The sequence below is a fragment of the Capsicum annuum genome, chromosome 8 (genome assembly GCF_002878395.1).
Source record: "Capsicum annuum cultivar UCD-10X-F1 chromosome 8, UCD10Xv1.1, whole genome shotgun sequence".
Classification (NCBI taxonomy): domain Eukaryota; kingdom Viridiplantae; phylum Streptophyta; class Magnoliopsida; order Solanales; family Solanaceae; genus Capsicum; species Capsicum annuum.
This window is the reverse complement of record NC_061118.1, coordinates 51,899,311-51,971,399: the sequence shown is the minus strand read 5'-3', so window position 1 is coordinate 51,971,399 and position 72,089 is coordinate 51,899,311. Positions and strand designations below refer to the sequence as shown.

At 35.5% G+C, this 72,089-nt stretch overlaps 1 protein-coding gene and 1 long non-coding RNA gene across 3 annotated transcripts; both read left to right on the top strand.

Moving 5' to 3' along the window:
- The first annotated feature begins 39,913 nt into the window (after positions 1–39,913).
- On the top strand, positions 39,914–55,178 carry LOC107839029. 2 transcript variants are annotated; one of them, XM_016682361.2, is made up of 12 exons: positions 39,934–40,325; positions 43,086–43,240; positions 43,352–43,916; positions 43,989–44,144; positions 45,566–46,230; positions 46,314–46,388; positions 46,462–46,648; positions 46,730–46,828; positions 46,917–46,983; positions 53,740–53,902; positions 54,033–54,759; positions 54,855–55,178. In XM_016682361.2, the coding sequence occupies exons 1-11, from the start codon at positions 40,254–40,256 to the stop codon at positions 54,742–54,744; spliced, it is 2,916 nt and encodes a 971-aa protein (XP_016537847.2). In that variant the 5' UTR covers positions 39,934–40,253; the 3' UTR covers positions 54,745–54,759; positions 54,855–55,178. The 2 variants fall into 2 exon arrangements, with proteins under 2 accessions (XP_047251593.1, XP_016537847.2); XM_047395637.1 differs by having other exon boundaries at positions 39,914–40,325; positions 54,033–55,178.
- LOC124886708 lies at positions 46,990–53,329 on the top strand. The gene is made up of 2 exons (XR_007043993.1): positions 46,990–47,201; positions 47,299–53,329. It is a non-coding gene; the product is annotated as an uncharacterized LOC124886708 (long non-coding RNA).
- Positions 55,179–72,089: the final 16,911 nt, after the last annotated feature.

Here is a 72,089-nt window from a genome sequence, read left to right as displayed (position 1 = left end):
ATTGAAAATCCTAGAATAGGAGGAATAATCATGAATTTTGACTTGAAGTTTTGGGATTAGGTTATAATCCTTGATATTGTTAGGTTATATAATTGATTATATGTTATGTTGATGTTTTTAGACCATAATCGAGCCGAAAATGCAAGAAATGGCAAAGCTCAAGTTTGTTGGAGCATTTTAGACCTAGATTGAGGTAGGTGGTGATTTTATATAGTTGAAATCAAACTTGTTTTATGTGTGCAAGATAATTGTTTCTTCGTATTGCTGGTTACAATGCATGTTCAAGGAAAGTAAATGGCTATTTGTTATCCTAAGTGTTAATTACATTCAATGAACTTATATCAAAAGCTTGTTGGTTTTACAAATGTTATTATTATTATTATCATTGTGGTTTTGATTTTTGTGATATCTATTGATTACTATGTGATGTACTGGTATTTGGACACCTTTACAGGATTAGTTGATATAAGGTTAGCATACACTTGATGTTTGGGAATTAGTACATGGACAAGAGCTCGTAACCTATAGGTCATGGATAGCGGGTGATCATAAGGAACTTAGCATCTATATACAAGGTATAGGTGAATGTATGATGGTTTCTTGAATGAAGCAGTGTTATGTGTTTACTTGTTATATTGGTTTCTTGAGTAAATGGGCTTGACTTATTATGTTAGTTTCTTGAGTGATCTAGGATTTTGTGTTGACTTGCTGACAGTGCCCAAGCGCACACGCAAGTGTACGTGGTCTATCAAGTAGTAAAGTGACTTCAAGGAAGTCCAAGTATTGATCTCACAGGGACTTGCGTTCGCCGCCTATCCAATTCTAGTTTAACCAATTGAGGAGAGTAGCAAATATAGTTTTAGAATTAAAATAAACTAAAAAAAACTAAACTAATGTGGAAAAGTAAATGACTTTGGACAATCAAAGGATAAATATCCAGGGTTAAGGCATACGAATAATCATACTACATTATTGAACTTCATTCATTAAACTGCTTATTGTGGTTATTGATTCGTAGGGTTAATTGCATGATCATGGTTTCCCAACCTCTAATCTTTTACCTAAGTTGAACCTTACAACTACATCATTGATCAGGGATGTAATAGTCCACTTGAGTTCTTTAAAGCTATCATCCTACGTGTGAATCAAGTAAGGAATCTAAGTACATCCCTGTCCTAGATACTAATTCAAATTCCTTATTTGACAATTGATGTATTCTAAGGGTAGCTAGTCCTTAAAATAGTTAAAACAAGAATAAACAAACAACCAATAATTATAATCAAATCAACAAACTTAATTCAAAACAAAATTAGTCATGAACATGGCCTTAACCCTGGAAAAGGAGTTTTAGCCTATCATGGAAATATTCATCATCCAATACAAACTATGAAAGACACTAAAATAAAAGAATGATAAGAAACTTAAAAAGAAGTTGTGTAGACTCCAAGATCTTCCAAGGATATCCAAAAGTAAGTGTAAAAACTGTGAATAATGTCCTATTTATAGTGGAATAAATATCCTATGCCTTGTTGAACAAGGAAACAGTTTTCTGGTCGTCTGCGAACCCAGTGACGCGCCGCGTCAATTATAGAGTTAAAAACATCTATTTGACGCGTATACTTCACATTGTTTCACTGTTTTGGGTTCCTTACGAATCCATTGATATATCTCACGCGCCAATTATGTTTCTCACGGGCTTACACTCTCCCAATACTTTTCAGGTATCAAAAGTGGTGTCAAGCTGTGTTTTGTGCTTCCGTGATCCATTCCAAGCCTTTTTGAGTTGTTTCCACTTGATTTGAAGCTTGAATATCCTTAATATATCATAATTATCCATTCACCAAGAATCCTATATCATTAAACACAATAATTTAGAGCTCAAAACAACACAACCCCCTCAACGATAAACTAGAAACACGAGCTAAGCATAGGCTAAATTCACATTGAGCTTTAACTTATTATTTTGACTCTTTTCTTGATCCAATTGACCCTTGAACATTATAACTAAGTTGTTTCACATATAAATACATAATAAAAATCTTAGTAACTCATTAAAACACATTAGAATCCAACACAATAAACTAGAAAAACACCTAGCTCAAGCTAGTTATACTAGCTCCGTGATCCATTCCAAGCTAGTTATAACTAAGTTGAACTCTAAATGCTCAATATGAATCCAAAACTCATGTGAAACCACCATTAAACATTGTAAACTCATATTTGGACACATAAATATTCATTTATATCATTATCACCCATTAATCACATGAATCATCCTCAAAACAAGGCTAAATAGGCTAGAATAGTAGCACTAGAATGCATAAATACACCCAACATCACCACCCCACACTTAAAGCCTTGTTCGTCCTCGAACAAATATTAACTAAAAGCATCATGAGCTGGAAAGATTCCACACTTCTTATACATGTAAGAAATTCAAGCTAGCACTACAATGACTACATGGCATGCAAGTTTACAACACTAAGCATGTTATACACAATTGAAAGATCAAGATTCCTACTCCAAAATATCCTATCCTCAAGAATTTACTCAATACATGGCAAACTCATGCGTATTGCTCAATCAAGGACATCATACAAATCACCCACATTCATCAAACATGTGCCCTCACAACAAGAGTTACCCATAATCACTCACAATAATGCAATTTATAACATAATGCGTACAAGAATCAAATTACGCTCACTCTCACGAAGAATTCACAAGTTACGCACAATGAACCATAGGCTTTCCCATAGTTTAATGCTCCACTAATAGTCAAATGTAAAACTTAGGATCAATTAGGACTTTTTCCGGGATGTAATGTAGGCTAAGGGACGGGTAGGAACTATTTTGGCCAAGAATAGTGACTAACCTCTCTAAGCGCTTTAATACACTACATCATACATTTAAAAAAAATCACTAACAACCAAATTACACCATTTTTGTCTACCTTCTCTTTTTTTTCTATCTCTTTTAAGAATTTTCACAAACACTTGGTGGGCATATAGTTTATTACCACAAGAATCAAATTTTTTTCTTTTTTTCTCACAATCATGGCAATATTTCTAGCATTAATTATATCACATCAATTCACCATACATCAATTATCAACACCAATAACAATTACCTTGGGGCATCAATTTCACCTTATTTTTTCTTTAATTTTCTCAAACTCCTTACTAATTCAAAAAAAAATATTCAATCAAGCACTTTGGGGCTTTTTGGATCAAATTATGGTCTATCAAAGAAGGGATTAGGCTACATATGAGGTTACCAAAGAAAATAAGTTAAAGGCGCAATGGAGTTTAACTAGGATAATGCACAAAGGTAGGTAAAAATAAGGTATAAATTAAGGCTATCAAAGAAATGCCTAAATCATCTTCTAAACCCATATTCTTTATTTTGCTTCATACACACACCGGGTAAGTTCTAGACATCATATGCAACAAGGAATATAAAAAAAATCTCGCACGCACATGGCACATGCTCAACTAAATAGGATCATCACAGACTCCCAACCAAATAATAACATAAATTCAAAATTAAGCCAATATGAAAAAAAATTATAAACTTGAGCCTAGGAGTTTCAAAAATAGCAATTCACACAATTCAACATGTTTTTACAAACAAACCCACTTGCATCATGTAATAAAAATAGCATCAACAAGAATATCTCACTTATTCCTAACCTAAAAAATTTTAATTGAGCCAAAATTTGAGAATTTCCCCACCCCACAGTTAAAAATTAATTTTGTCCCCAAAGTGAATTTAAAGGTAAGAGATAGAAATACTTTCTGAGGCCTCTAGGCCTAGCTAGTAGCATCTTCACATAAAAAGGGGATCCATGGGACCCCACACTCAGTCTTTTCCATGCTTCAAGCTCAAGTTTATGGTACCCAGACTTCCCATTAACCTATGACTCAACCAAAAACAAAAACTACATGAAATAAAAACTACGAAAAATTAAAAAGAAAACATGTCTAATTAAGTTGGGTTGTCTCCCAAGAAGCACCTAATTTAGTGCCGCGACACGACCCAATCAAGTTTTTCCTCCACCTTGAGGATATAAATTTCACCTCTAATATCGCATCCATCTTATTTCCTCGATCATAGAGAGGTGGTACAAAAATTAATGAACCGAGTAATAGAATGTGCATGATAAACCACTCAACCTTCAAGTGAGGTGTACTTTTTTGTTGCTTGTCCGGTGTAAAATCAAGAATATAGGATTATTGTTCCTTATATTCACACTCTTCCACTATTTTAAATGATTCCAGAGATAAGACATCATCTAAACATAATGTAGAAAAGTGCTTTGAGTGAGGCCCAATCAATCCAACTTCATAATTTACACAATCTACTACACACTCACTTTTATTCACCTTCTCAATTTTAGTCTCAAGATCAGGATGACAATCGAGTGGATGTGATTCTTGTGTTTGCTCTACACGTTGGCTAATATCCTTCCAATATATTTCTTTGCTTAGCCATTGTAGACATGGTGGCAGTGGCTCCATCATAATTTCCATAATAATAGTTTTTGAGTACTCAAACTTTCTTGAATTTCCACATCATATTGTAAAGGTCCCGTCCACGTACTTCCATCAAAATCTGGACAATAAGCTGCTTGATGTGGTCCCCCACAGAAACCAGAAGAATCATCATCGCTTAAAAACAATTATCCCAGGCTGACATATCAAGAAGTGTAGTAAAAAGAGAAATAAAAGAAAATAAAAATAAACTAAACAAAATCTATTTACAACTCAATATAGAAAAACTAAAAATAAGATAGCTGCCTAATAACAAGTCCCTGGCAAAGGCGCCAAAAACTTGATAGTGCCCAAGCGCACACGCAAGTGTACGTGGTCTATAAAGTAGTAAAGTGGCTTCAAGGAAGCCCAAGTATCGATCTCACAGGGACTTGCATTCGCCACCTATCCAATTCTAGTTTAACCAATTGAGGAGAGTAGCAAATAGTGTTTTAGAATCGAAAATAAACTAAAAAGAAACTAAAATAATGTGTAAAAGTAAATGACTTTGGACAATCAAAGGATAGAGATCCAGTGTTAAGGCATACGAACAATCATACTCATTATTGAACTTCATTCATTAAATTGCTTATCGTGGTTGTTGATTTGTAGGGTTAATTGCATGATCATGGTTTCCCCACCTCTAATCCTTTACCTAAGTTGAACCTTACAACTACATCGTTGAGCGGGAATGTAATAGTTCACTAAAGTTCTTTAAAGCTATCATCCTATGTGTGAATCAAGTAAGGCATCTAAGTACATCACTGTCATAGATACTAATTCAAATTCCTTATTTTATAAAGAAACAAGAACCATACTTTGCTTATTCCCATGTTATATCTCCCTATTCCCTCTCCTGAGATCACAAGGTTGACAATTGATGTATTCTAAGGGTAGCTAATCCTTAGAATAGTTAAAACAAGAATAAACAAACAACCAATAATAATAAGCAAATAAACAAACATAATTCAAAACAAAAGTAGTCATGAACGTGGACTTAACCCTTGAAAAGGAGTTTTAGCCTTTAATGGAAATATTCATCATCCAATTCCTTGGATTGATGATACAAACCATGAAAAAACTAAAATAAAAGAATGATAAAACCCCTAAAAAGAAGTTGTGTAGCCTCCAAGATCTTCCAAGGATTTACAAAAGTAATTAAAAAACGTGAATAATGTCCTATTTATAGTCGAATAAATATCCTATGCCTTGTTGAGCAAGGAAACAGTTTTCTATTCGTCTGTGAACCCAGTGACGCGCCGCGTCGATTATAGCATTGAACACATCGACGCGATGCATCGAATCTATGTTGGTTTAATGTTTTGGGTGCCTTCTAAATCCATTGATGTGTCACACGCACCAATGCTCCTTCTGATATGCTAACACTTTCCCAATACTTTTCAGGTATCCAAATTGGCATCAAGATGTGTTTTGTGTTTTTGTGATCCATTCCAAGCCTTTTTGAGTTGTTTCCACTTGATTTAAAGCTTGAATATCCTTAATATATCATAATTATCCATTCACCAAGAATCATATAGCATTAAACACAATAATTTAGAGCTCAAAACAACACAACCCCCTCAACGATAAACTAGAAACACGAGCTAAGTATAGGCTAAATTCACATTGAGTTTTAACTTATTATTTTGACTCTTTTCTTGATCCAATTGACCCTTGAACATTATAACTAAGTTGTTTCACATATAAATACATAATTACAACTTTAGTAACTCATTAAAACACATTAGAACCTAACACAATAGACTAGAAAAACACCTAGCTCAAGCTAGTTATACTAGTTTTCTTAGTTGAACTCTAAATGCTCAATATGAATCAAAACTCATATGAAACCACCATTAAATATTGTAAACACATACTTGGACACATGAATGCTCATTCATATCATTCTCACCCCATTAATCACATGAATCATCCTCAAAACAAGGCAAAATAGGCTAGAATAGTATAATTAGAATACATAAATACACCCAACATCACCACCCCACACTTAAAGCCTTATTTGTCCTCAAACAAATCTTAAATAAAAGCATCATGATGTAAGAAATTCAAGCTAGAACTACAATGACTTCATGGCATGCAAGTTTACAATACTAAGCATGTTATACACAATTGAAAGCTCAAGAATCCTACTCCAAAACATCCTATCCTCAAGAATTTACTCAATACATAGCAAACTCATGCATATTGCCCAATCAAGGACATCATAAAAATCACCCACATTCATCAAACATGTGGCCTCACAACAAGAGTTACCCATAATTACTCACAATTATGCAATTTATAACATAATGGGTATAAAAATAAAATTGTGCTCACTCTCACGAAAAATTCACAAGTTACACACAATGAACCATAGGCTTGACCTTAGTGTAATTCTCTACTAATAGTCAAATGTAAATCTTAGTGTAACGCCCCAAATCTGGTACCTAGAATGCTACTCAGTACTCATGAACTGAAAGGCCATAAGGTTCAACACTGAGACAAAATATCTGATAAAATATAACATCTAGGTGGGGTATGAAATACCCAACACTAACTGAAATAAACTATCTACACATACTGTAGTCTGAAGAGCCTCTAAATTATGACTGAACTGTCTGAATAAGGAGTTGATGGAATATGTCCCCAACTAACTCCAACTAATAAATTAATTAATGAGATAATAAAGAAATGGTCATGTCCTTAAAAGATGAGGAATCACTGCTAACTCTGACTACTGAGACTGGAATGCTACTGATACTTTGGAGCTCGTGTCTCTGAACCTATGGTATAATACACCATAGCACAAATGTATCAGTACTTTGAATGTACTGGTATGCATGTGAAGTAGGATGAATACATGAGGTCCATATGCATGAACAATACTGATAAACTGACTAATATGAATAAGAGAATACATACATGCATATATAGTAACTATATCTGAAATCATAATAACATGAGTTTACTGATAACTAACATGACTAATGACTGAGTTCTAATAACTAATAACATGAGTGACTGTATTTGACAGTCCTAAATCTGATGGAACTAGCTGAGTTGCATACTACATCTGAGTTAACTATATCTGACAGTTCAGATTCTATAACATGAAACTATAAAAAGTAGTCATCTAACCGATATGCCTCAAATGATGCATTATAGCTGAATTAGGGCCCAATTTGTGCCCTAATTGGAAGGTTGTCAATACCATGCCACTATCAGGTTACTCTAATGAGAATGGTGGGAACCCTCAACTAGCAGGTTAAGCCACCTCATCTACCCTCAACTAGCAGGTATAATGTCTCATCCTACACTGGCTCCATAGTTCTGAAATACAAGGATTGCTTCTAAGAATCACACCCTCTACTAGCAGGTGAGTTCCCATCCTTGGGTTTACTCGATGCTAATTTCTACTCCCATCTGAATAGAAACTGAATATGACTAACTGATCTAAACATGGACAGAGTTTAATGAATTCCGTTAACTGATGGGATACTACTGATATCTGACAACTGACTGAGTTTGTGAGGTTATTGAGGTTACTAAATTACTGAGCTTTCCTGAGTCACATGATTAACTGAGTTCTATGGATCATGGCTTGACTGAGGATATCATGAAAACATGACACTGGATCTAGGATACAGCTAAATTATCAGGTATAAGTACCCCCAGAACTCGATGGAAAGAAACTGACAAAGCATGACTTTTCTTAAATACATGACTAACATCACAATCCATAATTCATTTATTAAGGTAATTCATCAAACATGTGATATGCATAAGCTTGTACATAAATGGGAATTTCATAATATCATACTAGTTGGTCATTTTTCCTTCACATAGGCATTTAATCAGTCACATGGTAGGCATAGTATGTGTAGACAACATTATACAACAAATAGACATCATGATTCAACTCTAAATTCATTATCCACGAGTTTAATCATAGGCTCACATGAATCTACATCTATACAAATCAATTCCATATAAAATTGATCACCCAACATGGATTAGAATTTAATTAGTCATTATCAACATGAACAAAAGCAACCCAACATGAAATTCATAAAGAAATCCATACAATTGAACTTTGAAAAGAGATTTTTGGGATTCATGAATAAAAGGAGTCCATGGATGAACACTATGCATACCTGGGTGGAGTTTCTTGAAGTTCTTGAACTTGAAGAAATTGAATCTCTTAGTTCTTGAAGAAGATTTTGATTTTATTCTTCGAGATTAATCTTAGAGAGAAAATCCTAATTCTGTTGTTGTAGATGGATAATGAATTTCTGAGATTTGGTCAGATATAACTAGGTATATAAACGGATGGTAAAAGACCAAAAAGCCCTTTTATAAATGGCTTTAAAATAATTGAATGAAATATATGATGATGGGTGCGACGGTCCATCATAGGGTCAACGGTCCATCGCACTGACCGTTGCACTGGGACCAGAAATGGAACTTACTGCCTTGGTGCGATGGTGGGGTACGACAGTATATTGCTAGTTCTAGGCACAATAGGGCCTCACTATTTTCCTTGTGACGGCCTGAGCGATGGTTCGTCGTCCTGGGCCATTGATCCAGGCAGAAGGTAGTCATACTGCCTCACTGCGATAGTCGTGGGTGACTGTAATACCCTGAATCTAGTACCCAAAAAGCTACATGGTGCCCATGACCTTGAAGGACCACAAGCTAACCTATGACTGATATCTGTAAACTGAGTATTGAATAATACTAATAATATCGTAAATGTAGAAATATGAACTGAAAGGCCATAAGCTTCAATAATAGTACATAACTAAAAAATATGGTATAACAATACCAAAACAACTGAGATAATTTTCTGAACATACTGTAGTCTGAAAGCCTATAAACTGTCTGAATAAGGAGTTGATGGGACATGTCCCCAACTAACTCCAACTACTGAAATAAGTTGAAAATTGAAATAGTAATGTGATCATCATATCCTCAAAGGATGAGGACTCACTGCTAACTCTGATCGCTGAACTAGTATACTACTAGTTCTCTGGAGCTCGTGCTTCTAAACCATTGGTATAAGACACTATAGTGCAAATGCATCCGTACTTTGAATATACTGGTATGCAAGTGAGGTAGGCTGAATGCAATTGGTTCATATGCATGAAAAATAATAACTGACTAACTAACATGAATGTGAGAATACATACATGCATACGTAACTATAACTGACATCGTGATAGGACTGAATGCTAAGTTTTGACTACTGAGTTTACTAATAACATGGAATTAATGATATCTAAGGGACTAATACTATGTTACTGATACATGAATAACTATTTCTGATAGTTTTGATTATGAAGAACTGGTCTGGTTGACTGTGTCTAATAGTTCTGAAGCTGAATACTGATAATATGAGATCTAATAATTGATATAACTGATAACATAAGTGACTGTATCTAAAAGTACTGAATCTAATGGAACTAGATGAGTTCCGTACTATATCTGAGTAACTAAATCTGAGATCAGTCCTATCTGGCGGGTGATCTCTAAATCTAATGATACCATTAATGATTGACTATAGTTGAGATTAGTCTTTCTAATGGGTGATCTCAGAGTCTATTTATAATGATAAGGAGTGACTGTATCTGACAGTCCTAAATCTATACTACTGAGCTAAATTAACTGTATCTTACAGTCCTAATTCTGTAACTAAGACTGTGGAATGTATTCATCTAACTGACATGCCCCATACTAAGCTAACTGGGGTCCAACCTATAACCCCAGCTAGAACGGTGTCAGTACCGCGCCACTCATAAAGACAACTGTTGTGGAGTCAGTCCTAATCTAGCAGGTGACCCCTGGGATCAGTCCTATATATTTAAATGCGCTAATGGTTGATCCCTGAGTATGTCAGTCCTATCTAATAGATGATATCTCATACCTATGCTGGCTACATAGTTCTAGAACTTAGGGATTATTTCTAGGAATCTCAGTCTTATCTAGTAGGTGAGTCCCCATCCCTAGGCTCGCTCGGTGCTGAATCCTAGTCCCATCTCAAAGACACTGAACTTATTAATTGAGCTGAATTGATTAACTGAACTGAACTAATTAGCTGAACTGAATTGATACTAGTGGTATTATTTAGCGGAGCTAAACTAAATTTACTAAGTTCTGTTGACTGATAGAATATACTGAGTTCTGAGGACTGACTGAGAATACTGAAGTTATTAAGATTGACTGGGAATACTGAGGTTACTGAGATTACTGAGTACTGAGATCACTGAGATTACTAAACTACTAAGATTACTGAGATTTCTAAGATTTCCTGAGTCACATGAATGACTGAATTCTATGGATCATAGCTTGACTGAGGAGATCATAAAAACATGACATGGCTCTAGGCATACAGCTAAATGTTCGGGTACAAGTACCCCCAGGACTCAATGAGAAAAAACTAACATAGCATGGCTTACTTGAACACATGACCAATAACACAATTCATAATTCATATATTGAAGCACTTTACCAAACATGTGATATGCATAAGCTTGTACATACATGGGGATTTCATGATATCATACTAGTTGGGCATTGTTCCTTCATCTAGGCATTTAATCAAACACATGGTAGGCATAGCATATGTAGACAACATTATACAACAATTAATTATAATGATTTATCTCTAATTTCATCATCCTAGGGTTTATTCATAGGTTCACATGAATATACATCTATACAATCAATTCCACATAAAATTGATCACCCAACATGGATTTGAATTCAATTGATCATTCTCAACATAAACAAAACAAACCAAACATGAAATTCATAAAGAAATCCATAAACTTAAACTTAAAAAAAGGGATTCTTGGGCTTCATGGACGAAAGAAGTCCATGAATGAACACTACGCCTACCTTAGCTTGTGATTCTATGAAGATTGACAGAGTGATTCTTGAAATTTGACGGTGAATTCCCCTGGAATTGAACCTTTTATGAAGTTCTTGATAGTTTTTTAGAGTAATTGAGTAAAAGTTGCTGAGTTATGGCCAGATCTCATGTTATAAGGCTTATATAGGGTGGGAAATTGACCCTTTTAACCCTATTACATTTATTTAATTTTTGAGAAAATTTCCTGATTTTTATCCTAGGCACGATACGCCATTATCACGCCAAGTCACTGGAAAGTGACAAATGGAAAATTGTACGGTGGCGTGACACAAAGCTATCTCGTTGCCACCTTTTTTGTGACCTAGAAGTTTGGTTCGATGCACCACTATCGTGGAGCAACACTAGAAATTGACAATTACCATTTGAGATATCTCCGCGATGCATTGAAGGCTCAGGTGATACACTATATCACTAAAAAGGCTCTAACTTTTCACCCGGGTGTTGGATTTGGGCGAATATGGTATCGATGAAAATCTTACTGAATTTCCCACATGAAAAAAAGTGAAAATCTTAAAAATACCATGTGTACAAAAGTGGATTCATCTTTTAAATAAAACTTCTAACATTCATGGAAAAAATTTTCAAGCTAGGAAAAGTATGGGTATTACAATATCTCCCCCTTGAGAACATTCATCCTCGAATGAGACTGAGAGTGAGGGGAAGTACATAAACTGACATACATACTAAACATGAATAACTGAAATATGATCTCATGACTGAAATGACTAAAGATCTGAATATAACATACTGAATATATATATCTGATGCAAGACTAATAAGTTGAATTCATGCATACCTGATGCATGACTGATAATTGACTTATGAATACATGACTAAATATTCTGATAAACTAAATTTTCTATAGTGAAAATACATGTCTGATGCATAATTATATGACTGAACTGATATATGAATGCATGACTGAATCTGCAAGGGTACTTAGTACGAAGTTTGTAATGGGGATCTGAGCATGAACTGAATATCAAGTTTTTTAATGGTAATTTGAACAAGAAACTGAGTAAGTTTAAGAAAACCATTACGTGACTAAAAAGTACTGATGACCCCATGATTATGCTAGAAGCATGCATGAACGGGAACCTGAGAACATGACTAAGGCTGAACCATGACATATAAACTAAATTTCGTGAACTGAACTGAGCCTATAAATACTTGGCCCATAACTGAGGTTGGGACTTTGAGAGTCAACTTATTATTACCCTCTATTCTAAACTAGATTCCTTATGAGAATAAAAACTTAATTGAAGATATAAGAGCATTGGTGAATAATGGTCTCTCAAAGAATGCCCACCTTACTAAGATACTGGGGTGATGCACAGGGCATCCACGAACTGATTCATGACTGAATAACTCATGATGAAAATCTTAAGCTAAAATAAGAGAAAAAGGTCTAACAATACATATCATGAATATGAAGAACCTATAATGCACCAGAATCTATGTCGAGGGAATTTTCTTGATCAGGGCGAGTCTGAAGAGCGTAAAACCTATTCTTACACTGACCACTAGTGGTACTTGAAGTGATGCCCCACTGTCATAAATTTTTTCCCTTCTAAGACCTTACTCTACATTCCCGCAACCTGTGGCCTGGCTTACCACATCCATAACATACCTCACTGCCTGCTCTACATACACCTAGGTGATTCTTACTACACTCTTCACAAAGAGGATAGGTACGACTCCTGTTCTTACTACCCAAGGCCTCGAAGCCTGGTGACCCATCACGACTATCATTCTCGAACATGGGTACTGGTGCACTAGATAAAGATGGAGCTGGGACTGAAAGCTTATGACTATGTTAAGTACGGCTACCACCTCCTGAATTAGGCTGAGCAAAGCTGAAATTACCTGTCCTTGCCCTCTTATTCTTCGTTTTCTTTATCTTAATTTTTTGCTCCTCTATCTGCTGATCATGGGTCATAAGTTTGGCTAAAGTTATGTCACTATTCAGTATAGCGGATCTAGACTCATTAACCACTCTATCATTTATCCCTGACACAAACTTACTCATCTTAGCCCTACTATCTGCAACTACATGAGGAGCATATATGGCTAATTGAGTAAACATAAGAGAATACTCTTTCACCGTCATGGTGCCCTGCCAGAGGTTGATGAATTCTAACACCTTGGCTTCTCTCAGCTCTAGGGGGAAAAAACTCTCTAAGAATGTAGTGACAAAATCATCCCATTTTATATGTCCTGCATCATCTGTATAATAGTCCTATCTAACGGGTAACATCTCGTACCTATGTTGGCTACGTAGTTCTAGAACTTAGGGATTGCTTCTAGGGATATCAGTCCTATCTAGTAGATGAGTCCCCATCCCTAGGCTCGCTCGGTGCTGAATCTTACTCCCATCTAAAAAACACTGAAATGATTAGTTGAGCTGAACTGATTAACTAAAATAAACTGATTAGCTTAACTGAACTGATACTAGTGGTATTGTTTAGCGGAGCTAAAATGAATTTACCAAGTTCCATTGACTGACGGAATGTATTGAGTTCTTAGGACTAACTAAGAATACTGAAGTTACTGAGATTAACTGGGAATACTGAGGTTACTGAGATTATTGAGTACTGAGATCACTGAGATTACTGAACTAATGAGATTACTGAAATTTCTGAGATTTCTTGAGTCATATGACTGAATGAGTTCTATGGATCATAGCTTGACTGAGGAGATCATGAAAATATGACATGGCTCTAGGAACACAGCTAAATGTTTGGGTATAAGTACCCCTAGGACTTGATAAGAAGAAACTGACAAAGCATGGCTTACTTGAACACATGACCAACAACACAATTCATAATTCATATATTGAAGCACTTCACCAAACATGTGATATGCATAAGTTTGTCCATACATGGGGATTTTATGATATCATACTAGTTAGGCATTGTTCCTTTATCTAGGCATTTAATCAAACACATGGTAGGCATAGCACATGTAGTCAACATTATATAACAATTAATCATCATGATTCACTTCTAATTTCATCATCCTAAGGTTTATTCATATGTTCACATGAATATACATCTATACAAATCAATTCCACAAAAAATTTATCACCCAACATGGATTTGAATTCAATAGATCATTCTCAACATAAACAAAACAAACCCAACATGAAATTCATAAAGAAATCCATAAACTTAAACATAGAAAAGAGATTCTTGGGCTTCATGGACAAAAGGAGTACATGAATGAACACTACGCCTACCTTAGCTTGTGATTCTATGAAGATTGATGGAGAGATTCTTGAAATTTGACGGTAAATCCCTTGGAATTGAACCTTCTATGAAAATCCTAGGTCTTGTTCTTGAGAGTTTTTGAGAGTAGTTGAGTATAAATTGCTGAATTATGGCCAAATCTTGTGTTATAAGGCTTATATAGGGTGGGAAATTGACCCTTTTAACCTTAGGATATGTATTTAATTTTTGAGAAAATTTCCAGATTTTCATCCTTGGCACGACGCTCCACTATCGCGCTGAGTCATTGGAAAGTGACAAATAAGAAATTGCATGATAGCGCGACACGGAGCTATCGCATTCCCACCTTGTCTGTGACCTAGAAGTTTGGTGCGACGTGTAACTATCATGAAGTAACACTAGAAATTGATAATTTCCATTTGATCTATCTTTGCGATGCTTTGATAGCTCAAGTGATACATTGTATCACTAAAAAGGATCTACCAAGTTTGTAATGGGGATCTGAGCATAAACTGAATACCAAGTTTTTAATCGTAATTTTAAGAGAGAACTGAGTAAGTTTAAAAAAATGGTTACGTGACTGAAAAGCACTGATGACCTCATGATTATGTTAGAAGTATGCATGAACGCGAACCTGATAACATGAGTACGGCTGAACAGCGATATATAAATTGAAATTTGCGAACTGAACTGAGCCTCTAAATAATTAGCCCATAGATAAGGTTGGGACTTTGAGGGTCAACTTATGATTACCTTTTATTCTAAACTGGATTTCTTATGCAAAGAGAAACTTAATTTAAATCATGAGAGCGTTGGGGAATAATGGGGTATCTTCCCCTTGGGACACTATATCCCTCTAAGAATTCTCACCATACTAAGATACTGGAGTGATGCACAGGGCATCCACGGAATGATTCCTACTGAATAACTCATGCTGAAAATCTTTAGCTAAAATGAGAGAAAGAGGTTTAACAATGCATATCATGAGTATGAAGAACCTATAACTGATGTATGAGCAGATGCTAACACATTTGAGGTTTTTAACAAGGAATAATTGCAAAGTCTTAAGCATCTTTTATTGTTTCTGATTGTTTTTAGTGTTTTAATACAGATACAAGTGATCGGGGAGGAAACCAAAGAAAAGGAATAAATTAGCTGAAATCTAGTGTAAATAAGCTGAAGTATGGCTAATGCTATTTCTGACACTCCATCAGAATTGGGACAAGCTGTCAAAGTTGCCATCAAGCTTAGATAGAACCTGAGGAGTTAAGATGAAATGTGGAGTTGTTTCGAAAGCAGCGTTAAATTTGTGATGAGGCATCAAAATTGTCGTCAACCTAAAGTAGATCATACTGAGTTCCAGTGAAGAAGTGATGAACTTTTTCATGCGCCGTCACATATTTGACACGCTATTAGAATTGCCTTCATAAGAACCAGAAGACAATAATTCACTGGAATCTTTGACGACATCTTGCACACGTCGTTAGACGTCTGACACGCCGTCAAGATCATCGTCGTCTAATCCAAAGAGAAAACTGAAATCTTAAGTTTTGTTTCCTTATTTAGAATTAACTATTTAAAGACTTGTTTTAGGGTTTTTATTAATTATCAATCAGGCATTAACCTAGGGAAGAGAGGCACATAACATTGCTCTCTTACATCAATTATTCTTCTTGTTTTTATCAACTATTTTTGGGTTTCTACCTTGTGATTCAATCGAAGAAACTACTTGTTGTTTTCCATCTAATCATAAGTTATACTTATCATTATGAATTCAACTTGTGATTTTGTTCATCAAATCATGAGCGGCTAATTCCATTAGTCGGGGTTATGGGATCCATAGATTAGGGTTTGATATGATACTAGGTGTTTAATGGATTCAAAGAGTAGTGGAACATGTTGAAATTCTGTTGTTTTAATTGAAATCTAGTGGTTACAAACATTGGGTTATGCCTTAGGTTTTATTTGCTTATAAGGGATAAATAGACTAGAGGATGTGAATTATCAATAGGGACTTGGAAGCTACCAACCTTCTGTTTAATGATTAATGTTGTAACTGGATTAATCTACCTGAGATAACATCCTATTGGAAATAGATAAGTTATCTAAGTTCGAGAGAATTAGATAATAAATTATTGGGTGGGGTCGAGAGATAAGTCAGATAGTATAATCGTCAGGGATATTCTGTTGTTCTAATCATTCCGAGAATCTCCAGCATTACCTAGTATCTGTCAGTTCCCGAAACCCTTGGTGAACATAACTCTGGTTTCCCATTTATATTGATTACAAACATTAATATTGAAGTGACAACATTACTTGATACTTCCAAAACCCTCATCTTAATTTTATATATTTGTACCATTTGTTTGAATTGAATGTAGCTATAGCTTCAAATTAGCTTAATCGCCACTCACATTATTCTCTGTGGATTCGACCCTGACTCCAAAGTTGGGTAAATATATTGACGACGACTTTCTTAAACTAATTTGAGGTATAAGTTGAGCGTTATCAATAACGTACCCGAATCTATGTCGAGGCAATTTCCTTGATCAGGGCGAGTCTGAATGGCGAAAAACCTGTTCTGACACTGACCACTAGAGGTACTGGAAGTGACGCCCTGCTGGCGTAAATCTTTTCCCTTCTGAGCCCTTACTCTACATTCTCGTAGCTTATGGTCTGGCTTACCACATCCATAACATGCCTCACTGTAGTTCTATATACACCTAGGTGATTCTTACCACACTCTTTGCAAAGTGGAGAGGTAAGACTCATGTTCTCACTATACTAGGCCTCGGAGCCTGGTGACCCATCACGACTATCATTCCCGAACTTGGGTACTGGTGCATAAGCTAAAGATGGATCTGGGACTAAAAGCTTATGACTATTCTGAGTACGGCTACCACCTCCTGACTTAGGTTGAGCAAAGCTGAAACTACCTATCCTTGCCCTCTTATTCTACTTTTCCTTCATCTTAATCTTTTGCTCCTCTATCTGTTGAGCATAGGTCATAAGTTTGGCTAAAGTCATGTCACTATTCAGCATAGTAGATCTACACTCATTAACCACTCTATTATTCACCCTTAACACAAATTTACTCATCTTGGCCCTACTGTCTGCAACCACATGAGGAGCATATCTGGCTAATTGAGTAAACTTAAGAGAATACTCTTTCACCGCCATGGTGCCCTACCCGAGGTTGATGAATTCTAACACCTTGGCTTCTCTCAGCTCTAGGGGAAAAAACCTTTCTAAGAATGTAGTGACAAAATCATCCCATTTTATAGGTCTTGCATCATCAGCCCTTTCTGACTTCCACTACTTGAACCAAGTATGAGCCACATCTTGAAATTGATATACAGCTATCTCAGTACTCTCAACAGGAGTGACCCCATGATTTCAGTCACCTTCTGAACCTGATCTAGGAATTTCTGAGGGTCCTCATTTGACTTAGACCCAAGAAAGGATGAAAGGTTCATTCAGGTAAAGTCCCAAATCCTGGCTACAGCTGAATTGGCCACTGGGTTAGCCGAAATGACAGTTGGTCATTTTTTAAGAGTAGCAACTGACAGAGCAAGAGTAGTGATTACGGCTCTAAACTTCACATGAGTCGGGCTGAGGGGCTGACTGATTCTTGTTTATTCTTTTAGGAGGCATGTTGTGTAGAAGAATGGGAGAAATGAATTAAACTGAGAGTTTAACTTTGAGTCTATGCTTACTGGCATGACATGAATACTAAAAGAATGGAAACTATTCCTTAAACACCTCATAGCCTCCAGCAAATAAGTATGGTGCACAACACACCCATATACAAGACTCTACTAGATACAGCTTTTCAGACTTCCTAGGACACTGTTGAACCTTAGGTTCTGATACTAAGTTTGTAACGCCCTGAATCTAGTACCCAGAATGCTACATGGTGCCCATGACCCCGAAGGACCACAAGCTAACCCATGACTGATATCTGTAAACTAAGCACTAAATAACAGTAATAATATCATAAATGCAGAAACATAAACTGAAAGGGCATAAGGTTCAATACTAGTACATAACTGAAAAATATGGTATAATAATACCAAAAAAAATGAGATAATTGTCTAAACATACTGTAGTCTGAAAGCCTCTAAACTGTCTGAATAAGGAATTGATGGGACATGTCCCCAACTAACTTCAACTACTGGAATAAACTAAAAACAAAAATAGTATTGTGATTATCATGTCCTCGAAGGATGAGGACTCACTGCTAACTCTGATCGTTGAACTGGTATACTACTAGTTCTCTGGAGCTCCTGCTTCTAAACCTATGGTATAAGACACTATAGTGCAAATGCATCCGTACTTTGAATATACTAGTATGCAAGTGAGGTAGGCTGAATGCAATTGGTTCATATGCATGAATAATACTAACAGACTGACTAACATGAACGTGAGAATACATGCATGCATACGTAACTATAACTGACATCGTGATAGGACTGAATGCTAAGTTCTGACTACTGAGTTTACTAATAACATGGAATTACTAATATATGAGGGACTGATACTATGTTACTGATACATGAATAACTATTTCTGACAGTTCTGATTATAAAGAACTGGTCTGGTTGACTGTGTCTAATAGTCCTAAAGTTGAATACTGATAACATGAGTTATGGTAACTAATATAACTGATAACATGAGTGACTGTATCTGACAGTCCTAAATCTGATGGAACTAACTGAGTTCCGTATTGTATCTGAGTAACTAAATTTGAGATCAGTCCTTTCTGGCGGGTGATCTCTAAATCAGATGATACCGTTACAGATTGACCATAGTTGAGATCATTCCTGTCTAATGGGTGATCCCGAAGTCCATTTATAATGATAAGGAGTGACTGTATCTGGATGTCCTAAATCTATACTACTGAGCTGAATTGACTATATCTGACAGTCCTAATTCTATAACTGAAACTATGGGATGTATTCATCTAACCGACATGCCCCATACTAAGCTAACTGGGGTCTAACCTATAACCCCAGCTGGAAGGGTGTCAGTACCACACCACTGGTAAAGAAAATTGTTGTGGAGTTAGTCCTAATCTAGCGGGTGACACACCTGGGATCAGTCCTATACATTTAAATGTGCTAACAGGTGATCCCTGAGTATGTCAGTCCTATCTAACAGGTGACATCGCGTACCTCTGCTGGTTATGTAATTCTGAAACTTAGGGATTGCTTCTAGGGATCTCAGTCCTATCTAGCGGATGAGTCCCCATCCCTAGGCTCACTCGATACTGAATCCTACTCCCATCTGAAAGAAACTGAACTGACTAAATGAGCTAAACGGATTAACTGAACTGAACTAATTAGCTAAACAAAACTAATACTAGTGGTATTTTTTAGCGGAGCTAAACTGAATTTACTGAGTTCCATTGACTGAAGCAATGTACTGAGTTTTGAGGACTGACTGAGAATACTGAAGTTACTAAGATTGACTGGGAATACTGAGATTACTGAGTGCTGAAATCACTGAGATTACTGAACTACTGAGATTACTGATATTTCTGAGATTTCCTGAGTCACATGACTGACTGGGTTCTATGGATCATAGCGTGACTGAGGAGATCATGAAAACATGACATGGCTCTAGGCACACAGATAAATGTTCAGGTACAAGTAACCCCAGAACTCAATGAGAAGAAACTAACATAGCATGACTTACTTGAACATATGACCAACAACACAATTCATAATTCATCTATTGAAGCACTTCACCAAACATGTGATACGCATAAGTTTGTCCATACATGGGGATGTCATGATATCATACTAGTTAGGCATTGTTCCTTTATCTAGGCATTTAATCAAACACATGGTAGGCATAGCACATGTAGTCAACATTATATAACAATTAATCATCATGATTCACTTCTAATTTCATCATCCTAAGGTTTATTCATATGTTCACATGAATATACATCTATACAAATCAATTCCACATAAAATTAATCACCCAACATGGATTTGAATTCAATTGATTATTCTCAACATAAACAAAACAAACCCAACATGAAATTCATAAAGAAATCCATAAACTTAAACTTAGAAAAGAGATTCTTGGGCTTCATGGACAAAAAGAGTCCATGAATGAACACTAAGCATACCTTAGCTTGTGATTCTACGAAGATTGACGGAGAGATTCTTGAAATTTGACAGTGAATTTCCTTGGAATTGAGCCTTCTATGAAAACCCTAAGGCTTGTTTCTTGAGAGTTTTTGAGAGTAATTGAGTATAAGTTGCTGAATTATGGCTAAATCTCATGTTGTTAGGCTTATATAGAGTGGGAAATTAACCCTTTCAACCCTAGGACATGTATTTAATTTCTGAGAAAATTTCTCAAATTTCATCCTTGGCGCGACGCACCACTATCGTGCCAAGTCACTGGACAGTTACAAATGGGAAATTGCATGGTGGCGCGACGCGGAGCTATTGTGTTTCCACCTTGTCTGTGACTCAGAAGTTTGGCGCGACGCGCCATTATCGTGGAGCAGCACTGGAAATTGACAATTGCCATTTGAGCTATCTCCATGATGCATTGAAGGCTCAGGTGATATACTGTATCACTAAAAAGGCTCTAACTCTTCGCCCAGGTGTCGGATTTGGGCGAATTTGGCATCGATGGAAAGCTCATTGAATTTCCCATATGACAAAAAGTGAAAATCTTAAAAATACCACGTGTACAAACTGGATTCATCTTTCAAAGAAAGCTTCCAATATTATTGGAAAAAAATTTCAAGCTAGGAAAACTACGGGTATTACAGCGACGATCCGTCGGTCTCACCGTCGCACCTGGACGGTTTTACTGCCTTTTATATTTTGGCCATAAATTTCTCTTCCGATGTCTGATTTTGATGTAATTGGAATTGATGGAAAGCTTATTCAATTTCCTACGTGACAAAAGTAAAAATCTTTAAAATACCACGTATACAAAAGTGGATTCATCTTTCAAAGAAAGCTCCTAACATTCTTAGGATAATTTCAAGCTACGAAAAAGTACGGGGTATTACACTTAGGATTAATTAGGACTTTATCTAGGTTGTAATGTAGGCTAAGGGAGGGGTAGAAACTATTTTGGCCAAGAATAGTGACTAACCTCTTTAAGCGCTTTAATACACTACATCATACATTTAAAACAAATCTCTAATAACCAAATTACACTATTTTTGTCTACCATCTCTTTTTTATCAATCTCTTTTAAGCATTTTCATAAACACGTGGTGGACATATAGTTTATCACCACAAGAATTAATTATTTTTTTATCACAATCATGGTAATATTTCTAGCATTAATTATATCACATCAATCTACCACATATCAATTATCAACACCAATAATAATTACCTTGGGGCATCAATTTCACCTTTTTTTTTCATCAATTTTCTCAAACTCCTTGCTAATTCAAAATTCTTTTTTTTTCATTTAAGCACTTTGGAGCTTTTTGGATCAAATTATGGTCTATTAAAGAAGGTATTAGGCTATATATGAGATTACCAAAGAAAATAAGATAAAGGCTCAATGGAGTTTAACTAGGATAATGCACAAAGATAGGTAAAAAGAAGGTATAAAACTTGCTATCAAAGAAATGCCTATTCATCTCCTAAACCCACATTCTTTATTTCGCTTCACACACACACCGAGCAAGTTCTAGACATCACATGCAACAAGGAATATAAAAAAAATCTCACACGTACATGGCGCATGCTCAACTAAATAGGATCATCACAGACTCCCAACCAAATAATAACATAAATTCAAAATTAAGCCAATATGAAAAAAAATTATAAACTTGAGCCTAGGAGTTTCAAACATAGCAATTCACACAATTCAACATGTTTTTACAAACAAACCCACTTGCATCATGTAATAAAAAATAGCATCAACAAGAATATCTCACTTATTCCTAACCTAAAAAAATTTAATTGAGCCAAAATTTGAGAATTTCACCACCCCACACTTAAAAATCTACTTTGTCCCCAAAGTGAATTTAAAGGTAAGAGATAGAAATACTCCCTGAGGCTTCTAGGCCTAGCTAGTAGCATCTTCACATAAAAAGAGGATCCATGGGACCCCACACTCAGTCTTTGCCATGCTTCAAGCTCAAGTTTATGGTACTTAGACTTCCCATTAACCTGTGATTCAACCAAAAATAAAAACTAAGTGAAATAAAAACTACAAAAAACTAAAAAGAAAACATACCTAATTAACTTGGGTTGCTTCCCAAGAAGCACCTAATTTAGTATTGCGGCATGACCCAATCAACTTTTTCCTCCACCTTGAGGATATAATTTCACCCTAACATCACATCCATCTTCTTTCCTCAATCATAGGGAGATGGTACAAAAATTAATGAACCAAGTAATAGAATGTGCATGATAAATCATTCGGCCTTCAAGTGAGGTGTGCTTTTTTGTTGCTTGTCCGGTGTAAAATCAAGAATATAGGATTCTTGTTCCTAATCTTCACACTTTAAATGATTCCACAGACAAGATATCATATAAACATAATGTAGAAAAGTAGTTCGAGTGAGGCCCAAGCAATCCTACTTCATAATTTACACAATCTACTACACACTTACTTTTATTCACCTTCTCAATTTCAGTCTCAAGATCAGGATGACAATCGAGTGGCTGCAATTTTAGTGTTAGATCTACACATTGGATAATATCCTCCCATTATATTTCTTTGTTTAGCCACTGTAGATATGGTGGCAGTGGCTCCATCATAATTTCCATAATATCAATTTTCCAGTACTCGAACTTTCTCGAATTATCTGCATCATATTGTGAAGGTCCCACCCATGAACTTCCATCAAAATCTAGATAATAAGTCGTTTGGTGTGGTCCCCCACAGAAACAACAAGAATCATCATCACTTGAAAACTATCTATCCCAGGCTGACATATCAAGAAGTGAGATAAAAAGAGAAATAAAAGAAAATAAAAATAAACTAAACAAAAACTATTTACAACTCAATATAGAAAAACTAAAAATAAGATAGTTGCCTAATAACAAGTCCCCGGTAACAGCGCCAAAAATTTGACAGCGCCCAAGCGCAAACACAAGTATACGTGGTCTATCAAGTAGTAAAGTGACTTCAAGGAAGCCCAAGTATCGATCTCACAGGGACTTGCGTTCGCCGCCTATCCAATTCCAGTTTAACGAATTAAGGAGAGTAGCAAATAGAGTTTTAGAATTGAAAAATAAAAAACTAAAAAGAAACTAAACTAATGCGGAAAAGTAAATGACTTTAGACAATCAAAGGATAGAGATCCAGGGTTAAGGAATACGAACAATCATACTACGTTATGGAACTTCATTTATTAAATTGCTTATCGTGGTTGTTGATTCATAGGGTTGATTGTATGATCATGGTTCCCAACCTCAAATCATTTAACTAAGTTTAACCTTACAACTATATCGTTGAGCGGGGATGTAATAGTCCACTTAAGTTCTTTAAAGCTATCATCCTACGTGTGAATCAAGTAAGGCATCTAAGTACATCCCTGTCCTAGATACTAATTGAAATTCCTTATTTTATAAAGAAACAAGAATCATACTTTGCTTATTCCCATGTCATATCTACCTATTCCCTCTTCTGAGATCACAAGGTTGACAATTAATATATTCTAAGATAAAATAGTTAAAACAAGAAAAAACAAACAACCAATAATGATAAGCAAATCAACAAACGTAATTCAAAACAAAAGTAGTCATGAACGTGGCCTTAACCCTGGAAAAGGATTTTTAGCCTTTAATGGAAATATTCATTATCCAATCCCTTGGATTGATGATACAAACCATGAAAGAAACTAAAATAAAAGAATGCTAAAAAACCTAAAAAGAAGTTGTGTAGCCTCCAAGATCTTCCAAGGATGTCCAAAAGTAAGTAAAATAAATGTGAATAATGTCCTATTTATAGTGGAAGAATAGCCCATGCCTTGTTGAACAAGAAAACAGTTTTCTGGTCGTCTACAAACCTAGTGACGCGCCGCGTCGATTATAGCATTGAACACATCGACTCGAAGTGTCAACTTTGAATTTTTTCACTTTTTTTGGTTCATCTTGAACCTATGAATTTGTCGCACGCGCCCATTTTCCTTATCACGTGCTCACACTCTCCCAATACTTTTCAGGTATCCAAATTGGCGTCAAGCTATGTTTTATACTTTCGTGATCTATTCCAAGCCTTTTTGAGTTATTTTCACTTGATTTGAATCTTGTATATCCTTCATATATCATCATTATCCATTCAACAAGCATCTTATAGAATTAAAAACAATAATTTAGAGATCAAAACAACACAATATCCTCAACGATGAACTAGAAACATGAGCGAAGCATAGGCTAAATTCATATTGAGCTTTAACTTATTGTTTTGACTCTTTTCTCGATCCAATTTACCTTTGAACATTATAACTAAGTTGTTTCACATATAAATACATATTAACAACCTTAGTAACTCATTAAAATACATTATAACCTAACACAATAGACTAGAAAAATACCTAGCTCAAGCTAGTTATACTAGTTTTCTCGGTTGAACTCTAAATGCTCAAATTGAATCAAAACTCTTGCTAAACCACCATTAAACATTGTAAACACATAATTGGACACATAAATGCTCATTTATATCATTATCACTCCATTAATCACATGAATCATCCTCAAAACAAGGCTAAATAGGCTAGAATAGTAGTTCTAAAATGCATAAATCACCCAACATCACTTGCTATATTTGGTTTTTTGGTGTAAATTGAAATTCATGATTATTAATATTGTTATTGCTGGAGTGGATCCTTGAATGGTCTTTGTTATATCTTGTTTTGATGATGATCAGCTGACACAAGGGACCAGGTCCCTTGTCTTCAATTGTTATATTTTTTCTTGATGGTGAGTAGCTGACAACAAGGGACTAGGTCCTTGGTCCTGTGCAATTTTGTCTTTTAGTGTAACAAACTGCGCATGTGATCTTATACCCATCAGGATACTTGGCCCAATTAGATTTCTACCCTAATCATTATTCCACTATAAAAGAAAAAGAATACTTCTCAATTGGTAAGTTTTTGCAAATCAAAATAGAGGAAAGAGGTGAAAACATAACTTTGCAACATTGGTCAAGTTTTTAATTTCTATATGACTGAAAGTGTGAGTGTTCTTGAGTCAAGTCATGGTCTCCAATTGAATTACTCGTGCTATAGGAGTAATGCTCTCATTTTGTTTCTTAGAGTGCTTAGGTAGAGTTACCTGAGTTAGATATTGGTTTGAGTTAATCAATATTAAAGTGATTTCTTGGTAGAGTTGTCAAGGTAGGCACAAATCTTCTCACCCCCTGACTTTCTAACTTCACCCTTAGAGACTAGAGTCCAAAAAAGAGCTTAAGAAAAAAATTTCATGGGTTTCTCAGCATTTTTGTCCCAAAGTGAGCTTAAAAATGTGAAAAGGTTCTGAAAAATACTGACTGGATTAAAGTAATGAAAGAGAAGCTTCAGCAGTCTGAAGGAAGTTAAGTCTGGGAATTGGTCCCTAGACCTATTTTCAGAACGAATTCTGGAATAAAGTGGTGTATTGAAACAAACAAGTTGAGGCTGGGATTGATCAAATTAACCTGACCTACTAAATGTATCAGTTTTGCTTTCTAAAATTGGCTATAATCTAGAAATAGGTATCCTTGGTTAAGTAGGTACATATTGGTCTAACTCAGTACTATAACTTTGCAAGTATACACCCATGGGAACAGTTTTGGAGGAAAACACTTGAGGCAAACACAAATGAAGAATTCACTCAAGAAAAAGAGGGACCTGGTCCCATTTCTCAGGTTAGTGCCTAAACAATGTGCTTTACAAAAATCATAAAATTCTATCTTAAAAGCCACATGTCTTTCCTTATTTGCAAAAAAACTCTCAATCCACAGCAAATATGAAGATTCATACCTATTGTAGCCAGATGTATCATTTAAAAAAGGGCACCTTTTAAATGTCAAATGGTCACCTTCCTTAATACAAAATCAAACCTTATCACTTCACTCTTCTCCAAAGAGATTCAAATTATGTTCCTCAATCATTCTTATATCTAAACTGAACTAGTCATTTTCTTTCTCTCTTACAAAAATTTGAAATGGCAGACATTCCCACTTTCTCAACTCCCATTAAAGAGCCAGAAGTTGTTAGTCCCAGAAAATCAGTCTGAAAACCCCCAAATATAAATGTCTAATTTATTAACACCCAAAACCATAGAAGTCATCTTAAGTCCTCAACAATAACTTGTGTTAACTCTACCCACTAAGTCCTCCTCAGAAATTCCAGAACCCTAAACTAAATCTATCCCTATTGAAACTTACTCAACCATAGAAATTTCTACTCAGTCAACCATGCTAGAGGATTTGAATCAAGGTTTTGGTTCACCGATTAAATAAGAAGCCTCTCAATTTGAAGTTTCTCTTTCTTTAGAAGAACCAAATCACCTAAAGATTCTCAAATACCTTTTTTCTCTAAAGAATTAAAAGGTACAGAACTCTTAGAAAACTTATAAGCACCTGGTTCCTAAATCCCATATTTGTTCAACTATTTGACAAAAAAATACCATTAAAGAGGTCTAATCTTTCCAGCAGTGTAGATTATGTAGCTGAAAATTTACTTTTGCTTGTATATGATCCTAAGGAAAGCTCTATTAGTACAAAAGAGCAAACAATTGGTGAAAAGGATGATATGACAAAGGATGGAGAAATTTCTCGAGGATAATGATGAACCACCTTTAAGGTAGTCTATGAAGAAACAAAGGGGAAGCAATGGGAAAGAAAAGGTAATTGACTCTGTCACAAAGGTTGCTAGATCGTATTCTACAAGGGGGTCTGAAAAGAAGTTGTTAGCCGATGCTATGAAAGCTAGCAAGTCTTCTCACTAAGAGAAGAAGACTGAAGAAAGTTGTTGTAGTGGAAGAGGAGAACGTTGCAGGAAGGACTAGGTTCTCCAATCAAAAATCTGGTAGCCTTGCTGGAAGCAAAAAGAAACACATTGTTGTTAAGAATAAAAAAGTCTCTATGGGACCTGGTCCCAAGAAGAGAAAAACTATTGAAAAAGAAATAAGCAGTAGTTCAAAAAGAATAAAAAAAAGAGGAAGAACAGAAGGATGGGTCTAGAGAGCAAAGAAATAAAAGTTTGAAAACTCAGAAAGTATTATCTAGGAGAGTGTATGATCCCAGGATCTATAAGAAACCTGGCATGGTTGAGTTGGTCGAATATGTCAAACATCGGGGATGGTTACACCTTCTAGAGGAACCAACTCCCATGGTTTTTAAAGAAAAAGTAAAAGAATTCTATTATACAATAGATTTCTCAGATGATAGGTTGAGCTGGACTGCCTAGGTATAAGGAAAAAAGATAAAGCTGGATGAAGAGGTGTACTGACCCAAGACTACCCCCTAGTCGTTACACGATGCTTACAGTCCTGAGAGACCACAAGCTAACCCATGAGCTGACACCTGCTGTGAGCACTAAATAATAAAATAATGAATGCAGAAGAATAACTGAAGTGACATAAGGTTTTAAATATCTGAAATATAAATCTAGGAAAATGACTATCAAAATCTGATAAGCTACTGATAAACTAAACAACTAACTGACTGTAAAGTACGAAAAGCCTCTAAGACTGACTGACTGAGAGTTGATGGGACAAGCCCCCAACTAACTCTACTGACAACTGAAATAAAGATATAAAATAAAATAGTCTGTTCTCGGGTGATGAGGACTCACCACTGCTACTGTACTACTGAGAATCTGAGGGACTAAGTGCAATTTGGGAACTGAGCGTCAGCATCTATGATATGAGACATCATAGCGCAAAATAAAGGTATGCGATCAATACTTTGAATATACTGGTATGCAAAATGAGGTAGGTTAACATACAAGGTTTTATGAATAGGAGTAATAATCTATCTGAATATACATATAAAGCATGGAATACTGAATAGAGAATATGAAATCTGTAGATACTGAACATGCATGAAAGTCTGTAAACTGAAATACTAAAAATAATTGAAATTTGTATGCTTTGGTCAAATGACACTAAGACTGAATAACTGGGTTGGGACTATAACTAAGACTATATCTGAGACTGTGGGAGGTATCATCTAACCGACATTCCCCAATTTGAGCTAATCGGGGACCAGCCTGTAACCCCAGTTGGAAGGGTGTTAAAAGCATGCCACGGGTACTAACGCTGGCTGTGTGGATCCACTAAACTAAAATTATGTCCAAAGAACTAAGGGTGTCAAGCCTGAACTGACGGGTGACCCCTGCGAAATAGTCAAGCCTAATCTGATGGGTGACTACTTATATTCTACGCTTGATATGTAGTTCTAGAGTATAGGGACTACTACTAATGACTCTGCCTATCTAACGGGGAAGCCATCATCCCTACACTTGCTCGGTGCTAAATCCTACTCCCAACTGAATGATACTAAAATGCTAAACTATTCTAAGTTTAACTGACTGTTATGAAATGCTCATGATATAATCTGAAGTTATTTTGAAGATACTAAGATAACATTAAGTAAACAGCTACGTTTTCGGGTATTCAATACCCCCAGGACTCAAAACAATAGTACTAGCATAACATTAAAACAGTGAAGGACATAACATAACGACTCTTATTAAAACAATTGCTCTTCTGGGTATTTTATCAAACACTTATAGCTCATGGTTTAAAATAATCATAGAATTATTAAACTACTGGCATAATTGACATGAAATTATCATGGAAAACACTAAGTCATAATTTAATTCAACAAATGATAACTCTAAAACATGAGGAATCGAATAACAACAATCGCTTCATTAAAACATGGTATTAAATCAAAGTTCTTGGCGATTAATGGATGAAATCATGATTTAAAATCAAATAACTTAAAAGATCATAACTTTATAATTAAAAAGGTTACTTGAGCTCCATGAATGAAAGGAATCCATGGATGAACATCTAACATACCTTAATTAATAAATTTCTTGAAGTCCTTGATGGGTTCTTGAGGATTTGACTTGAAATTGGAGAGCTAGGGTTCTTGATTAGGAGAGAAAGCTTCTTGATTTGGGGGAAAATAATCAAATAATGAATTTAAAAATGTTTTTAGGGCTTAAAAGCACACTTGGGTGGAATAAAATAATGGGAAAGGATTGTTTTAACCTTGGATAAAATATTAAATATTCGTGAAATTTTCCTGATCTGGACCCCTGGTGCGATGCGCCACTATCGCGCTAGGCCACTGGAAAAAGGTCAATTGGGACCTGGACAAACACCGCGATATGGAGCCATCACGATAAACCTTTGGATACTAGCCACCTCCGCGATGCACCAATATCGCAAAGGCCCACTAAAAATTGTCAAGCGGGAAATTGGCCTACTTTGTGATGCGCCATGATTGCGGAGTCACACTAGAAATCTACAATTGTCATTTGGGCTATCTATGCAACGTGCTAAGAGTTAAAATGATGGGTTCTTATGACTTAAACTTAAAATCACCATAACTTCTTACTCGGTTATCGGATTTGGGTAAATTTTATATCATTGGAAAGTTAATTAAATTTCCTACGCAATGGCAGGCTCTAAACTGAAAGATAATGAGCGTTTCAGAAATTTTATATATAAATACTCATGCACTGGGACTTAGATTATGCTAGAGAAATACGAGGTGTTACAATATCTCTCCCTTGTGATCATTCGTCCCCGAATAAAACTGGTTAAGCTGAGGGAACTGATGGACTGAGCTTACATACTGAATATGCATATCTGATGCATAGATTGCATGACTGAACTGATTCATGAATGCATAACTGACATGAACATGATGTGCGTCTTAAACTGAGCATGACAGAGAGAAGAAAATCTTAAGAAGATTTGGAACATTATTCTGAATTTGGATTCACAAAGAAGAGATGAGGGTACTTGGTCTGCATATCTACCTTTACTTCCCAAGTGGCTCTTTCAATGGACTGATTCCATCAAAGAACTTTAACTAGTGGAACTTCTTTATTCCTTAATCTGCGAACTTGATGATCAAGAATTTCGACTGGAACTTCCTCAAAGGAAAGACTGTTCTGAATATCTACACTTTTTAAGGGAACAACTAAAGTTGGATCACCAATAAACTTTTTCAACAATGAGATATAGAACACTAGGTGTACTGAGGCTAAATCTGAAGGCAACTCAAGCTCGTAAGCTACCTTTCTGAAATAACTGAGGATTTTGAAAGGACTAACATATTGAGGACTGAGTTTCCCTTTCTTGCCAAATCTCTTTACTCCCTTCATGGGAGAGATTTTCAAGTACACAAAGTCACCGACCTCAAACTTAAGATCCTTTCTCCTCACATCTGCATATGACTTCTATCGTCTCTAGGATACCTTAAGTCTTTCTCTGATTAACTGAACTTTTTCTAACGCATCAAACACCAAGTCAGGCCCTACTACTGCAGCCTCACCTACTTCAAAGCAACCAATTGGAGATCTACATCTCCTACCATAGAGAGCCTCAAATAGAGCCATACTAATATTGGAATTATAGTTGTTATTGTATGAGAATTCAATCAAAGGCAAATGGTCATCCCAACTACCCTTGAAATCAACAACGCATGATCTCAGCATATCCTCTAGAGTCTGAATGGTCCTTTCTGCTTGACCATCTGTCTGAGGGTGGAAGGCTGTACTGAGGTGGAATTGGGTACCAAGACCCTTTTGGAATGCTTTCCAGAAGTGAAAGGTAAAATGAGTACCTCTATCAGAGATGATAGATAAAGAAACACCATACAACCTAACCAACTCTCTGAGATAGAGATTGGCATAGTCCTCGGCTGAATAAGAGGTATGGGCTGGCAAGAAATGAGCTGATTTGGTCATCCTATCTACGATAACCCAAATAGAGTCATGCTGATGGCGGGTACAAGGCAGACTTATCACAAAGTCCATGCTCACTTCTTCCCATTTCCATATGGGAATACTGAACTCCTGTATGGACCCACTAGGCTTCTGGTTCTCAACCTTAAATTTCTGACGTGTAGAGCCCTTAACTACAAACTCTGCAATATTTTTTCTTAGCCCACTCCACCAATAGATTTCCCGCAAATCGGGGTACATCTTAGTGGACCCTGGATAAATAGAGTAATGTGCCCCATACGCTTTTGCAAGAATTCATTGCCTTAAATCATCTACACCAAGCACACACAATCTACCCTGACAATGCAAAATACCATCTTTCCCTTGGGAAAAAATCTTTACTTTCTGATCTCTGAATGATTTTTTCAACTTAACTAGATTGGGATCTCTATCCTGCTTTTCCTTCACCTCGAAAACTAGAGATGACTCTGGACTATTCTGCACCCATACACTATCTTCTGCTGAATCAAGTAAACAGACACCTAGTCGGGCAAGCTGATAAACTTCCTGAGCTAACTTTATCTTACCATCCTCAACATGAGCTACACTACCCATAGACATTCTACTGAGAGCATCAGCCACTACATTGGCCTTGCCCGGATGATATAGAACACTAATGTCATAATCTTTCAATAACTCTAACCATCTTCTCTAACGCAAATTCAAATCTTCCTGAGAGAACACATACTGAAGGCTTTTATAATCTGTGAACACATCTACATGCACCCCATACAAGTAATGCCTCCAAATCTTTAAGGTAGATACTATAGCTTCTAGCTTAAGATCATGAGTCGGATAATTCTTTTCATAAGGCTTAAGTTGTCTGGAGGCATAGGCTATGACCTTATTTCTCTACGTGAGGACACAACCCAAACCTACTCTGGATGTATCACAGTACATAACAAAACCATCTGATGGTGTCTGCCATACTTCTGACATAAAGGATTAGTACGAAAACTGTTAACACTGACCTGGGACTTAGAGCCTAGTGCCCTATCCCTTTGTCATTTCTGAATTTGGGTACTGGGGCACTGGTTGAAGAAGATACTGGGGTTGAAGACCTCTGATGGAACTGAGGACGGTTACTACCTTATGGCTTTGGCTGATTGAAATTAAAACTACCCGCCATAGACCTCTTGTTTCCTTTCTCCCTTTCCTTAATCCCTTGCTCATCTATCTATTGAGCATGGACCATCAGCCTAGACAAGTCCATCTCACTAATTAGCATTACGGTCCTACACTCTTTGACCATACTATCAGACACACCAGACACAAACTTACTCATCTTGGACCTATTGTCAGCCACCATATGAGGAGCATGTCTAGCTAACTGAGTGAACTTAAGAGAATACTCCCTTACACTCATTCTGCCTTGCCTTAAATTAATAAATTCTAACACTTTGGCCTCACTCAACTATAATGGAAAGAATCTATCTAAGAAAGCCATGGCAAACTCTTCCCATTCTATAGGCCTTGTGTCAATACCTCTATCAACTTTCCACTGCTTAAACCAAGTATGGGCTACATCCTGTAATTGGTATACAGCCAACTCAGCACTCTAACTAGACATCACCTCCATAGCACCTGTTACCTTCTGAACCATATCTAAGAATTTCTGTGGATCCTCTTTAGACTAGGATCCCGTGAAAGGAGGATTCATCTGAGTGAAATCCCAAATTCTATTTGCAATATTATTGGCTACTGGGTAGGCTGGAATAGCATCTGGCCATTTATTCTGTTCTGCTATAGAGTTTGCTAGAGTAGTCCAACCTATAACCCTAGTTGGAAGGGTGTTAATACTATGCCACTGGTACTAACACTGGTTGTGTGGATCTACTAAACTAAAATTATGTCCAAAGGACTAAGGGTGTAAGCCTGAACTGACGGGTGACCCCTGCGAAATAGTCAAACCTAATCGATGGATGACTACTCATATCCTACACTAGCTACGTAGTTCCAGAGTATAGGGACTGCTAATAACGACTCTGCCTATCTGATAGGGAAGCCGCCATCCCTACACTCGCTAGGTGCTAAATCCTACTCCCAAATGAATGACACTGAAATGCTAGACTATTTTGAGTTTAACTTACTATTCTGATAATGCTCATGATATAATCTAAAGTTATTCTAAAGATACTGAGATAACATTAAGTAAACAACTACGGTTTCGGGTATTCAATACCCCCAGGACTCAAAACAATAGTAGTAACATGACATTAAAACATTGAAGGACATAACATGAAGACTCTTATTAAAACAATTGCTCTTGTAGGCATTTTATCAAACACTTATAGTTCATGGTTTAAAGTAATCATAGAATTACTAAAGGACTGGCATAATTGACATAAAATTATCATGGAAAACACTAATTCATGATTAATTCAACAAATAATAACACTAAAACATGAGGAATCAAATAACAATAATAGTTTCATTAAAACATGGTATTAAATCAAAGTTCATGGAGATTAATGGATGAAATCATGATTTAAAATCAAATAACTTAAAATATCATAACTTTATAATTAAAAAGGTTACTTAAGCTCCATGATTGAAAGGAATCCATGGATGAACATCTAACATACCTTAATTGATAAATTTCTTGAAGTCCTTGATGGGTTCTTGAGGATTTGACTTGAAATTGGAGAGCTAGGGTTCTTGATTGGGAGAGAGAGCTTCTTGATTTTGGGGGAAAATAATCAAATAATTAATTTAAAAACATTTTTAGGGCTTAAAAGCACACCTGGACGGATTAAAATAAAGGGAAAGGACTATTTTAATCCTGGATAAAATATTAAATTTTCATAAAATTTTTTTGATCTGGACCCCTGGCGCGATGCGCCACTATCGTACCAGGCCACTAGAAAAAGGACACTTGGGACCAGGATAAACACCGCGACGTGGAGCCATCACGGTAAACCTTTGGATGCCAATTTGGCCACCTCCATGACGCGCCAACATTGCGGAGGCCTACTGGAAATTGCCAAGTAAGAAATTAGCCTGGTCCGCAATGTGCCATGATCGCGGAGTCATACTGTAAATTGATAATTATCATTTGGGCTGTCTACGTGATGCGCTAATAGTTAAAATGATGGGGTCTTACGACTGAAACTTAAAATCGTCATAACTTCTTACCCGTTTATCGGATTTGGGCAAATTTTATATTGTTGGAAAGCTAATTAAATTTCCTACGCAATGGAAGGCTATAAACTAAAAGATAATGAGCATTTCAGAAATTTTATATATGAATACTTATGCACTGGGACTTAGATTATGCTAGGAAAATAAGGGGTATTACAAGAGGTTCTGGGAAAGATTTTGGGTGTGATTATTATAGGTGTGAGGATTGTTGTCAAACAACCGGCCTCAGCTGAGTTCATGATTGATGCCTCAAAGGTATAAGGGACATCAATAGCTTGAGTGAAAAGGAAATTTCTGAGAATTGAGTTTCAATTAGTGTTTCAATTTATGAACAAAGTCCTTTTACCCAGGTTAGAGAAAAGGACTATTGCCTCTGCTATTGATTTGTTCCTGATTGAGTGTTTGAGTAAATTTGAGTTTATAAGTCTAGCTGCTCTAATGTTAGAGCACATGCATAAGGTCATCTATAAGAAGGAAGACAAATATGGGATGCCTTATAGGTACTTCTTGAACAAGGTCTTTGATTACTTTGGAGTGGTTGGGAGTAAAGAAACTCTAGGAACAGACAAACAAAAGTTTAATCTGATAATATTGGTGAAAAATAAATGCAGAAGAAAAGGTGGGAACTGTGTCCCAAGTGTCAAAGCTATTGATTGCTTAGGAGAATTTAAGCAAGAAAATGAAGGAGATGAGGATTAAGCCAGCTTCTAAGGATGTTGAGATAGTGCACTTGAAGATGCAGAATTAGAAGTTGTCCTTAGAGGGACCTAGTGCTACTAAGGAACTTGCAGCAAAAAATACAAAGCCCCAAATCAAGGTTGTAAAATTTACTACAGAGGTTCAAGGGTTGAATCCTGAAATTAAAGACCTCACTAAGCAGCTACTGAATGCTCATGTTGTAGAGAATTCTAAAATGGAGTTGTTGTTGAAATCCTTATCCCCTAAGCCCTCCTCTACCTGAGTTCTATCATCTCTATGTCAGTTTGTCATCCCTATGTCTGTTTCAATCCCTGTTTCTATTGTGGTTTTTGAAGATAGTTGTTTTATGTTTGTTTTTATATTATAATGGTGCTGATCTCCCTTAATAATGAATGAATTCTTGTTTGTGTGTTTTATTTATTTTCTCTTTATTTTTTTAAAAGTTGTTCTTTATGTTAGTGTTGCCCCAATGGCCATGAGTTAACTATCTTGTGCTTATCTTATTCTTAGTTTACTGTTATCACTTTTAATGATGCCAAAAGAGGGAATACTGAATTCATGTGGTAGGGATCATGTGTGTTACATGATATGATGATATGTTAAGGACTAGGTACCAGGTGCATATGTGTTGAATGTTGGTAAAGTTTGATGGCTTATTGATAGGGAGAAAATATGGTGCATATGACAAGAGAGGGACATTAATAAGTGTAGGTATATTGATAGGGTAAATATTGAAACATAGTGAATAAGTTGAGTTTTTTATGTTAATTAACAATAAGGGATCAGGTCCTTAAGTTGCATGATATATTGATAGGGGAAAGCAAGGTGCATAGTGATAGGTGAACATTCATCGACAGTAGTGGTGATCACTCTGATTAAATGTGATGAATGAACGTTGATGTTCAAAATTTATGGTTGGTTTATCATCATCAAAAAGGGGGAAAATTATTATATCTTGTTTTGATGATGATCAACTGATAATAAGGGACCAGGTCCTTGGGTATTCGAATTGTTATATCTTGTCTTGATAGTAAGCAAATGACAACAAGGGACCAGGTCCTTGGGTCTTCATGAATCAAGTACAGTTTTCACTATCATGTGCAGTTTTGTCTTCTAGTATAACAAATTATGCATGTGAACATGTACCCATCAGGCCACCTGACCCAATCAAATTTCTACTCTAATCATTATTCCACTATAAAAGGAAAAGAATACTTCTCAATTGGTAAGTTCTTGCAAAATCAGAATGAAGGAGTGGGAAAGAGGCAAAAACTCAATTTTGCAACATTGCTCAAGTTCTTAATTTTTGTATGTACTGAAAGAGTGAGGGTTCTCGAGTCAAGACATGTTCTGTAATTGAATTACTTTTCTTATAAGAGTAATGCGTTCTTTTTGTTTCTGAGAGTGGTTAAGTAGAGTTACCTGAGTTAGATATTGGTTAGAGTTAATATTGAAGTAAGTTCTTGGTAGAGTTGTCAAGGTAGGCTTGTAGTAGAGTTATTACATGCAGGTGGAGCCTAGAGTTAAGTTAAAATCGAGTCTGTAATCAAGAGGTTGATTATAGTGGATTGTTGAGTCTTGTGAGGGTAAGCCATTATTTTTCCTCCCTTGAGCAAAGAGGTTTCTATGTTAAATCGTTGTGTTCCTTAATTCCTACAATGTTTTAGGTTCTTTACTGCTTCATTGATTTATTGCTTGTGACTGACTTTAAGGGACCTGGTCCCTCACAGTGTAGTGCAACCCCTTTACATTTCAACAGTCTTGATTAAATTGTAAGATTTGGCATAACTCTATATTGTCTATTTACTTGTATAATTGAGACATAGTTGATATATTTAACTGAGTCATGGTTTGTTGACTTGGAGACTTGTTGGTAGTCATAGTCTTGACTTGACTTGTTGTCCATTTTGACTTGTATTGACTGAATTCTATGGTGTTGTTGAATAAGGTAAATGTCATAAACTTGAGGTAAGGTTACATGATAGGTGTTTATGATTGTTCTTGCTTTACTAAGTTACGATTACTTACTCAGATATCTCATTTTGGATTGGTCCCCTACGAGTACACCGTTGCTTCTTGTGTACTGATACTATACGTGCTCTTCTTTTTGTTGAGTGCAAACATATTTTGGAGACTGTTTCAAGACCACAGTTGTAGAGCGGATAATATTTGAACTCAAGGGTGAGCTACATCTTCTGGACTACTAAGAGTTCTTCACTTAGCTTCTGGTCTATTGTTTGGACTTAGACAATTTTAGTTATTTTTGGATTGAACCTTTTATTGACATTTATAGTATGGTACAATGACTTTCAAATTCTAGGAGACTATTTAGGTATTCGTTGATTTTGTAGGGTTATCATTTAGATTATTTATGACATTATCTTATTCAATGCAAAATAATTAATTTGCTTTATTTTGGCTAAGTGTTGAGTTTGCTGATTTAGAATTAGGTGGTTTTTCCCATTGAGAGTTCGTGTGGATGCCACTCATGATGGATTTGGGTCGTGACATTCTTTCTCTTCCCCCCTTCATGTTTCTGCTTTTTCTCCCTCTCATATTGCTTCCCTTTGAGATTACAAGATTTTTTCCTATTCATCAATTTCGAGTTTAAATTGATTCTGCTTCACTTAACATGAAGTAATAAGTTAATGATAGTTGAATTAAAGTTTGAAAATAGACGTGTGTCATTGGAAAAAAGAAATAATAACAAACCATCATAATTACAAAATGTATTTGTTAGATTTATTGTTGTTTATGAAAAATTGTTGATTGGAGTTTATTTTTTGTAATATATGAAACTTATGATTCAAATTTGAGTTTATTGAGGTAAATTTATGTTCGATTGTTGAAATTTGAACAACAAATTGTTGATTATTGGCAAAAAAAATTCATCCAAACTTCAACCATTTAACTAATTCATGTGATAACACTTGCAATTTAGCCAATATATAACCCGACCTTATGCAAAAATAAATGAAGTTTAGCTTTCGAAAGCCATAACTTCAGTAAAAAAATATTAGAAGTTAACTTTGCAGAGAGCATAATTCAGATATTTTGGTCCGAAATTAACCTTAACTTTTTATACTATTTGTTAGTAAATCTCAAGCCATCTAATTTTGATGAGATATGCATTTGAATATCTGGAAACATGCATTCGCATATTTAGTAAAATTCCTAATGTTTGATGACGACAATGAATATCTCTTAATTTCTCCTTCAAAGAGGTCACTATTGACAATGTTTATTTCACATTGTAACACTTTTTTATATACTCATTCAACCTTAGTTAATAATGTCTAAAGTTTGTCTCGGTAAGTCCACATCTTCATTACAAAAATCTGAAATAAACCTTAACAAATCACACCTAATTTAGGTAAAAATGTGTGATGATTATCAAAAGGCTATATTTCAAGCAAGAATGTCTGAAGTCGGAATTGAATTTTCAACTTCAGTCGTGTACTTCTGAAATTATTTCAGAAGGAAATAAATTTACAAATGTTTCTTAACTTCAAATATAAATTAAATGGCGCCTCTAAAAAATTGTCTCTATGCACTTCTCCTCAGGAATATGCGAAAGCCAAATTAATCGATAAACCGTAAAAAAACACTACTTGTTTATCAGTATTGATTGGGTTAATGAATTTTAAAGTAATTTATAATTTTTTAATAAGGTTACTAATTCAATTTTAAGATTTTAGCTGATGACTAAGCTGATAACCCAATAACATTATACTAAAATTATCTCCGTACCACAATTATATAATGGTGACTTTAATTTTTTAATACAAAACCTTTTTACTTTTTTTTGCATTTTGTAATTGTTGACTTGATGTCGCTATTTTCTTTCTAAAGTCATTTGCTTAGTGGAATTCTACCCATCATGTAACTATAAACTGATGTTACTTTACTTTTTGATAAATAGATACAGTGCTACCGCATCCAATTAAGTTTACTACTTAACAAAAAAGAAAAACAATTTTATTTTAGCAATAATGTATTAGAATTTGCATCTGCTTGTACTTTATGTTAAAGTTTACGCATGAAGGTAGTGTTAATATATGAATAAATAGAAACAAGAGAAGGTAAAAAGAATTAAAGGAATATATTCTTATTGGTTAAACTGAAAATCAAACCATTAAGGATCAAAAGCCAATTAGTCGAAAACTGAACTGTTAATAACTAAAAGTCAATTAACCGTAAATCAAATTGTTAAGAACCAAAAGCCAATTAATCATAAATCATATAATTAAGGGTCAAAAACCAATTAACCGTGGACCAAACAGTTAGAAATTAAAAGCCAAATAATCAAAATTCGAATCGTCAAGGACCTAAAGCCAATTAGCCAAAAACTGTTAAAACATATTTTATTATTTTAGTTATTGATTTCATATATTTATAAATCAAAAATTAATAATCAAATAATAATAAATAAAATTGGATGGAATAAACCAATCCACAGCCTTACTTCTCCCCCATAGTTTTGTGAAAGTAGTAAGAAGGGCCAAACATGGAAGTTGGGCTTGAACAAACAAACCAGCCTGCAATATTTTTGTTTTCACCCTAAAAAATGGTTTTCCCGCCCAAAGGCACCTCTTACAATATATTCTTGTCATATTTTCCGTAAAAATCTCACATTGATTATCATCATTTTCATCATTCATATGTACATAGCCACTTTCCAAATTTTCCAGGAGAAATGCAGAAAAAATATAATTATAATTATTATTTCTACCTCCTATTGAGAACTAGGGTTACACTAGTTCAAAATGGATTCCCCTGAACCTTCATCAAAATCATGCACCGCCCCCATTTCATCATCAGAACCTGTACCTGCCCAAGTAAATATTCACAACCCATTTTGAACTTTCTGTTAAATTTGATTTAATTAATTAATAGGTAGTTATTGGATCTTAATCTGATTTGTTTTTTTTTTTTCTTGTGTTGGTCTTTGTTAAGGTGCAATTGGGTGTTTTCTTTGGGGACTTTTCTGCAATTATGTTGATTTTTTTAATTTATAAAATGTTTTGGTTTTAGGGGTTTTTGTTAAGTGGGATTGAGTGTAAGCTACTTTTATGTGGGTTGAGGTATTTTTCTGAAATTTGTTGGATTAATGTCAGTGATGTGGGACTTTATTTTCTGAATTTTGTTGAAATGTTGTTTGCTTTTGGAAGGGGGGCCTTGGTGTAACTCATAAAGTTGCTTCCATGTGACTGGGAGGTCATGAGTTCAAGTCGTGGAAACAACCCCTTGTAGAAATGTAAGGTGAAGCTGCATACAATAGACCCTTGTGTCCGTCCCTTCCACGGACCCCGTGCATAGCGGTAGCTTTAGTGCACAAGACTGTCTTTTTGCTGTTTGCTTTTGGTTTACTTTCAAATGGGTTGACGCCTTTTGAATAAGTTGTTGAATTGTGAGGTTAGGGGCTTAGGATTTTTTAAAAATAATTTCTTAGGTAACTCATTTAGTTTCGGATAATTTGGTTTAATGAGATTTTGTTAAGTTGAATTAGGATGCTATGCATTTTCAAGTGGCCAGTGCTTGGGATTGTACATGCTAGAGTTTACGTTCTGGCTATGGGATTTAATTGATTGTCAAAATTGGATCAATGGTGATTATCTAGTTTCTTGGATTATCTTGGTTTGAATTTTGGGTTGGTATATTTTTCTATGCATCGAATTTAGAGCTCTGGGTCTTAAATGGTTGATTTTAATGATGGGATTTTTGATTCATTTTGGTGTCTACTTTCCTTTGAGGGTGGTTTTCTAACGTAGGTAACTCATTCAGTTTATCCGCGCATAGCGGGAGATTTAGTGCACCTGGCTGCCCTTTTTTATTAGGTAACTCATTTAGTTCCTGATAAACTGGTTTAATGAGATTTTGTTAAGTTGAAGTAGTATGCTAAGTATTTTCAAGTGGCCAGTGTTTGGGATATAGGTTCTCTATTTCTTTTGGGTGAGGTTGAATATTTGAGTTCTAGGTCTTGTAGGAGGAATCAAAGATTGTATATTCTAGAGTTTACGTTCTGGCTATTGGATTTGATTGATTGTTCAGCTTGGATCAAGGACCATTCTTCATTTTTTGGATCATCTTGTTTAATGGATAGTTCATAAAGTTGAGGTTTTGTTATGGTGTGATTTCAGTTGGTTTGAATTTGGGGTTGATATATTTTTTTATCCAATTTTGTTGAATTTAGAGGTCTGGGTCATAAATGGTTGGTTTTAATGATGAGATTTTTGATCCATTGTGGTGTATCGGGTTTGATTTCCTTCGAGGGTGATTTTCTAATCTTAGGTAACTCATTTAGTTTCTCCGTCCATAGCGGAAGCTTTACTTCACCTGGTTACCCCTTTAATTTAGGTAACTCATTTAGTTTCCAATAATTTGGTTTAATGAGATTTTGTTAAGTTGAATTAAGATGCTTAGCATTTTAAAGTAGCCAGTATTTGGGATATAGGTTCTCTATTTCCTTTGGATGAGGTAGAATATTTGAGTTCTAGGTCTTGTAGGAGGAATCAAAGATTTTATATGCTAGAATTCACGTTTGGCTTGTTGTATTTGGTTGATTGCTAAATTTGGATCAAAGGCCATTCTTTTGTTTTTTGAATTATCTTGTTTAATAGGATTTCATAAATTTGAGGTTTCGTTCGGTGTGATTTTTGTTGGGTTGATTTTGTTTGGTATATTTTTCTTTACATTTTTGGTGAATTTAGAGGTTGAGGTCTTAAATGGTTGATTTTAATGATAGATTTTTGATTCATTTGGTGTTTGGGGTTTTGTTACTGCTTTCCTTTTAGGGTGGTTTTCTAATCTTTTGGGTTACTGAAAAATTAAAGACAAGCTATAACATTGTAGCAAGATTTGTTTTAGGCCTAGTTTCTAGATGGGTAAAATTGAGGAAGGAGCATGTGTTCTGTAGATGGATAAAATTGAGGAAGGAGGCCGATTTTTTTTGCATGTGTATCTGTTTTAAGAAACTTAGCTGGAATTTGTAGTTTGATGTTATGCTTGGTCCCTGTGTTCTGTCATTGAAAATGAAAGATTTCTATTCAGTTTTGATCTTGCTGGCTATTCACATTTTCCTGTTTCTGCTTCAGGCAATGGTTTGATATTGCTCTCTCCGTTTCAATTTGCTTGTCGTAGTTACTATTTGGATAGTCAAAGTGTTAAAGAATATTTTCTTTGACCATAATTTGTCAAATAATTTTTAAAATATATTGAGTTGTTAATAATTGTGACTTATAGTGCTTTTTATGTAGTTTTGAAATATGTAAATTTTATTTGAAAAAGTTGAAGATTCTATGTCCGGAATCCTACAGAACATTAGGTTTAGTTTGGCCTTCATACTCTGAATCAACCCAAACAAATTGAAACAGAGAGAGTAGTATATTATTTGTTACTTTTCATGCCCTTGTCATAAGTCATAACCATTTGAATTTGCATTGATTTAGTTTGCGATTTCTTTGAAGCTCTTTGTTGAACCTTGAATTGGTGCCAGCTTGAACCAGTTTCTTTATTAAGGTTGTATGTTAGCTGTTCCAAGGAATGATTGTTTTTCCTCCTTCAATGTATTTCTCTTACTTCTTTATTTTGGTCTTCAGGATTCACCTGTCTTCAATTATATTAGCAACCTCTCTCCTATACAACCTGTCAAGGGTGCTCCAATTGTGCAATATTTCCCAGGGCTGAATTCTCCTCCTCTTCTGTTTACCTCACCTCGGATTAATGCACAGAGTCAATCAAGCTTGTTGAAAAGGTGTTATACAATAGTCTTCAAGAGTTTTCGTATTTATAATGTTGATAAAAATATGCTATTCATTCCCATCAGGCAAAAACTAACTATTTCAGAACCTTAAACATGTCTCAGGAGCCAGTTTCCTCAACTATCCAGTGAAGCATTTTGTGGGAAGAATGAGGATTATAACAATGTTGTCACAGATTCAGATGGCACTAGAGTATCTGTTTCTCCGCCAAGAAGTGGACTAAACCCTTTTGTTCAGAAAATATCTGATAATAGTATCTTTGTGCATGAACAAAGTGGGAGTCCCATAAGATGTGTTGATGAATTCTTAGTTGATGTTTCAAACTCAGAGTCTGGTAATCCTTCAAATTCAACTAATACCAGCCTAAAGGTAGCTGATAGTATTCCTCAATCTCCTAATAGTGCAGGAGATTTAAAGGAATCTGTCGCTAACATTGCAAGTAAAGATGCAAGACAAGATGAGATTCCAGAAGTTGCAGCTCGTGTTGTTGTAGAGCAAGCTGAACAGGACAATAAGGAAAACTCCTCATACAATCAGAAAGATATTGGGGCTTGCAGTTCCAATACTGATCCTGATCTTCCACCTACCAGTTTATGTACAGAGATTGTTCCCTACTTGCCTGCTCATAGTTCGTCGCATTATCATTATGGTGACCGACACATGGCTCAGGTAAATACCGTTTCTCTCGATTTGATTTTGGTAGGAACTCGTTATATGATCTTTAAAAATTTTGAATTGCAGTTTTCAAGGGTCGACTGCACTATGTTGGATGAAGCTTCTAATATACCGATCGAATCATTGGAGACTGCATGTGATTGCAGAAATGATAGTGATACGATTAGCACAATGTCAGTTGCACCAGATGAAAGCATTGTGCAGCATGATTCTCAAACCAAGGTATGAGATGTTCACGTCTTGATGCTATAACCCAAAATTGCATCAACATTGGTAAGTATGCAAATTTAGTCAAATATAGGAAAATGAGTAATATACTTCATCTTGCAACTCACAATGTTCTTATGTCCTTGTGTCAACATGCTTGCCTAACATTTTTAATGGTCATTGGCCCATACCAAAATCCTCAGTGCATAGCTTGTCTTCTTAACTTATGTTCTGTTTATTTTAGCTTTGCAGTTCAGTCTATTTTACTACAATTCACTTCAACATCAATAAGCTTATTATTATTGCAGAAGATGAAATAATACATGCCTTTATACTAATGAATTGAAGTTTAAAATCTTGAAGAAGTTAATATTGTTTTTTGGATAATCTAAAAATCCCTCATGAGTTAGCTTGCCCAATTCAGTTGATCCACGCGTTAAACTTGAGAGGGTATTACCCCATCATTTTCCTTGCCCCAGTGTAAATACTAAGCTTCAGTTACAGGCAAGATTTGAACTCGTGGCTTGCACCTACCCACTAAACCAAAACCCTAGCGTCTTGTCATCTCTACTTGAATACTTCCGTTTAAATTAACACTTCAGCTCTTAACACCCTTGCCGTCTAACTTGGGACCTGATCTAGGATGTAGGAAGCAATTACCTTTTCCCTTCCGTCTGGAATATTTTGACTCCATTGCTAAAGTTATGCCGACATGCTATAACTATAACATTTTGGTATTGAGGAGTTTGATATCTATTCTTATGCCTTTATTCTTGAACAACTCCTGCCACTGCCATCGAATAGTAGTTTACAATGACTATGAAGTCTGGCCTAAGAGATTGGTGAAGAACCTTCCCTTTTTGTTTGTCAAGGCTACGGCGTGCCAAGTCTCCATTTTTTTTCCCGATAATTAAGAAATCCCCAAGGGCTAGTGGCGCAAGGTTCAAACTCGGTGGATAATGGGCCCGTCTCTGTTTTTCCCCATTTAAATACCTGGTTTTTGTCTAGGACAGGGTTTGAATCCTTGACGCTTGCTTAGCCCACACATCACATACTGAGCTCTTCTATCGGACCAAAGCCATGGGGGCCTCTCCATTTTCTCCTTTGTCATATGCCATCCAGTTGGTTTATATTCCCACCAATATGACAGAATAGTTTGACTGTTATCGCTGCTAAAAGTGGAAAACACGTGCATCCTCATTTCATTGTCTGTAAGCACGTTTTTGAAGCTGTGCAATTGGTTTCTGAAAATGCTGCTAGTCCATGTTTAATTTTCTTGAGTCGGTGACTGTGTAAAGGGCAAGCAACAGAAAATCACTGTTGCTTTTGGAAAGAGTAGAATAAGGAACTTAAAAATCCTGATTATACTATTGCATTTATCATGATAAATGAACACCATACAGTCTGGCCTAAGTGGTTAGAAAAAAAAAATGTAGGCAGGTCAACATCAAAGCGGAATAAGTAGGCGTTGTCTCCAATTTGAAGATGCTCAACAGAAGATCGCACCAGCTAGCTCTGGCTCACAGAGTGCTTCAGGTATTGTGAGCTGCTCAGTAGCACCAGTCAGTCCTGCTGTCTTAGAGGTCGTAGAACAAGGTTCATCAAATAGATCATCAACTGCAAACGATAGGCCATTGACCCAGCTGGCATCTTCTTCTGTTGATTCTGAAAAACTTACTGTGAAAGTCCCAAAGCCATCTGGTATTGGCTTGCACTTAAATAGTATAGTTAATGGGATGGAAGCTGGTTCTGGTGCAACTGTAAGTGTGAAATCAACTGAGAGGGGTAACTTAAGCATATGCGGGAAGAAGTTGACGTCCATGGTGAGCTGTCACCCTTCTAAGAACATGAAGAATTGCTTGATATCTTCGAATGTGGTTGGGAGCAATTTGACAAGTGGTGACAATGACGGTAGACATGAAAGTTATGTGCCGAATACAGAAAGTGTCTCTGCTTCTTTTTCGCTTAATAATGCAAAACCTTTAAATGACACTGTGCTCTTGAAGCCAACGGAGCATACTTCAAGTCACAAAAGGAAGTTTAATTCTGAACATATCGACAGCCCTATGGATTACAATTTGTCAAGCCCCCAAAAGAAAAGGCAAGTGTGTTTGTTGTCTCTCGAAGCTGTATACCTTCATTTGTCTGCATACTTCTTACAGATCATATGTTTATGTAATTCAGAAAGAAAACCTCGGATGGAAATGTTGGTGATGGGTGCAAACGCTGCAATTGTAAGAAGACTAAGTGCTTGAAACTGTAAGTTTGAAATATTTGCATTGCTGATCTTCAATGTATGTTACATATGTACTGAACTTTTGTTTGTATTCAGTTATTGTGATTGCTTTGCTGCTGGAGTATATTGTGTGGGCTCTTGCACTTGCCAAGGTTGCTTCAACAGACCTGAATATGAAGACACTGTTCTTGATGTGCGGCAACAAATCCAGTGTCGGAATCCCCTGGCATTTGCTCCAAAAGTTGTGCAGCATTCCACTGATTCCCCTACAAATGTTGTTGCGGTATTCAACTCTTCTGAGAGTTTCTTTTATTTAGGAAGCTCGATCTCCTGATAATTGACATAGTCACTTGCAATATTACAGGAGGATGGATCAAGTTTTACGCCCTCTTCTGCAAGACACAAAAGAGGGTGCAACTGCAAGAAGTCAATGTGTTTGAAAAAGTACTGTGAGTGCTATCAGGTACATTTCTCTCAGATACCATGTGTTGTAAATATTTTCTGATTTTTCTCAATTACCTGAGGAAGTCCTTTTCCTTCTGTCTTAATAGGCTAATGTTGGATGTTCCAGTGGATGCCGCTGTGAAGGATGTAAAAATGTCTATGGTCGGAAGGAAGGTATTAGCATTTTGCTGTTAGCTTCTGAGATAAGAATGTCTTTTTTACTAGAAAGAACAGCCTAACATCTTAAGCAGAGTGTTATTTTGCCTATGCTTTTGACTTTCTCTGCTGATACCTTTGTTGATGGTTCTTTGTATGTATTGCGGTGTAGGTTTTCCCATTAAGTACATGAAATGATATTTTGGGATGCTTTTCGGGATTATAACAAAAAATAGGTAATGCCTCTGGACTTGGGGTAAGAGTGCAACCTGTGAGTTAGACTCACTTCACAGGTTCTAATCTTGCCGCAGAAAAAAAACTAACAAAAAATAGGTAATGCCTCTGGACTTGGGGTAAGAGTGCAACCTGTGAGTTAGACTCACTTCACAGGTTCTAATCTTGCCGCAGAAAAAAAACTAGTATTTAAGTGATGAAGGTAGAGGAGCGGGCCACTATCCACAGAGTTTCTAATTGTAGACACTGGCCCTCGGGGATTTCTCAGTATAAAAAAAATTTAACAGATAACTACTAGTCTAATTTTTACTAGAACATTCAAGGGCAGAATCTGTTTCTATCACAATATAATCTTGTGAGGTTTCTTAGATTACTAAGGTTATAGACAAGTGTAAATGTAATTACTTTGATGTGTTTGTCTCACAATAAAAATGATTAATTGTCAAAAAACCCATAGTAGTTAACCAGTCTAAATATAAAATATGTTTAATGTGCTTGTCTCATAGCAAATGGTCAGTTGACAATTATAATTTTATGTGTGGAGAACTTTAAGCTTCCCAAAGATAGAGACTATCAAATGCTTGGACTTAACATAAGCAAAAGGTCTTGCCTTTCTAATTGGTGCAAGCCCCTAGGTTCATTAATAAATCATGGCCTAGCTAGAGTTCTTGCTGATATGAATTATTACATCATGAACATGATGTAACTAAAGTTGGAGCAATTGTAGACAGGGCCATAGGTGCCACCTTTTCTCATCTCCTTTCTAACCATGAGCATGCATTATTGGTCTTTCGTATCAAGCCTGGCTTGGAAAGGGTGAGAATAGCATGCTAACTAAACAAGAGGAAAATTTTCATGTCAAACTTGTGTTGAGAGAAAATTTGGATGATCGGGCAAGGGATGCCCCTCTTCGCTTCACCTTTACCAGGAGAGAGAATAACTTTCAATTCTACTCCACCTAAACAATATATTGAGTTGTGTGGCTTTTTCATCGAAAAGTTTAAGTTGTTAGAGAGAACACACTTATATTTTCTTAATTCAGCAAAGCCCCTCACTTGCTGGCTTGAATCATTTTCATGTGTCAAGCATTTAGAAATTCTCTTTGACAACAGGTGGTGGTGAGATTCGAACTAGGATCTCTTCCTACTCTAAACTATTTGAAGTTGTGTCACCATCTCATCTTAAAGCTAAAGTTATTGGAGATGAGTAAAGCACACACTTCTATTTTCTGAATTATGTCTTCAACACTCTATATTTCTCCTCTTATTATTTCTGGCGGTGTATGTACATGCTGAACCAGTATGCTGTTTTAGAGTTGTCCTTGTAGAGTGTTGACTAATAGAGATTTCAAGGAAGATACTCATCATATCAAGATTTGATCCTCTAAGATCTTAGGATAATTGTTGTAATCTAGATATCCTATCTATGATTCTTTCTCTTTATGTAGAATATATGATTTTGTACAATCCTAGATTTTATGGGATTTAGATGATTCTACTCAACAATCTCCTATGTATATAAAGCCATGGATATGACATAGAAATGTGAATGAAACTATTCAATTATCTTATTCCACATGGTATCAGAGCTTTAGGCTTATTCCTAACCATTTTAATTTTATTCACCCAGTCTTGAAAAGTCCTTTTTCCAGCTTTATCTACCCAAAGGTTGAAACCATTCAAAACCATGTTTGGAAAGGTAAATGATCTAGTCACTGAAAGTGTTTCTGCAGCCATAGAGAATAACTTTACAGTTTCAACTGGAGATTTGCAAAACATTCAAGCCTTTTATCGGTTGAATGGAAAAAATTACCTAAAATGGGATCAACTAGTTCGTACCTTTTTAAAGGGTAAAGGAAAATTATGACATCTTCTTGGTACATGACCATCACGTTTGATGCATGGGATGAACAAGATGCAATGGTGATGTCTTGGTTATGGAATTCTATGCTTCCGGAGATCAATGATAGCGTTATGTTTCTAAGTACCGCTAAGGAAATTTAGGATGCAGTGAAGGAAACGTACTCTAAAGTACATGATGCTGCCAGGATCTATGAAATAAAAACAAAACTTTCTGCAACAAAACATGGAGCTCGACCTGTCACTAAGTGGCAAGAAATGGATCATTATAAATGCATTCAAATGTGTTGTAAAGATGATGCCATGATTCTGAAAAGATTTATTGAAAAAAAAAGGATTTATGATTTTCTTACAGGACTAAATGTAGAATTTGATGTTGTGCGAGTGCAAATCTTAGGAAAAGAAGACTTGCCATCATTAAATGAAACAATGGTCATTATATAGACAAAAGGACGGAGGGGTGTTATGCTTGAAACTCAAATTAATGATCAACTCTGGTAGCAAAAGGGACAAGTTCAAAAGAATCCGAAGTTTCACAATGGGAGAGCATCGTCAATCCTGCTGGTTCATTCAAACCACCAATCAATAGGGACGATCTTTACTGCACCTATTGCAAAAAATATCGGCCCACCTGAGATAGGTGCTAGAAACTCAATGGTAGACGTCCAAACATAAACACTAGTGGTGGAAAGCAGGCACATATAGCCAGCAACCCAGAGACTGATAAAAATCGATGCTCGGCTTCAGAAGGTAGTTGTTCACTGGCCTTCACAGGTATTTCTTCCTCCTTTATTACTAGTGTTTCGGACAAACTTTCGCCAACGTGGGTGGTTGATTCGGGGGCAACTGATCATATAACCAGTTCATCTCATCTCTTTATATCATATTCCCCTTGCCCTAGCTATGAAAAAATAACTATTGTTAATGGTTCAGTTATGAAATTGTGAAAAAAGGATTGTGAAATTGCAAAACACAAACGTGTTACCTTTCCAATTAGTTATAAAAGATGTAAGACTTCTTTTTCTCTTATTCATAGTGATATTTGGGAACCATCTTCCATTCCTAATATTCCTAATATTTCTGGTGCTAGATGGTTTGTGTCATTCATTGATGATTGTACAAGAGTAGCGTGGATCTATTTGTTAAAGCAAAAATCAGACGTCAGCCAAATTCTTCCTACCTTTTTTAATCTGATCAAAGATTTCGATCTGATAATGCTACTTCAATCAAAACCTCTCTGTTTTCTTCCAAAAAGAGGGAATTATTAATGAATCTTCATGTGTCAATACTCCTTAACAAAATGGAATAGCAGAGAGAAGAAACGGATTGTTACTTGACATTACTAGATCACTATTGTTTCACAAAGGGTTCCAAAACAGTATTGGGGGGAAGCTGTCTAAACTGCTGCACACCTTAATAACAGAATACCATCAATAATTCTGAACATTAAAAACCCCTTGATACTCGTAGGAATTTCTTCCTGAATTTTGAAATTTCCAATAAATTGGTTCGTAGAATCTTTGGCAATGTTGCCTATGTTCATATTCATTTTCATAATAGAGGCATATTCATTCTCATGTTCATATGTTCCATGTGCTCTTAAGTGTGCTTTCATAGGATATTCTCCTACTTAAAGACGCTACAAGTGTTATCAACCATCATCAAAGAAATTCTTTGTTTCAGCTGATTTCACATTTGATGAGAGTGAATCATTTTTTAGCCATTCTTACAATCATGGGGACTCATTGAAAGAAGAGGGACCTCTAGACTTGTTACTATTTGATTTGTCTATTTCTAGTCGTGCCAAATCCTTGTTTGATTCACCATTTCTTCGGTCACCCAAGAACCTAACGAGTCTCCTAATCTTGATATAGATAATGGAATTCTAGAAAATAATCTACCATTGCAGGTTTATTCTAGAAGAAAGAACCTAATTGATCAAAGTACTCAAAGGCAATCATCTCCTCGGGTTACTGCTCTTACTAACCATCCCAAATCTGTTGAACTATCAAAAATACCAAACCAAATTGATCATGAAGAAGGGACTAACCAACCTAATGACCTCGATCTTCCCATTGCACTCAGAAAAGGAACTCGAACTTGCACACAACACCTTTTGAGCCTTTATGTGACATATCAAAACCTATCCCCAAGTCATAAAACTTTTCTTTGTAACCTCCACACAATTCCTATCCCTAGAAATTTGTCTGAAGCTTTAGGAAACAAAGAGCGGGAGAAAGCTATGAAGGTAGAAATGGAAGCGTTGGAAAAAATAAAACTTGAGAAATTGTAGAATTACCAAAAGGGAAAAAGTCTGTGGGGTGTAGATAGGTGTTTACTGTGAAATTATTTGGAGACTTTTGCTCGAGTGGCAAAAATCAATACAGTAAGAATCTTATTATCATTGGCTGCAATTTTTAATTGGAACCTACAACAATTTGATGTGAAAAATGCATTTTTACATGGAGACTTAGATGAGGAGATAGATCTATATGGAGGTGGCTCCTAGTTTTGCAAGCAAGAAAGGAATGGTGTGTAGACTGAAGAAGGCACTCTACGGATTAAAGCAATCACCTCGTGCATGGTTTGGAAGATTTACAAAGATCATGATCAAGCTAGGGTAACAACAAAGTCAAGGAGACCACACCTTGTTCATAAGACACTCAGAAACAAGAAAGGTAACAACATTATTAGTTTATGTGGATGACATCATAGTAACAAGTGATGATTCAGAGGAGGTACAAAATCTAAAGAAGTGAGTACATCAAAGAGCTCGGGAAATTAAAGTATTTTCTGGGAATCGAAGTGGCACACTCGAAACATTTCCCAACAAAAGTATGTGCTCGATTTGTTGAAAGAAATAGGAAAATTAAGGTGTAAACCAGTGGCGACACCAATTGAATATGATCATAGATTGAGCAATGCTCCAGAAGATTCTATGGTAGATAAAGGTATGTATCAAAGGCTTGTAGGGAAATTGATCTACTTGTCCCATACAAGGTCGGCATTGCCTTTACTGTGAGTGTTGTGAGCCAATTTATGCATGATCCTAGAGAAACACTTCTTAAAGCTATCAACAGGTCTCTACAATAGCCTAAAGGAACTCCAGGAAAAGGAATACTATTCAAAAGAGGAGGAGACATAGTTTTAGAGGCTTATACTGATGCAGACTATGCTGGTTCATTAGTGGATCAAAGGTCATGTTCTGGATATTGCACTTTCTTAGGAGGAAATCTGGTGACTTGGAGGAGTTAAAAACAAAATGTAGTAGCCAGATCAAGTGCAAAATTTGAGTTTAGATCTATGGCTATGGGAGTTTGTGAGCTATTATGGTAAAAGATAGTCCTTGATGATTTGAAGATAAGATGGGTAGGACCAATGAAACTATATTGTGACAATAAATCAGCAATAAGTATAACTCAGCATGAAGCACATTGAGGTAGATAGACATTTCATTAAGGAGAAATTAGATAGTGGACTCATTTGTACGCCATTTGTATCTACAAAAGATCAGGTGACCGATGTTGTTTTAACAGAAAGGCTGCCAAACAATGTGTTTCAAGATCTAATAAGCAAGCTAGGAATGGAAGATATCCATTCACCTGTTTGAGGGGGAGTGTTGACTGATAGAGATTTTCAAGGAAGATACTCATCATATCAAGATTTGATCCTCTAAGATCTTAGGATAATTGTTGTAATCTAGAATATCCTATCTATGATTCTTTCTCTTCATGTTGAATATAGGATTTTGTACAATTCCAGATTTCATGGGATTTAGATGATTCTACTCAACAATCTCCTATGTATATAAAGCCATGTATATGACAAAGAAATGTGTGAATGAAATTATTCAATTATCTTATTCCACAGAGAGAAAACATGCTTGCTTCCCCCCTACAATCTAATTAGTTATAGAAATTCATGTCCTATTTGCTCTATATTCCTTGGGTCTAAGGTTGAGGGGACTAGTGATAGGAACTGTGATGAAGAAGAAGAGATCAGAATGAAACTTTATTGGTTAAATAAAATGCAAGAATCTTAAAGACTGCATTAACCAATAACTATGTCCGTATGGACTATGGAGTGGACAAATCTTCAGATACAAAGATAAATATAATCCTTTTTCTGCCAGAATTCTTCTAGATACGCATATTTGAACTAAAACAGAAAGATAACTCCCAACAAATAGATTAACAGCTACTGCTGTAGATAACTGCTGGTAACTACTATATGTAGCTGCTACTTATATATTTTATCCTATTTGAAACCAAGAAACTAAGATAGATAATCTCCACATGCTTCAGTAGATTTTCTTCTAGAGCAAGTTCGTAAAGGAGCTGTTGTATCAGCTACTTTGCTGGGCTCCTACAGAATTCTTTGGGAATTTTCACTTCTTTTCAATCCAAAAATGAGTAGTTAAGCATTTAAAAGCGTGGGGCTAACATTTTCCTTGTTCAGACTAAGCAAGAGAAAAACAATTCTTATACTTCTGAAACATAGTACCACAACATTCTCCATGGTGATTGGTGACAATGTTTCATATAGCGGTGATATGATCAAGTATTAGCTCTTGAGCTGCCTTATATTTTCTTTTCTTGGTCATTATGCTGTCTGTTTTTTTTCCTTCTGTTCCCTAATGTTTCTGTTTATCTCCGATTTCTTTTTTCGTTTTCGTGTTTAGAATACGGTAAAGATTTGGTTAATAGACATTGCATCACTGAGAGATTGGAGAGGTCTGTTGAGGAAGAGGTGGAAATGGTGACAGCTACAAGTGGGTTATTGCAAAGTGATCCAAGAAATCAATGCAACTTAACTCCCTTGACACCTTCATTTCAGTGCTCAAAGTAAGATCCTTCTGATATTTGTTGTTCCATCAGTTTCTATCATGAGTACTTCATATGATTTTCTCATTTCTCTGAAAAAATGATTTTCTAATTTTCCCTCTTACCCTTGATACCTATTATGCAACTCTAGCCGGGGGAAGAATGCATCAAAAACTTGGTTCACTTCTGGAAGATACGTTTCTTCACCTGAATCTGGCCAAGCTAATACAGAAGCATATGGACTGTCCCCAGGATCTCCTAGAAGTTCTAAAAATCATGACATAGATCAGGAAACTACTGATGATATTTTGGATATTGTTCCCTTCGATCAGGAAAATCATGGCAATGCAAAGTTAGCAAATGAAATATCACCAGGGTTTCATGTTACTGACAATACTGATGATCTTTTGGCACTGCCAAACTCACAAGATTGGGCAAGTAATTCAGATAATCAACTGATTCCTCAAACTGTCCATTTCCAGTCCACGCCTCTGCTATGCTGGCGTAACTCTCCGATGACCCCTATGACCCAGTTTGACGGGAGTGGGATGAACGTTTTGGAATTACTAGACTCTAATAAGAAGCCATTTGTGATGGAAGATGACACACCGGAAATACTTAAGGAGTCTTCTATACCACAAAATGGTGTTAAAGTAAACTCTCCGAATAAGAAGCGTATTTCTCCACCTCATCGTCATTTGAATGAGCTTGGTGCTACATCGTCTGGAGGAGGCTTAAAAACAGGCCGGAAATTCATACTGCGAGCTGTTCCTTCTTTCCCACCACTTACCCCATGTATTGAATCCAAAGATGTTGCAGCTCATAGCACCAATAATTCTCAAAAAGATAGCAGCAGCAAATAACCAACACTACAAGAGGTTAGAAATGTTGCTTTTGTCTATCACTTTATTCGTGTGATAAAGAACAAAAAATGGGTTTTAAGATAATCTCTGAATGAATAATGTGATCTCAGAGGAAGGAAAAGCGTACTGCTGCTTGGTTTTACTGTACACAGTAAAGATGGATAGGAGGGAAATCCTTTGCCTTCATCATATGAGAACTCTTTAAATCTCCTTGGAAATCCTATATTTTAGGTAAAATGAACAAAATTCTAGTTTTTTCACCTCTGCTGATCATGTAGAGGAATTCTTGCATTACTTTGTACTACGTTTTAGATTCTTTAATTGGCTTATTTGCTGCCAAGTACAATAATTGCTATTACTTCGGTCATGTTGTGGTTGATGGCAGAAGTAGCATTGTATACTTCATATTTCAAAAGAATTGTTTACAAAGCCAAGTCGTTGTTCGCAAATGTCTCTGTTGGTTGCTGCCTTTTTTTTTAAATGCTCTTCCTTTAGTTTATCTATTTTTTTTGGTGGTCTTTTAAATTGTTTTACCACTAACACGTTTTGTAGTACTACAACAATTTTTTTAAATAAATTCAAAAAATAAATATTGCTAGCTAAATATAGTTTGAGATTTTGATACAATGGCGTTCTAGTGATCCAAGGAATTGTTTGATTGCTGGTTAGACTTGTGCACGGCTAAGTGATTTAAGATTTAGTTATTTGTATTAGTTATTTTAGCTTAATTACTCATAATTTATACGTGCTTTAGTTATACGGAAGTGTAAACAGGTGCGCAAACACCATAATTGGTGTGCAGAATGTTAATCCCTGCAACTTAAATATAACCAAATATGACGCTAGTTATACTGATTTTTATTACATAAGCAATTCTCTTCTTAACTAGCAGTAGACCCCTAATTTGCCAACCCTAATTTCAATATTCTTGTCTCATCTTGCTTGCTTCTGGCGAAGCTTGCCAAGGTAGATCTTTTTCTTTGCCTTGAATATCACTTTTTATAAAAATAAAATCTACCATTAAAAGTCGAACATTATTCTAATTCTTAATTTCTTTGAGTTGCTTACAACATTGTTTTAACTCGTTAACATTTTTTTTTAGTTTCTACTAGCCTATTTATTTGAGATCCTATATTTCTGATTAGAGATTGGATAAGACAGAATCCATTTTCGTTTGCAAATAAATTTCTCAATGCGTAGACCCAATACAATTTCATTGCAATCAAGAATATCTCTTCAAGTGCAAAGTCAGGAATACAATTCAATTGATGATCAAACAATCAAACAATAATACTATTCAAATATTGAACAAGTAATCTGCGATGATTGATTAACTCGTTAGAACCATATAAACTTCAACTTTCATGTTAAGATACCGTAACTTTGGACAGAAATTTAGCCTAATTACATGACGATAATAGCCTCACAGATCATGCGAAATAACATAAAATTCAAGAGATAAAAGGAAATAGTAGTACCAATTTGACCACTTAGTCTCGTTCTCTAGCCCCCTCTTCTATGTTTTTTTTCCAGCTCAGTAAATATGGGTTAGGAGCTTTTATATTAGGTGTAAATCCCGTTTGTACAAAATATGTACATTTTGTGTCTTTTTTTTTTTTCCAGCATTAGTGTTGTAGCGGTGCTATAACTCCACCATGGAAAAATTATCCGATTTTTGATTTTCTATATCTTTCCTTTTTAAATTCAACTTCGAGTTGATTATCCTAGTTTGATCTTTAAATTTCGTGCAGCATAAAATTTCACAAGAAAAGTCAGCTATATTTTACTATCAAAAGACATCATAAGAAGGTAAAAATGAGGCTAAATTGATATTAAAGCATAAACATTACGCACAACATGAAATTTTGTTTGTCCTCTAGGAAAGAACCCCTTGAGGGAATTGTTAGGATATACTATGATATAGTATTATTTATTGAACGGATATTTATTTATTTAATTCAATAAATCGTTATATTAAATAGATAATTGTCATATATGTATCCGCAATTTATATAGTAGATGATTTAATGTATAGAGTTTAGCTTATACAAAGAAGATTAAATCATCGGTAAGTTAAAGTTATAGTTTACAATCGTAGATGAAGATTTGGACAAACCATCAGAATGATTGCAGCACGAGATGTAATTTATCTTGATTACGAGAATGGTATACTTCTAACTTCTCGTGCTAGTATAATTTGTATGTATTGAACAAGACCAAGTAGAGATAGTTGTTTTGGATTGACTGATAGAAACATATTCTCTAAACTATTAAATGTACTTATATTCTCAATCTTGATATAACTATTATGATCTGTATATATTATTTATCGTTTTGATTATTAGAATGTGAGATTCTGAGATGGGTCAATTTCCTAGTAGATTGGATGATAATAATATATATTGATGAAATAATAAGTTAGTTGATGAAATCCATGTCTCGGTATAGAGATTGATAATACACCTTTTATGAGAAGCTTATAAGTTTAAATGTTGTAAACCCAGCCGGTGAATTTATGAATGCGACATATGAAATAAGTTAAGCATTCCTCTAAAGGAAATTAATGAATTATTATATTAAATTCTTCATTAATTTAATTTATTGATTAGTATCTATAATATTAACATGTGAAATTAAATCAGTGTTTAATGATAAATCTCACAATAAAAATAGAGGAGTGAAATTATGAATTTTGTAGAATAATTTATAATTTATTATGATAAGAATAATTCAACTTAGTGCTTTGAATTCTCACTAATTAATTCTGTAGTCCTACAATGCCCATATTATACTAGAACCCAAAATTCTACTTTTTATGGGAAAACGAAAAGTCACCTTCAAGTAAAAACAAAGTGTGCTTTTCTTTCCTCCGAGAATATCTCTATAATAGGGATTCCCCCAGCCTATCAATTAATTATTCTATTTAGTACTTTCCCATCCAAGTATTGAGAGAGTTCGGCTGTGACCGCAGATTCGAAGACAAATTCACTTCAGGATATCTGCTCACGCTTTAAGAGATATTCCTAATTAATTTTAAGCATTCTTTGCGTAAACTATGTATTTATGTTGGTTGTATATATTATATGCAAATCATTCTGTACATTTACTTTCGCTGCATATGCCTATTTTCCAACAGGAATAACTCAAGTGAAATATAAGCACAGAGTTATTTATGAGAAATTATGCAACATGAAGTACAATGAACCTAACAAAAACATGAATCACTAGGTTTCACTATTATCACCAACAACCTGAATTAACTTCGAAAAGAGTTCTCTTAAGAAAAACTAGCAAATTAGATACTCATAATTTTATTTTTCTCGTGGAAAAACAAAGTAGCTACATGAAATGAGGTAAAAAAGGTTGACAAGATCACTTTAGATGTACTTAATGAAAACTTTAAAATACATGAAATGAAGAAAATAGAATTAAGAAAGGACAAACCAATGAAGTGATCCTTAAGATGATTTTGGCATAGCTCTTTTTGCTAAAAAAATTTCAAGATGTTTATGAATAATCTTAAAAATAACTTTCAGAAGGAAAATTTCAACAAAGCAAGACCTCTGGAAATCCATCTTTCAATGAACTCTACAAATGTCGAAAGATGGATCACATGATCAAAAATGATATGAGAAACTAAATGGAGAATAGAGAGAATTGAAAAGGAAGGAAAAGAACAACAAAAGAAATAAGTTTCTAGTAGTCGCGAGCAAGAAGAGAAAGTATTAAAGAAAGTTGTTAGGCTAGTCTTCCTAGCAGTATGGGAAGACAACAGTGATAAAAAACTGAAAGGAGAAGGTAAATGGTAGAACTGATGTCACTAATTGCCCTAATAGAGCATGAAAATTAAAGTTAAGAAGGAGAACTTGTAATGATACTTATGATTTACACCAAACATAACTCCAATGAGATAATATCTATACCCTCTAAGAGAATTTCAATACCCAATCTAATAATAAATTTGATGTGCTTGTTATGTTTTCGTTGATGAATGAAGTTGATAGATTGAGTGCTTGTGATGGTGAATTGATAAACTATCTTTGTATGAAATTTGACAACTATGTTTAACTAAATAAGACTAAACTTAAAAAGAAAAAAAATTACTTAAGAAGCATGTTATTAATTTGAATACCGAGAATACATTACTCAAGAAAGAACCTCAAAAGTCAAAGGAAGTATCAGATAAAGGTTAAAAAATAGTGAAATTCAGATTGCCAATGGTGATGGATGCTCTTAGTCCTTTTCCATTTGTCTTGGTGATGGATGAGTTGATGGATATATTCAAGATGAAGTTTCATTAAGTATGTTATTTGTATGATGGGACTCACAATAGACTTAATGTTAGGTTGGAGGTGTGGAGACTGTTAGGTTTAAGAAGTGTGAATGAAAATTGAATAGGTATTTTTCTAAAAAGACACCAAGAGAAAGGATGCAATTTGAATACACCTTTTCAGTTTGGATGGTTATGACCTTTTCAACGGGTTGTGACTTTTTCAAAAAGTTGCACTTTTTTTGAAGAATTGCACCTTTATGACGAGATGCACCTTTCTGAACTATTATTTTTTCTGCATAAAACAACACCTTGATAGCTATAAATACCTGGGGTTTTTTCTCTTGGTACATACATGAAATTTTGAAGTAAGAAATTTTTTTATTTACAAAACTCTACTGTGATTTGCTATCATAGAATGCGTTCGTAGTTCGGCAGTGTTTGAGGTACTGCTATTCTGTCGAAGTGATTCATTTTATCCAGTGAGGATATATTCCACAACCTTGGGTGCTTGAGGGGAAAAATTTCCTTAAGTGCACACCGTGAATTTGCTGTACTTAAATCTTCTAATCTTCATCTTTTTCTAAATGTTTGGTTTTACTATTTTCAGAAAATAGTTTGAAGTTCATTTTATTGGTGTTCATAATAAGTTGGGTTGAACTTATTGTTAAAAGTTCAAAATTGTGAATACAGAGTTATGAATTTATTTGATTGTTCATACTTTAGTTTAAACATGTGTTTGAAGTTCTTGTTGTGAAACACATATTTTACTAAACACAAAAAACGACAATCTTAAGAAAATTAAAGTAAACTATTTATTTTTTTGTGCTTGTTTGGAGGGAAAAGAAATTATCATAATTTATAAATTAAGTACTTGGTTGATCAGTATTTGGTCTGATTTTGTAGATACTAAAATCTTTTGATATCTACTCCCCCAATTAGAAGAATTTCAAAACTTTATCGAGAAACTGGATTGGAATTTTGGTTCAAAAAATATAAAAACTTCATCATTCGTCAAACTCTCTATATTGATTTTTGGAGATTAAAACCTATGATTTTCTACTCTGTTTGAATTTGATTCTGATTTGAAGAACATAGAAAATTTATCAGGTTTCAAAGTTCGTTCGACTGACAATCTGAAGATATTAAAACTTCATTGTTGACTAGAAATAAGTTGTTTAAAAATTAAGACTTTATTATTCTTATTCTAAATACTAAGAATGTTTGTCAAAAGTTGACAGAAAAATGAAAAATAAATCTAAAAAATAACTTGATTCGGTTGTGAATGGCTCTGTTCCAATGGCAATCATATGCATCATTAATTTGTTTAGATGTTGCTCTAGAAATTGCAAAGAAAGAAAAATAAAAAAAATATCCTGATGTGAATTTCAAAGAATGGCTGTAAATGATGTGCTTTTGGCCTATCAAACTTTAAATGTAAATATTCACTAATAAAGATCCTCATATTAAAAAAAAAGAAATGTTCAAAAATCAATAGTCTGATTTGTAAGATCTTATGATTCATCTCAAGATAGAAGAGGATAATGAGTTGAATGAGATAATAATTGTAAATCTTGTTAAAGATGTTGCTATACATAATAAAAAGAGGAAGAAGTCTTCTAGATAAAAGAAAAAGTAGAATAAGAAAAGGTTCAAAGACAAGTGCTACAATTATAGTGAAGTTGATCACAAAGCTCTAAATTGTCATTCTGAAGAAGAACAAAAAATGAAATCAGATAAACATACTAGAAATAACTATAATATAAAAAACATGTGTGTTATGATCACTGAATGCAATCTAGTTGGAAATTCAAATGAATGGTGATTTGATTTAGGAGCCACTTGACATGTTTGTACAAACAAATAAGCTCTACTTATGATACCGCTGGTCCCAAAGAAATGATCTTCATGAGAAATAATGCAAAAGCCAAGATTGAAGAAAGTGAGAAGGTATTCTTAGAAATAAACTTCGTCAAGGTGTTGACTCTCAACAATGTTCTCCATATTCCTACTATTAGAAAGAACTTAGTGTCGATAACACTTTTCATTATAAATGAGTTTAAATGTTGTTTGTTTTGAAGAAAGTTGTAATACACATGAATGAAATGTATGTAGGAAAGGGCTACCTCAATAAAGGTATTTTCAAACTTGAAGTAATGGCTATTGAAGTGAATAAAGCTGAGGCTTCTTCTTACTTGCTTGAGTCAAATGAATTGTGACATGAACATTTAGGATATATCAATTACAAAATCTTATAAAAATTGATTAGTTTAGAAGTTTCACCTAACTTTGAATGCAATAAATCTAAGTGTCAAATATGTGTTAAATCGAAGTACGCTAAGCATCCGTATAAGACTATTGAAAGGAATTTCAAACCTTTGGACTTGTTCATACAGATATTTATGATATGAAGTCAACACTATCTCGTAGTGGAAAAAAGTATTTCATAACTTTTATTGATGTTTGCACTAGATACTGTTATGTTTATTTGATGAATAGTACGGATGAAGCAGTAGAAATATTTAGGCAATATAAAATTAAAGTTAAAATCAGTTGGATAAAAAAATTAAAATTATAAGAAGTAGGGGTGGAGAGTATGAATCTCTTTTTGCAGAGATATATTTGAAAAATAAAATTATTTATCAAACTATTGCCCCGTATTCATCTCAATCGAATGGAATTGCAAAAAAAATAAATATAATTAAACGTTGAAAAAAATATTGAATGCCTTACATATAAGTTTAGGTTTACCACAAAATTTATATGGGGAAGCTATACCTACATCTAATCGAATACTTAATTGAGTTCCCTATAGTAAAACACAATCTATTTCATATGAAAAATGGAAAGGAAGAAAACCCAACTTGAAATATTTCAAAGTGTGGGGGTGTCTAGGCAAAGTCCATGTTCATATATCCAAAAGAGTGAAAATAGGGCCAAAGATCGTGGATTGTGTTTTCATAAGATATTTTACAAATAATAAAACATGTCGATTTTGCTTTATAAATTTGAATATCCGAATATCCATGATAATACGATAATTAAATAAGATAATGCTCAGTTTTTTGAACACATTTTTCCATATAAGACTAGACATGATCTGTTTAGTGAAGGATTTAAACGATCTAGAGATGAACCAAAGGAGAATGTATCTAATAAAGAAAACCCAAGGCGTAGTAAGAGACAAAGGACGTCGACTTACTTTAGATTAGATTTTGTAATATTTCTTCTAGAAAATGAGCCTAAAATATTTAAAGAAGTGATGTCGTCTGTAGACTCATTCTTTTGAAAAGAGGAATTTACTAGTGAGATTGATTCAATATTTAGCAACCATACTTAGGAGTTGGTTGATCTTCCTCCAGGAAATAAACCTTCAGGTTCTAAATAGGTCTTCAAAAGAAAAATGAAAAATGATGGTACTATTGAAAAATACAAGGCAAGACTTATTGTGAAAGGCTTTAGAATTAAATAAGACCTTGATTATTTCAACACATACTTACCAGTAATAAAGATAACGTCCATTTGGATGTTGGCTACATTAGCTGCAGTATATGATCTTGAATTCATTTAATGAATGTGAAAACATCGTTTTTGAATAGAGAATTGGAGGAAGAAATTTACATGGAACCACCTAAGGATTTTATAGTTTCTGGTAAAAAAAGAAGTGTACAAACTTGTTAAGTCACTTTATAGACTAAAACAAGCACTCAAAAAGTAGCATGCAAAATTTGATTAAACAATGTTGGCAAAAGATTTAAGATAAACGAGAATGATGAATGTGTTTACATTAAAGACACTTCAAATCACAAAGACATTATTTGTTTATATATGGATGACATGTGATCATCAATAGAGACATTTATGATACAAATACAATGAAATAAATGCTTGAGAACAACTTTGATATGAAAGACCTTGGAGTTACTGATGTGATCTTAGGATATTTATGACATAAATGAAATGAAACAAATGCTTGAGAACAATTTTGATATGAAAAATCTTAGAGTTGCTGATGTGATCTTAGGATAAGAATTCATAGAACTCCATAAGGGTTGGCACTGTTATAGTCTCATTACATTGAAAAGGTAGTTGACAAGTTTAGGTATTTGAATTTTAATATTTCTAAAACACCATTGGATATGAGCTTTGCATTTTGAAATAATGAAGGTTAAAGTGATTCACAATGGAGTATGTAATAATGTATATCATGAATTGTATGCACCTAGACATAACATGTGCTATTAATAAATTTAGTCAACACACAGTAATCTCAATCAAACTCATTAGATGACAATGAAAAGAGTTTTAGGGTATTTAAAGCATACTCAAGACTATGCTTTGTATTATAACAAATATCACGCGGTAATTAAAGGATATGCTGATGCAAATTGGATCACCTATCAAATGAAGTAAAATTCATGAGTGGATATGTATTTACTCTAGGTAGAGGACCAGTGTAATACCCCGAGAAATTTTTTGTTGAAATTTTGTGCGTAAACATGTTGGGTTCTATCTTCTAAAATAAATTATAAATTTTCTGTATGGAATGTCTTAGATTATGAACCACCATTGCGTAGAGTATCGAATATGATTTCCAACGATATGTGGATCATCCAAAATGGACACCCAAGCGACGAGTTATGAACATCCCGATCGAACCGTGAATAGTAGTGAATAGTAAAACGTGTAGGAAAAAGTACTGAGGCCTGACGTATTTTTGCTCCAACTTTAAATGATCATAACTCCTTGTACATAATGATCTGGGTGATCTACTATATATCAACGGAAAGCTCTGCGAGTCCTCTTTTTGATGAGATTGGTTTCATCCAATTTTTCTATCGGAGAAAAAAAGTTATGGTCGATCTACTTCAGCCTATCAAAAGCGAATTTTTAGGTCAACTTCAAATGATCATAACTCCTTATACACAATGATCTGGGTGAGATACTATATATCAATGGAAAGATATTAGAGTCCTATTTTTAATGAAATTGGTTTCATCCAATTTGGATATCGGAGTAAAACTTTATGGTTGATCTACTTCAGACTATCAAAATAGTCCACCAAAGGACAGATTCGAGAATTATTTGATTTTTAGGAGCGTTTTGGTCATTCCTCCTCACCCAAAACCCGTCCAAACCCTATATTAAAGCCTACTAGAAGCATTATATGTTATATTTTATCAAATTCCCTCAAAAAGAAAATCCTAAGCTCCTTCATCCAACTTCAAGAACCTCCAAAGTTCACCATTAATTCTACAAATTTATTCAAGATTCCAAGTTCCTAGTTCAAGAACTCCAAGAACCATCATTCAAAGGCACGATTAACATCTAAAAAACGAGTATTGATCTCAAGTTAATCATTCAAGGTATGTGGGGTTTTTCAACAAGAACTCTCTTTCGTTCTTGTGCCCAAAAGTAATTTTCTTTACAAAGGCATGATTTTTATTTGTTTTTCACGAAATTGAAGCATGAACCCATATCTTATGATGATTATTATGAAATCTTGATGTTTATGATTTTGAAAGATAAATTTACATGTGTGGAGATATAAAACATGAATCTTGAATGATATTTATCATGATTTTAATATTTGGGTCATGAGTCCCCATTAGGAATTATGTTTTTTTTGAGAAAGTGTGTTTTATAAGTACGTTGATGTTGAATATTTGAGATATTTTGAATGATTTGACCTTTTGATCTTAATAGAGTTATTTTGAACTCGAGTGTGAAAGAAATCCACAACGTGGTTGATTTTGATAGATGGGAAGCATGATGGCTCCCGATGTATATTTATATATTACTGAAATTATTTTGTTGTAGATTGTCTTTGAAATGATCTGAGCTAAGTCTAGGAGAAATCTTTAGCACTGAGTGGGAGGTATAAAGTGACCTTACTTCCCTAGAACTACATGCCCCCGTAGGAGTGAGCCTGAGGCTGATTTATATAGTGATTACTAGTTTGTGTGGATTTGATATATATAGTCCTACTCCGATGGCAAGGATAGGACGGCTCTCCCCAACGTGGGTTGTACATTGGACTCCATGTAGCTCACATGGTTTATGTTTGTTATAGGATCTCCCAGTGTGTGTGTATTTCCTTGTGTATATGGTGAATGATGAAGTGATTTAAAAGTGGAATTGTGAAAGTTATTCTTTCAAAAGATTTAAATAATATTTACATTATGAGAATTGATATTCTTGATGAACTGAAAGTGATTGACAAATTATATGATGACTCACATGTGTTATTGTACTTATTTCATCCTCTCATGATTATGATGATTTTCTTTGGTGTATGTGAGTCTTTCATACATCCTGCACATTTCTTATAAATATTTATGATGATGATGTTTATACAACTGCATACACCCCCATATACTCGGTTCCTTTCCGTGGTACTGACCCACATCTTCAGATGTGGGCTGTATTTTCTCGAAATATAGGTTTAGGTGCTCAGTTCCAGGTTCGACAGTGATTCTTCGAGCACGCTGTTCTACATCTTCTGTTGTGGTGAGTCCTCATGTTCCAAGGACGTGATGTCTGATATTGTTTCACAAAATTGTTTACATTTGATAACTGAGTATGAGTCAGTTTAGGCATATCTCAATAGCTCGCTGGTTTTATTGATTTTCTTAGAGGCTTGTCAGACTAGTATAGATGTTGGGAGTTGACTAATAAGTCATATTTTGTTATCTTTCTGAAATTCTTTTATTCATGGATGATGATTACTCTGTTGATATTTGAGGGTTATTTATGGAAACCTCGTTGATTTATTTTGAACTAAATGAAAATGGCTCAAAGGGTTATCTTGGGGATACTCGTAGCCTCAAGCATCGTGTAACGCTTCGGGACCCATTTTTTGAGGCGTTACAAACTTGGTATCAGAGCTAGATTTTAAGGTGTCCTAGGGAGTTTGACAAGCTGCGTTAAGTAGAGTCTTGATCATCGATGTGTAGCGTGCCACATCTATGAGCAAGAGGCTGCAAGACATTTTAGGAAAAAGTGTGATTCTTTCTTTTAGAAGTCTATCGTGCTTAAAGTGTCTTTCTCTGCTATTGATTCGTGCTCTCCTCTTTCAAAAATATATCTCCACATCGAGCGAGAAGAAATAATGATGGTCAGCAACCTCAACCCGCTGACTCATTAAATAAAAATGTATCTCATGCTGAATTTTAGGTAGCCTTTCAGGTGCTGGCTCAAGCTGTTACTACAAATGTTCAGGCCAACCTGGCCCCGACTCCAATTTAGCAGGGAGGTGATTCAGCTGCTGCCAGGATCCATGACTTCATGCGGATGAATTCGCTGGAATTCTATGGTTCCAAGTCTGATGAGGATCCACGATTATTTTTAAAGGAGGTGCAGAAGATTACTCAGGTGATGCATGTATCTGAGGAACATATTATGGAGTTGGCTGTGTATAGGTTGAAAGACCTTGCTTATAACTGGGTTGTTGCTTGGAGGAAAGGTAGAGGTGAGGGAGCTGTCCCTATGAGTTAGCAAGGGTTCCAAGATACATTCTTAGATAAGTTTTTCCCTTTAGAGATGAGGGAGGCGAAGGTGGAAGAGTTTATGAACCTGCGATAGGGCTCTATGACTGTTAGGGAGTACTGTCTAAAGATCAATTAGTTGGCCAAGTATGCTCCTGACTTAGTGGCTGATAATCAGGCTACTATGAGTAAGTTTGTGACTGGAGTGTCTAGTTATGTAGTTAAGGAGTGTAGGTCTGCTATGCTGAGTAGTGAGATTAATCTTTCTAGGCTAATAACTCATGCCCAACAGATTGAGGCAGACAAGATTAAGGAGAGAGATAGAATGAGAGGGAATAAGAGAGCTAGGTCTGAGCAGTACGGACAGGGTCAGACTAGATCGCAGGGAGGGAGTCGCCCTCAGTATCAGGATTGTTCGCCTATGCTAGCACCGTCATCTGCTAGTGCTCCCGTGCCTAGAGTAAGCAGGAGCAAGGTAGCAGGTCATATGCATCCAGGTCCTAGTACAGTGCTGGCAGTAAGCCAAATCGTCCCCTGTGCCCTAAGTGTGGTAGGGCTCATTCGGGTGAGTGTCGGGGTAAGAAGAGGGGTTGTTTTTGGTGTGGTGACATGGGTCACAAAGTTAGAGATTGTCCACAGGATGGACAAGGGCGTCGTGACTATCGCCCTCAAACCCAGACTCAGACTGTTAGTGCTCCAGTTCTAGCAACTCGCCCAGCCCCAGCTTAGGGCGCCTCTTCTAGCAATACTGGCGGGCAGCGCCAGAATAGATTCTATGCTTTACCATCCTGCTAGGAACAGGAGGACTCCCGATAATGTTATTGGTATGCTTCTTATATTTTAGTTTGATGTGTATGGTTTGTTGGATCCTGGATCCAGTTTCTCATATGTTACACCTTTGATTACTGTGAATTTTGAAATAAGTCCTGAGATTATTCCTGAGCCTATCCTAGTTTCTAGCCCAGTGGGTGATTCGATTGTTGCCCAGAAAGTGTATAAAAAGTGTCCTGTTACCGTTCTTCATAGAGTCTTGTTGGCTGATCTGATTGAGTTAGACATGTTAGATTTTGATGTGATTTTGGGTATGGACTGGCTGTATTCTTCTTATGCCTCTATTAATTGTCGGACCCGAGTGGTCAAGTTTCAGTTTCAGGAGCATCTGTGTTTGAGTGGTCTGGGAATTCTGTGTCACCCAAGAGTCATTTTATCTCTTACCTCAAAGCTAGAAAGCTTATTTCCAAGGGGTGTATTTACCATTTGGTTAGAGTCAAAGACACAAGTCTAAGACTCCAACTCTCCAGTTTGTTAACGTCATCAATGAGTTTTCTGATGTCTTTCTGGATGATCTCCTAGGGATACCTCTTGATAGAGAGATAGAGTTTGAGATTGATCTTCTTCCTGATACTCATTCCATTTCTATTCCTCCTTACCGTATGGCCCCTGCAAAAATTAAAGAGTTGAAAGAGCAACTCAAAGATCTACTAGATAAGGGTTTCATAAGGCCTAGTATTTCTCCTTGGGGTGCTCTTGTGTTGTTTGTAAGAAAGAAAGATGGCTCTTTGCGTATGTGCATTGATTACCGCCAACTGAATAAAGTCACCATAAAAATTAAGTACCCCCTTCCGAGAATAGATGATTTGTTTGACCAATTGCAAGGTGCAAGTTATTTCTCAAAGGTAGACCTTTGTTCCGGCTATCATCAACTCAAAGTTAGAGAGTGTGACATCCCGAAAACCGCTTTTCGAACTCGTTATGGCCATTTTGAGTTTCTTGTTATGTCTTTCGGGTTAACTAATGCCTCAACAGCTTTCATGGACCTCATGAATCGAGTGTTCAGACCATATCTGGATATGTTTGTCATACTGTTCATCGACGATATACTGGTGTACTCCCGTAGTGAGGATTAACATTCTGATCATCTCTGAACTGTCTTGCAAACCCTTAGAGATCACACGTTGTTTTCCAAGTTCAGTAAGTGTGAGTTTTGGCTAAGGTCAGTAGCTTTTCTGGGTCATATCATTTCTTTCGAGGGTATTAGAGTTGATCCCCAAAAGACCGAAGCTATTAGAAATTGGCCTAGACTTATTTCTCCGACTGATATCTAAAGTTTCTTAGGTTTAGCTGGCTATTACCGCCATTTTGTTGAGGGTTTCTCCTTTATAGCATCTCCTATGACTTGGTTAACACAAAAGAAAGTGAAGTTCTTGTGGTCCAAATCTTGTGAGAAGAGTTTTCAGGAGTTGAAGACTCGACTCACTTCAGCCCCTATTTTGACTTTGCCTAATGGTGTTGATGGTTTTGTGGTGTACTATGATGCTTCAGGATTTGGGTTGGGTTGCGTATTGATGCAGAAGGGTAAGGTGATAGCTTATGTTTTTAGACAATTGAAACCCCATGAGAAAAATTACCCCACCCATGACCTTGAGTTGGCTGTTGTTGTGTTTTCTTTGAAAATCTAGAGATACTATTTGTATGGTGTCCATGTTGATGTTTTCACTGATCATAAGAGTCTGTAGTTTGTGTTTACCCAGAGAGAATTGAATCTTAGGCAGAGACTATGGTTAGAATTATTAAAGAACTATGATATGAGTGTGCTGTACTATCCAGGCAAGGCCAATGTTATGGTGGATGCCCTAAGTAGAGTGTCCATGGGTAGTGTTTTGCATGTGGTAGAAGGTAAGAAAGAGTTGGCTCGTGATGTACATCGTTTGGCTAGATTGGGGGTTAGGTTTTTTGACTCTGCTGAAGGTAGTATAGGGGTTCAAAGTAGTTCCGAATCCTTCTTGGTTTCGGAAGTGAAGGAAAAACAATACTTAGATGCTAGTTTGGTTAGACTGCAGGAGTCAGTCAAGGACCAAAAAGTAGAGGTTTTCTCCCAAGGGGGAGATAGTGTGTTGAGATTGCAGGGTAGATTGTGTGTCCCGAATGTTGATGATATGAGATAGAGGATTATGGCTGAAGCGCATGGGGCGCGATATTCTATTCATCCTAGTGCCACCAAGATATATCGAGACTTGCGGGAAATTTATTGGTGGAGTGGCATAAAGAAAGATATAGCAACGTTTGTAGCTAAGTATGCAACATGCCAACAGGTTAAGGTTGAACACCAAAGACCTGGTGGTATGATGCAAGAGTTTAGTATTCCCACCTGGAAGTAGGAAGAGATAAATATGGACTTCGTGATTGGTTTACCTCTTTCCCAATGCCATCATGATGCCATTTGGGTTGTGGTTGATAGGTTGACTAAGTCTGCTCATTTTTTGCTTGTTCATACTTCATATACTGCTGAGGATTACGCTAGATTGTATATCCGAGGGCTAGTCAGACTGTATGGAATTCCCTTGTCTATCATTTCGGATAGGGGTATTTAGTTCACTTCGCAATTTTGGAAGGCTTTTCAGAAGGGTCTTGGTATCCAAGTGCTTTTGAGTTTTGCTTTTCATCCGCAGACCGATGGTCAGGCTGAGCGAACCATCCAGACCTTAGAGGATATGTTGAGAGCTTGTGCACTTGACTTTAAGGAAAGTTGGGATGATCACTTACAGTTGATAGAGTTTGCTTACAATAACAGTTTCCACTCTAGTATTGGCATGGCTCTATTTGAAGCCTTATATGGGAAGAAATGTAGATCACCCATAGGTTGGTTCGAGGTGGGTGAAGCGGTTGTGAGTGGTCCTGATTCGGTATTTCAGGCTATGGAAAAAGTTAAGTTGATTAGGGAAAGGTTGAAAACTGCGCAGATTCGTCAGAAGTCATATGCGGATGTTAGAAGGAGAGACCTTGAGTTTGAAGTTGGTGACCAAGTGTATCTAAAAATTTCATCTATGAGGGGGGTGAAGAAATTTAGAAAGAAGGGGAAGGTTAGTCCCCATTATGTTGGTCTTTACAAAATTCTTACCCGTGTTGGTAAGGTAGCTTATGAGGTGGAGTTACCTTCCGAGTTGTCCTCTGTTCATCCAATATTCCATGTCTCCATGCTTAGAAATCGTATTAGCGATGCTGTGGTAGTGGATTCCTCTGTGAGTGCTGGCATTAAAGAAAATCTTTCTTTTGATGAGATTCTTGTTGAGATTCTTGATTTTAGTGTCCGAAGACTAAGGAACAAAGAAGTTCCATTGGTCAAGATATTGTGGCGAAACCAATCTGTTGAGGGTGCAACTTGGGAAACTGAGGCGGATATGCGATCCAAATACCCGCACCTATTTTTCGTGAACTCCGATCAAGCCGAAGGTACCGTTCTTTCCTAAATCATGCACTTTAAATAAAAGTTGTAGCAATTCAACTGTCATTTATTATGTGTTCAGCTGTAGTTTCTTGAATTTATGCATTCTATGTTGTATTTGGAGTGAGAAACGATGTGGTGATGAGTCTAATGAATGGTTTCAGCTGTATGCTCTATTCCCTATCTAATCTTGGCATGTCTAGTGTCATTCGAGGACGAATGTTTCCCGGGTGGATGATGTAATACCCTAGGAAATTTTTCATTGAAATTTTGTGCGTAAACGTGTTAGGTTCTATCTTCTAAAATGAATTATAAATTTTCCGTGTAGAATGTCTTAGATTATGACCCACCATTGCGTAGAGTATCTAATAAGCTTTCCAACGATATGTGTATCATCCAAAATAGACACCCGAGCGACGAGTTATGAACATTCCGATCAAACCATGAATAGTAGTGAACAGTAAAACGTGGAGGAAAAAGTACTGAGGCCTGGCGTAGTTTTGGTCCAACTTTAAACGATCATAACTCCTTGTACATAATGATCTGGGTAATCTACTATATATAAACGGAAATCTCTGCGAGTCCTCTTTCCGATGAAATCATCCAATTTGTTTATCGGAGAAAAAAAGTTATGGTCTATCTACTTCAGCCTATCAAAAGCAAATTTTTGGGTCAACTTCAAATGATCATAACTCCTCGTACACAATGATCTGGGTGAGATACTATATATCAATGGAAATATATGAGAGTCCTCTTTCTAATGAAATTGGTTTCATCCAATTTGGATATTGGAGTAAAACGTTATGGTTGATCTACTTCAGACTATCAAAATAATCCACCAAAGGACAGATTCGAGAATTATTTGATTTTTAGGGGTGTTTTGGTCATTCCCCCTCACCCAAAATCCATCCAAATCCTATATTGAAGCCTATTAGAAGCATTATATGTTATATTTCATCAACTTCCCTCAAAAAGAAAACCCTAAGCTCCTTCATCCAACTTCAAGAACCTCCAAAGTTCACCATTAATTCTGCAAATTTATTCAAGATTCCAAGTTCCTAGTTCAAGAAATCCAAGAACCATCATTCAAAGGCACGATTAACATCTCAAAAATGAGTATCGATCTAAAGTTCATCATTCAAGGTATGTGGGGTTTTTCAACAAGAACTCTCTTTCGTTCTTGTGCCTAAAAGTAATTTTCTTTACAAAGGCATGATTTTTATTTGATTTTTATGAAATTGAAGCATGAACCCATATCTTATGATTATTATTATGAAATCTTGGTGTTTATGATTTTGAAAGATGAATTTACATGTGTGGAGATATAAAACATGAATCTTGAACGATATTTATCATGATTTTGATA

Bases quoted from the DNA above. Each gene is read 5' to 3' on its own strand.
- LOC107839029 (XM_047395637.1), top strand. From the start codon at position 40,254: ATGGATTCCCCTGAACCTTCATCAAAATCATGCACCGCCCCCATTTCA. The intron at 43,241-43,351 runs GTGTTATACAAT...AACATGTCTCAG, and splicing joins CAATCAAGCTTGTTGAAAAG to GAGCCAGTTTCCTCAACTAT. The intron at 46,829-46,916 runs GTACATTTCTCT...CTGTCTTAATAG, and splicing joins AGTACTGTGAGTGCTATCAG to GCTAATGTTGGATGTTCCAG.